This window comes from Arachis hypogaea, chromosome 15 (genome assembly GCF_003086295.3).
Source record: "Arachis hypogaea cultivar Tifrunner chromosome 15, arahy.Tifrunner.gnm2.J5K5, whole genome shotgun sequence".
Lineage (NCBI taxonomy): Eukaryota > Viridiplantae > Streptophyta > Magnoliopsida > Fabales > Fabaceae > Arachis > Arachis hypogaea.
Window position 1 is genome coordinate 11,376,892 of NC_092050.1, and position 71,669 is coordinate 11,448,560.

Sequence of the window (71,669 nt, forward strand, 5' to 3'; positions counted from 1 at the left end):
TTAAGAATTTTAGATGTATGTATACTGATAAGTTCTGCATAATTCAAAATTCTTCATTTTTTCCTCTTCATCTTCTGCTGCTTCTTCTTTTTCTTCATGTTCTTATTTCATATTCTCATAATTCTTCTTGGGAGGAAAAAATCAAACAAAGAAGAAAAAAAATACATAATGTTGCAAAATCAATAGAAAGAGAAGGAGGAAAAAATGCAGCAACAACAACAGTAATAAAAAAAGACGATAAAGATGAAACACGCAAAGAAAAAGGAGGAGAAACACAAAGGAAAAGGAGAAGAAGGAGGAGGAGGAGGAAGAGGAACGCAAAGAAAAAACGACGATTGTTGAGTAGCGCGCGTGCTAGCACGCTCGTATGAGTGAGCGTTCTTTTTGTTAAATTTGGCCTAACTCGTTTAATTTGTAAACCAAAATGATTTATATGTGTAGTATTCCTGTTCTCAAATTACCTTTTGATGTCTCCACTCAATCGAATAATTATGGTGAATATTAAGAAAAAATTACACTAGACCGAAACTAAAAGAAATTGTCTATATTTTTTGTTTAATTATATATTACATATTTTTAAAATTAATAATAATAATAATAATAATAATAATAATAATAATAATAATAATAATAATAATAATAATTACACATAGGTTAACATTTATTAGTGTCTTCTAGTCAACAAAAAAAATATTAGTGTCTTCTTTTTTATAATGGTCTAGACAGCAGAGGTATAGTTGTTAGAACCGAATCGATGATCGAACTGATAAGGTTACTGGGTTACTAGTTCAATCGGTGGATCACTGGTTCAACCGATTAACTCGATACTATGTAAATAAAAAATAAAAATAGTCAAAAATTTAAAATGATAATTTAAAATACATATTTTTACTAATATTTTAAGAATATCAAGCTATTTTAAAATAATATGGACTAGAAATAATAAGTATTTTGTTATTTTTACTCTATCATAAATATTTTTATTTTGTTTTTATATTAAAATAACTATTATTTTTAAATTTTAATAATTTATTAATTAGTTTATATCTATTATATTATTATATACTACAAGTATTTATTAAAAAATAATACTAATAGATATTATATAATTATAAAAAAAATAAATGAGTTTATAGTTATTGTTAAATAAAAATATAATTAATTTAAGAATAAGTGAATTTATAACTAAATTTAAAATAAATTTGATAGAAGTAATTTTTTTTTTTACCAAAGATAGGAGACTCGAACCCGCAACCTCTTAATTGAGTATGAGGAGATTATGTCATTTGAGCTATTACTCGTTAGCAAATTATTTGATAAAAGATATATATATATATATTATAATTTACATGAATTTTAATGAAAATCATCACAGCGTCACTTCTCCAGAGGGGAGGGGTTCGAACCCCATATGTAACATTTTATTAAAATTTAACTTGTAACCGGTTTGGTTGGACCAAATTTTACCGAATTCGACCGATTTTTACTGGTTCGCACCGAATTTAACCGGTTCACAACAGTTTTATACCACATGCAGTCCAAACATCGAATCGGACTGGTAGAAGGTCCGATTCACCGATTTTTCAGTTAAATCGATTGATTCGATCCAATTTTAATAACACTGAACAGAGGTTCTCCCATAAACCCTACACCCAATTGACCCAAAAATAGTAAATCCGCCATAAACCCTACTACCCTGTTAGGAAATCATAAGAAACGAATCCATAGGAACAAAATTCCTAAAATGCCCCTATCCTAATATCAAACAATGTTCTAAAAATCGGACCGGTTTAACTTCGAACCGACAACAATAACAATCCGATCAGACATGTAAAACCGGTAATTAAAAAACTGACAAGAAACCATTGAACTAAACGAAAACCGATCGATCGGACCGAACCGCAACCGGGCTGGTTTACACAAAAAAAGGAAGCTCCTTCGTTTCTTTCTCCCTTTCTTTCTTTCATTTAGAGAAATCACACAAACCCTAGCACTGTAAGCCACTAAGCCTACACCACAGCCACAAGGAGTGGCATACTGCCGCCGTCCGTCGCACTCAAAGTTCGCCATCTGTCATCTAGCTTCCCTCGTGCTCCAAGTCTTCAACCCCTGTTCGCTGTCACCGATCGCGGCTGCTTCCTCGAGCTCGGCGTCCGTCGTCTTTGTCTTCTCAGCCGCGCTTCCGTCGCCGTTTGTTTGCCGTTCACGTTCGCGTCTTCGTTCGCGTTCTTCGCCGTTCACGCTCGCTCGGCGTTCACCGTTCGCGTTCACTCGCTGTTCACCGTTCGAGTTCGCGTTCGTCTGGAAGCCACGTTGCTCTGCTTCAAACTCTGCGACCAACCCGCGCGCTCCACTCAGCCGTCGAACTGCTCTCTTTTGTCCCCGCCGTGAGTTCCCTAAACCCGCCTCCAGACAATACACTCACACAACACCAATACTCTGCTTCAAACTCTGCAACTTCTGATTTCTATTACAATAAGTAATTATTTGATTTGGTAGTGGTTTGGATTTTTTCATAAACTGAATTGAAGTTACAATAGTTATGTTCTCTTCTCTATTACATTGAAATTAAGCTTTGAATTCTCTTATTTCGTTTTAATTTTACCGCACTCAACATGTTTGATGAAATGCTTTAACCGTATTTCTGGTTGGTTTTATAATTTCTAGCTTTTAGAAACTTAGTAAGTTGATTGCATGTGAAATTAGAATAATTGGATCATAGTAATTAGGAAATTTTAGTTGCACAAATAGCATCTTTGCAGAAAACATATTAGCATGATGATTCCACTTGCACTAGTGTTCTTTTGGTAAATTTTAACTGTTACTGTGAACTTGTTAATTTGCAAATTGTTCTTGTGTTCTTCTGTTACTTTTAATTTTTTTTTGTTTTTGTTGTGATTTTCTGTTCTTGAATTCGTTAAGTTGATAATTTGCTAAATTGTTGGGCTGCTGTTGTTTTAATTTGTCAAATTGTTGAGTTCAGATATGGTTGTTTATTTTGACTTGGGTAAAGAGACTTATGGTCATTTTTTCCTGCCTTATACTGATTCAGATGATTATTTTCAGAGGATGTGCACTTATTTATGTATCTTGAGAAACTGTCTTTCTGGGTGTTATGAGCATTTGGTGAAGCCTGTATTGTACCTATTCAAAGCTTAGTTTTACCAAATGGTCTTCAAAACAACTCATCCAAAATGCTACTGCACAAATCCGAGTCTATTGTCTCTTAAAGCCTGTATGCACCTTCATTTGGTGAAGCCTTTCTAGCACTAGTCCACTACCAACTTTGTTATTAATAATGTTATCAAATTTATTTATCCGAGTACTATGTTTATTTTTTAGTTGGATTTATGATAATTCATTTGATATTCTTCCTATTCTTGTCAGATATTTCTTTTAACTTTTTGTGTACTGATGAGGAATTGTACTTGCTTGGTATCATGCTTTCATCTGGCAATTTTGCATTTAATATAAAAAAAAGGAAAATCCTAAGAGAGTAATTCACCACTCTACTGGAAAAACTTCATACTACCTTATACCCTCAACTTAATACTTGCATATTTATAATTTATTTATTATTCTATTCTAAAACGGTTTTTTCGGTTGAATAATCGGTTAGACCAGTTGGACCAGTGAACCAGTGACTAAAGCGGTTTGATCAAACACTGCCAACAACACGCTCTTTCCCTCCTCTGCTTCCAGCAGCTCAGAATCGCACTAGCTCCTCATCCACCTCCGTCGCCGCCTCCGACCACCCACCCCTTTCTTCTCTACCGCCGGAACCATGCTACTTCTTCCCTGAAGCCACTAGCAAGTCACGTTCTATTCCAGACAACCGTCCTGCGAGCTCGCTGACGCCACACCCTTCGCACACGCCGCCGTCCGCCTTCGTCTTCCTCCGCTGGCACCAACATGGAGGGTTTAGGCAACCATGCTATGATGGACTCAACGGAGTTGAAGGTTAGCGAGTTATTGAAAGAGGTCCACCTTTATCATTCCTCTCACTTTTCCAGCATCGTTGATAACACTGTCTCCGCCATAAAGTCATGCATCGACGAAATCCCCGTTGACTTCAAGGTCTGCTCTTTCAAGCTCATATTATTATAATTTGTTCTTTTTGGAGCATTCAACGTTGATTCTTTGAGTGCTGATGAGTTTTCAGGTAACTGCAGATGTAGCACCGAAATTCGTGAGGGACATTGGTGCGGATAAGGTTGACTTCATGTTTAAGAAGCCATCACTCATCGAAATCGGAGGCAGTTATTCTATTCAGAGTCTCGTTAGGCCTGAGCTCAATGTTGATCTTATTATCAGGTTACCCAAGGTATATTATTTTAATATTCATATAAACTTAAACTAAAAGAAGGGTTAACCAAACTTATATACATGTTAATGTTCATGGTATTAATGTCACGCTATTTTCCTATTATTATGTTAGGGGTGTTTCCACGAGAAAGATTACTTAAATTATAGGTACCATGCCAAAAGGTGCCTTTATCTCTGCTTGATCAAGAAGTACTTGGAGGCTTCTCCATCTATTGGTAAGGTTGAATGGTCTACCTTTCTGAATGAAGCCCGAAAGCCTCTGCTGCTTGTTTATCCAGGTAATTTCTTTTTGTTCTTGCACACATTTTACCTTAAAACAAAGTTACCTTAAAACAATAGTGGCAGGCTAACATTAAAAGGGAAAAAATTGTAGCTGCAAAGGTTGCTGAAGTTCCTGGTGTTTTTGTAAGAATCATTCCGTCGGCTACGTCTCTATTTAGCTTATCAAAGCTGAACATGAAGCGTAATAACATTCATAATTTGAATCATGGTTTGTTCCTCGACTTCCCCCGATATCTGGTTATCTATATTTTGTTTTATTGAGATAACGACTTCTTCCCTTTTCTACAACCTATTAATCATTGATTGTTAATATTCTCAAGGGACCACACTTCAGGCTACGCCAAAGTACAATTCTAGCATTCTGGAAGACATGTTTCTAGAGGATACAGCATTTGTCAACAAAACATTTCTTGGTTGGAAGGAAATAAGAGAGGCTTTGATCCTGCTTAAGGTTTGATATTTGAATATTACTTTTGCATCATGCATAACATGATAACACTAATAATGTTAAAGATATGTATAATAGGGAACACGGAATTGAGTTCTTGTTTCCATTGATCTAGGTTTGGGCTCGACAAAGAAGTTCAGTATATGTTCATGATTGCCTGAATGGGTTTTTGATTTCTGTCGTACTGGCATATCTTGCTTCTAAGCAACAAATCAGCAATTCAATGAAGGCAATTGAAATAGTTCGGATTACCTTGAACTTCATTGGTATGTGCATAGACTCTCCTTTGTATCATCATCATGATTGGTCAGTTACAAAAGTGTATCTGTTCAGATTGTTTGCGCTTAAGATAGACATCCATTTCTTTCATGTAAATGCTATGGACAAAATTATTATAACTTTTTGACCTATACTTGGCTAATTTTGATCACAAGTTTGGTGTCTACCATATTTTATGTATTTGCAATTGTTTAACATTGTTCCTCTTTACTGGTATATCCAATTTGATAGTTCTGTTATGGAAGCCTATGCCATATCCTTTCAATCCAGTGTCACATCTAGTTTCTTAATCAATTTTGTAGCCAATTTGCTATTGACAAAGAACCATCACAGATTGGGAGTGGGGATTAGGTTTTGACATTCAATGCACATATGTTGTGCAATAGGTATATATTCATTGTTGCAAATGTTCTTTTTTTTTGTAGCAACGTCGGAGTCGTGGAGCCGAGGGCTATACTTTCCAAAGACAGGCCTGAATAGTATTACAAAAGAGGTCCACATCTCTACTTGTTTTTTAATTTTTCCATTATTTGGTTTCGTTTTACTTTTAACTGTGTTATCATATTATGTGGTATTTATTTGCATTCACCTTTCATTTGTTATCTGTTCTGATATCAACATCTTGAGTGATTTGGTTCTCTTTTTTCCCTATTATCTGTTTTTTAATACTTGAGAGAGGGAGCCAGCCTGACCTAGTGAACAAGGCTTAGTTGTTGACTATCTCATACTTATGATTTTGCATAATATATAATATATTTGCAATTTTCTGACACATGTTATGTGCATTACATTGTCTTAACTCTTAATACAATCATTGTGTCCATGATTTTCATTTTCAGGAAAAGATTCAGCTTAAAGAGTCATTTCCTGTTATCATATGCCATCCATCTGGAGGATTCAATTTGGCTTTCCGAATGTCTAGAAATGGTTTAAATCAGGTGCGTAGGCCATAATACCAATTTTAATTTTTCCTTTTCCTTTTTCTATAGCTGCTGTTCTTATTTTCTTTGCTTTTGTTCCACATATTTTATATTCAGCTTCAAGATGAGGCTGCTTTGACACTTAAGTGCATGGAAAAGTGTAGAGCTGGCGGATTTGAGGAAGTTTTTATGACCAAGATAGACTATGCGGTTAAATACGACTATTGCATAAGGTAACTTATTCCGTTTAATTTTGTTGTGTCCGTTAGTCTGATTGAATGCTTTTCCTGTTGGATGGTAATATAAGTCATAGGAGTGTTACTCTGCGATCTCCATGTTCTAGTGCAAAACTTTTTGCATGTTTTACTTTGTTGTATACTCTTCAATGTAATATGTTGGAAATGTAATATAAATAGAAAGGAAAATGAAGAATTTCAATGATCATACTTGGATTTTTAGCAGCTCTTAAAAGCAAGTATTTTTTTTATTATTTTTATATAAGGTCTCCTAAGTTTATGTGTCATTAAAATTTTAGCGGATTATATCAAAGGAAGTCTGAACAGAAAAGTTCTGAGCTCCCCTCCTTGGATCAATTTCTTGATGACTGACTGACTGACTTGTAAGCTAAAAATCTATTTATTACATGATTGTTCTTATAGATTAAATTTGAAGGGAAAGAAGGAGGTATATGTATCAGGATTTTGTTTGGATGATGAGTGCTGGAGATTGTATGAGGAGAAAGTACATGGTATTTTAGCCAAAGCGTTGAATGACAGAGCAAAGTCGATCCAAGTTACGTGGAGAAACACACAATGCCAATGGAGTGTGAATGATGTATGGTTTTAAACATGATTTTTCACTGTTTCATTTAAATATCATGTTTTGGATACTTTGTTCTTTCTCTTAATTCTAGTTGAATTCACAACTCCAGGGATTGTCTGTACTTGATAAAGAACCGTTGTTCATAGGAATTTCAGTGAGTACTTTGGAGAAAGCATTTAGGATAGTTGATATTGGCCCAAATGCTGAAAGTAAAGATGAGGTATATTTTTTTGTCCAAATATAATCTCTTTTTCATTTTGTTTTCAAATTTGTTTCCTTGCATGCAATACAGCTGTTACTTATGATTTGAAGCAGGGTCTGGAGTTCCGGAAGTTTTGGGGAGAGAAAGCAGAGCTTAGAAGGTTTAAAGATGGTAGAATTGCTGAAAGCACAGGTTTGCCTTCTTGTGTTCTGACTTATCGTTTAGTTGTTTGACTATCATACCTCCTTGTGGCTGAAGTCATATATCCTGATGACTAACATGATAATGGCATTTTTTATTGTATGAAAAATCATAGTATGGGAAAGTGAGCAATGGTCAAGGCATCTTGTTTTGAAAAGAATAGTTGAGCATGTGATTGGTCGGCATCTTTCTCTATCCATGGAAAATATTATAGGTGCTGTTGATCAACTGGATTTCTCTTTGCTTCATGGTGCTGGAGGTATTGGGAACTCTCTCTCTCGTGTTTGTGTGTGTGCGTGCTTTTATTAATAACCGCAATGTTTTTGAAACGATTAACTCTTGGCAGATCCTGTATCATACTCTGGAAATTTGCTTGGGGCATTTGATCTTTTATCAAAGCGCTTGCGTCTTATTGAAGACCTCCCTTTGAAGGTGTCAAGTGTACAACCTTTAGACTCTGGTATTTTACCTTAAACTTGTCATTTTCAGTGCTTCTATTTGCGTTTGCATTGTAGTTCACAATTAACAAAACTATTATTAGTATTTTTTTCCAAAAAAGAAAAAGTAATTATTGAAACCTGAGCCAGATCAATGTTGCATGTTTATTTTTTATTTACAGCTTTCAGGTTTACATCAGTCTTCCCTCCTGAACCTCATCTTCTAGCTAATGAAAAATTTGAATCTCTGAGACTTAATAAGTATGTTCCATCGTGCGTTCAACCTCTGGAAGTCATGATTCAGGTATGGATTTATTCACCGGCAGTGTTAACTGAAATAAGCTTGATATAGGCAATCTATGACAACTTTCTTCCTATTTTTGGGGCTTTTCACAGCTGGAGGGTTCTGGAAACTGGCCCATGGATGAAATTGCTATTGAAAAGACAAAATCTAGTTTTCTTATTCAAATTGGAGAGAGGTGGGGCCTTGAATCTTTGTTTTACCTTAGGATGGATCTTTTCCAGTATTTCATTCATTATTTATTTTTTGGTTATTATTGGCAGTCTTCAGAAGACATGGGGGGTGACATGTACTGCCACTGAGAATGATGTAGATGTTTTGATGGCTGGTTATGCATTTCGTCTTAAAATTTTGCATGAAAGGGGACTTAATCTGTTAAACAAGGAAGGTATGGGCTTCCACTACTTATATGAATTTGATGACTTATTGGAAATCTTACTTCAATCCTACTGATCAAACCATTTAACATGCAGCAGGAAATGATCAAGCAAAGCGAGTTCATTCTACTGACAAGAAACTTTTTATTCATAGTCAGCATGCAAGCATGATCAATGGTTTACAAAGTCGTCACCCAATATATGGGACAGTAGTGAGGTGAATGTTTGAAAATTTCTTTGTTAAGCTATATTGCATTTGTAATGTGGAACTAATACATGGATTTTCATGTTGATAGACTTGCAAAACGATGGGTTTCTTCACATTTATTTTCAGCTTGCTTGTTAGAGGAGGCTGTTGAGCTGTTGGTTGCATATGTCTTTCTGAATCCTTTTCCGCTTGGTGTTCCTTGCTCAAGAATCAATGGGTTTTTAAGGTGAGTTTCTAAATCATTGCTGGTAATCAAATCAGCAATCATAATTTTGACTAGAGATGAATGTTTAATTATTTATTTTGAGATTGTTTAAACATTGCATCACGTACTCTCTAACTTATATTACTGGAAACTTATGTTTTATGTTGAAATATCAGAGAATTGGGTGTGAAGTTGGGCGGATAATTCTCCTTAGATTTAGGATTCAGTATATATCAGATTGCTGTTAAACACTTGTGTGTTTCTAGCACTTTTTCTAGTTTTCATATACATGTCCGATGTGTTGACAGGTTCCTGAGATTACTCTCACAGTATGATTGGACTTATTCACCATTGATTGTTGACATAAATAATGACTTAAGCCCAAGTGATGAGAAAGAAATAAATGTAAGTCGTGTGATTGAGCACATCAGTAAAGACTGATTGATTATGTTGGTCGTCAGTCAAACATAATATCTTCTTGACAACTGTGGATTTTCAGGATAACTTTTTGCTAAGAAGGAAAGGTCAAGAAGAGAATGGGAAAAGTACGGAAGCAGGAATGTTCTTAGCTACAGTTTATGATAAGGCATCTGAGTCTTGGACTGGAGTATCACCAAGTGTTCTGGTTAGTTCTTCCTGTCATCCTGTGACTGGATATTTTACAGCTTTTTTCCCAGTTATTAAGGCCTGATTTTTGAAAGAAAAAAATGCATTACCTTTATATGTTTGATAATTTCATTGTCTTTGGACTCGTCGTTTTGGTAATGCATTTAAATATTGGAGTAATTCTCTATGATATATGGTAATACATGGCTTCAGATTGTGTTTAAGTAAGAATAAACGTAAGTAATTTTTTCTGCTTATTTAATTTCTGCATTATTTGTTTCTAACAGGAACTTAAAAGGTTAGTTGCATATGCCAAAAGCAGTGCAAATTTGTTGACAAAACTCACTTTTCAGGAGGAGATTGGTCCATATAGATGGGAGGTAAGTGGAGCACCTTTTTCGGTTCCTTAATTGTTTCAAATTTTAATAAAAAGATATCTTTTCCACAAACTTGACGAGTTATTAAATTATTGCTGCAGTGCCTTTTTCGAACTCCTTTAAACAATTATGATGCCATAATTCTTCTCCACAAGGACAAACTCCCATATCCCCAAAGACTTCTCTTTCCATCTGAAGCTGATAATGGTACAATTCCTAATGACTGGTAGTTTATACAATTGTACAGTGCATGAATGGTTTAAGTGTGATGGGAACATAATTAGTTTGCTGTGATTATTACTGATACAATGCAATTATGTGATTTTGCTAGCTATAACGGGTTTATCTGATCAACATTGATGGTTATATAAGTGTTCAAGATATATGATTCATATGATAACGAGGACTATAAGTAGTTGACAGCATGGATATTATATGTTTTTAGCTTCTCTGCTTCAATTTCAGATTTTGTGCTTGACTAATCAAGTGATATTCATATTTGCAATGTCGGCAGGAAAACTCATTGCTAGAGGGCATGCTAGCAAGTCTTTTCAACCTTTTCTGTTGCCTAAAGATTTGAAGGGTAAACCAGCAGCACTTAAAAATAAGTTGCTTATAGACTTTGATCCATCAAGGTTCTTTGTCAGAGATTTAGAGGCAAGTACAGTGAAAATAATTTGACGGTGAACATAACATGGTGTGTTTCTTATGCCTAATTTTGATACTTCCATCTATCACTTGCAGAAAGAGTTCTCCAACACATTCAAGGTATGGCATGATTCTCTGGGAGGTGATGTAATTGGCCTAACGTGGGTAGAATCTTACTCTTCAAAGGTATGAAAATTGCATTCAGAATTTTATATTTGTGGACTTAGTGCAAAGTACATTAAAAACAAATCTCTCTCTCTTTTGTAACCGTTTCCTTTCCTTTTTTCCGTTCTCTTTTAAAGAAGCGGAAGCAAGAGACAGATGTGAATCAAGCACACAACCCACCCAAGGTTTTAAAAGCAGTGGGTCAAGTTGGGAAAGGGTTTGTGAGGAGCATATGCTTTCTAAAGCCTCCAAAGCTCACAAACTAATCCTTATTCCATTTTTGTTTTCCCTCCAGTTGTCAATATGATTACGAGATAATTTTCAAGGTCATTAGTATGATCAATTATAAAATTATCACTAATTATTGTGGAGGAAGTGGTTGAATATAGTATCGGTTATGTGCAGCACAAGAATACAATTTTGGTAGGTAGAAGAGTTGGTGCAGATTGGTGTGTATAATATTTATATTTGTCACTTCAACCACAAGTCCTCCACAGGCTCGGCAGCTCAACAAGTATGAAGAGCTTATGTTTTCCATTAGTGTAATCTGATTGGCATATTAATGTATGCTTTTTGGGAAATTTTATTTATTTATATTCTTTTCACGGTCCTTTGAAAAGAAGGCTGGAAAATGTAATGCTATATCTGAACATTAGCGCAACCGTTATTTAGATTCAATACAGAAGTCCTAATATTACCCAATTAAAGCTTTGCCAAAGCTGTAGTCTAGCTTAAACTTAAATGAATTATCAATTAGTTGATTTCTTGGTATAAAAGAAAATCAAGCATTGGCGTTATTATGGTGGAAGAATCTCTCTATTTTATATATAATAGAAGAGCCGTAGATGATTAGCTTCTTGATAAGTGGAGCGGCTAAATTCCTGACAAGTGCTAAATTTCAACAATTGACAAGTGGCTGCAAACAAAGACAATGAAAATTGAAAAAAAAGCTTTTATCTAACTTGCAATAATTTTTTGATATGGGTAAAATTTTAGTGTAACGTTCATTTATTGAATTTTATGGTGTTTTTTTTAAATTTTAGGCTGGTGTTTTTTTAAAATTTTAGGGGCGGGTTGTCTTGCGCTCAAGATTTTGAAAAATACCATAAAATTTAATAAATAAGTGTTACATTAAAGTTTTATTAATATCTAAAAAAATATATGATTGGCAATATTCTATTATGGCTAATTTTATAGTATTTTTCATTTAGTATCTAATTTTTGTCTAACTTACTTTTTATAATAATTTCTAAATATTTAAAATTTTTAACTTTATACTTTTAAATTTAAAATTAATTATTTAATTTTCTTTAGCAATTAAACAATAATTCTTAGACACCATAGTTGTTGAGTTTGAAGAACTAACAATATATTATTGATGATGATTAAATATTATTATTGAATTTAAAGTCCAATTATTTGTGTGATTTGTTTGTTAAATGTGCTAAAAATTAAACTAACTAAACTGGTCCAATAACAAGCAAACAAAGCTCAACAATGGTTCAGATTCATAAGCTCTAAGAAAATGAACGGCTGAATACAAATCACACTCTCAAGCTCACATACACTCATAAAGTGGTTGAATATAATTTACACTATTTTAATAAGCCCAATTGATGATCCAAGCCCATTCACTTGAATTGGTGGCTAACTAAGTAATAGAACTCAAATTTCATCATAACCAAACCACACCGAACCAAATTCTCTCTTCTCTCTTTTTTATTACCCACTTGAAATCACGGAAGTAGAGCAAGAAAAAGGAAAAGTTTTGATTAGGACTAAATCAAAGTACAAAAAGTGGGTTACCAATTTCAATCAAAAAAGAAGAAAGTTAAAAAAGTTAGGGTCAAAAGCAAAGATCACATCCAAAGGTTCATCAGAGAAATTTTTTCATCTTTGTGCAATATTGAAGCTTGTAGAAGAAAACTTTCTCTTTGCATACACCGAATCGAAAAGCTCAAATATTTGGAGGTTATGGATCTTTTCAAAAAATCAATAGTAAAAAAGGTTACTTGGAGGCAAAGTACAAATAAAAGGGCGCACATTCAAGAAGAAATTTAAAAAATGATGAAAGAGAAGATAGAAGGTATGAATGCATGTATGGTTAAATCACTGTTTATATTCTATATCTCTTCTGGAACACCGCTGCTGCTGCTGATATTGGGGAAGAAGAAGTCAAATGTGCTGAAGAAGAATTTTAAGTTTTGGAAGCTTTACTCCTTTATTAAAGGGGTAAACGGCCAAAGATTGGAGTAAAGAGTGAGAGCACAAAATTTGAGTTCTCATACAGAGCTATTACTTTCTTCTCCTTCATAGTTCTCATTAAATATTCTATCTCAATCTAATTTTTCTTTATTTTAATGAAAAAAGGCATTATGATAAAGAATGTAAGAAAAAAGCTATTGAGAGTAAAAAGACAGAGTTAGACTTGGAGAAAAGTCCATGTTTATTTTAGAAATTCTTTGTATGTATTTCTGTTTTGTTTTAATAATCTTGAAGGGATTTCTTTGCAAGTTGGGTGAGTACTTCGCACTTAAAGGCTAGGGTGAGTTCCTAGTCAAATTTGATTTGGGTAGAAACTAAGTTTGTCCTAAATATAATTAGATTGAATCCTAGTAAAATTGGTGAATATAATCTTGGTTAAAGATAGTAAAATTTTATCGTTGTTGTGATGGATTGTATATAGGCTACATGCACTACGAAGCTGAACCAAAATATATGACTGTGTCACTTCTCTTTCTCATCTCTATTTTTGGTTTTATACTTTAAAAGACAAAATAAAATTATCTCCTATTTACTCTATTCAAATTAACCTCATAGCTATATACCTTGCGCCAGCGACGGATCCAGAAAGTTTTGACAGTGGGGGCAAAATATATATAATATAACAATAATTTAGGTTTAGTTAATATGTGTCTTAAAGATACATGATAAATTTACTATTAGTAGAAAGTTTTAAATTTTTTTATTTGATAACTGTAAAATAAAAATATTAAAAATTTAATTATTTTGTATTTTCAACAAAAATATTCTCAATTTGTAATCTTAATATGTGCCTTTAGAATACAAGATAAATAAACTCTAATAATTTTTATAATAAAAATATTATATTACATAAAAATTAACTATAAAATTATTCATTAACCATTATGTATTTGTGTATAAATATATTTATTATTTAATTCATTTTCAATATGTATTTTGTATTTTAATATGTATTCTATACAGATAGTTATTTTATATATATATATATATATATATATAGCATAATTATTGTTATAATTATATTTTATTATTATAAAATATAATTAGTCTTCAAAATATATAATTTATAAATTAAAATAATAAAATAATAATTTAAATAATAATATATAATTTATAATTCTATTTTTTAGATTTCATATTTTTTAAAAAAATGAGTAATTTTTTTTAACAATACAATCGAAATGCCTCTTATATATATATATATATATATACACCAAACAATTATTAGAAATTCACTTTTCATACAATCAAAAGCCAACTTTCAGTGATATTTATAGTTGAAAATTTTTTTTCAATTAATATAGTTGCTACAGAAAAAATTAAAACTAATTTTAAAAAAAAATAAATAATATCTTTTGAGTTTATTTTTAAGAAAAAACACCAATCTTATTTAAATTGAGAATTAATCATTCTAATAAATATCTAATATGAAATTCTTAAACTGACTATTAAGTACTAAAAATTGAGTAAAAAATTATTGTGGGGTCAAATTCAATAATTTAATGGGGACAAATAAATATTATTATCATATACTATTCAAAAAATTTTCAAATTGTAGTGGGGGCGCCTGCCCCCCACTACACAATATATAGATCCGTCCCTGCCTTGCGCTCAATTCTATTTTGGCTCTTCTTTTGATACAAGACAAAATAAAAGTATCTCTTATTTTTCTGTACGAAGTGACTTAACAAAATTCATAAAATACACCTATTTTAAAGAATAAGCAAACTAAATTAAAAAAAAAACTTAAATTCAACTTCCTTCTCTAAGCTATTGTATCCATTAATAACAAATAACATTCTATTATTCCAATAATTTCACCATCCTTTTCCTGTCATTACATTCATAATTATATGTCGGCCGTGAAGAATTACTTTATTTTTGGGTTAGTAAATATTGACATGGCTTAATTCAAGTAGAGGATTCATAGCAATACGAGGTAGAACCAGATAAGACCAGAAAAGCACTACAAAAGCTTGATCAAGAGATTCAATCTCTAATAAACCAATCTCTTCTCCAAAAGTTAAGAGGGATGTTATTCTCTCTTTTCTTAATCATGTCTTTATTCTACAAGTTGGTGTTCCGGTATGATAATCATTTGGTGTTCCTTAATTTTTTCTTATTTATCTACCTACTAATATAGATGAGTTAATTGGCTAGCCAACACGTTCCAATGTTCCAATACTATGTATTTTTTAACAGAAATTATCCTATGATAATATATCTCAATGTCCTCCTTCGTTTATGTATATTATTTAATTTCTGCACTAAATTTTAGGAGTTTCATATATATAGAAATGTATTTTTGTTAATAGAATAGAGAAATATACACACACTATGTTGAATCGCTATTAGCCTCGAGAAAAATCTTTATATTTTTGCTCACATTATTTACATTTTTTTTAATTGATTTTGCTATATATTTGTGAAAATGCAAACTAAAGTTTTTTAGGGGATTACATAAACCCTTAGAAACAGTAAGAAGTTAGTGTTTTTAAGCTTCCCACCTTCTATTAACTACTCTCTTAACAATTCAAGTTATTTCTCTTTCTCTTTAATGAATTGTTTTTTTTTTTTCCTTGCTTTATGTGTTGCACATTGAGTAAAAGAAGATGCTAAAAAGATGTTCGGTATTTATTACGTGCTTTCCGCTTAGAGTATATGATTTTTCCTTTTTTTTATTTGGAAGATTCTATGGTACTAAAAGGTAAAACTTTTAACATTTCACGATACTGGATTGGACACGTGTTTAAGACACAAATTAACTGATATACCTAGTTATAGGATCTGACAGCATGAACAAAAGCGAGCCCACAATGAGGATTTTTTTTACAAAGTCAGATAATTTTATTCATGAAACGAAAAAAATGTATAGGTGTCCATATATGGGATAAGTAAAAAAAATAAGAGACTCCCAACGCTCTACCATAAAAGTAACATCATATAAGAATCTAATAAGAGAAATAAAATAAAATAAAGTACTTATCAATTAGGAATTAGGGATTTGTTGAAACTCCTTTTGCAGTTTTAAAGTCGATGCCATTATCTCTTCCACACTAGTTGATACATTATCAAAGATGAACCTGTTCCTAGCCTTTCATAAGGATCAACTCAAAATCACCATCATTATCCTTTGAGATGAGCTATTGGGTTGGATACGCAAAACCCCCATTTTCAAGTTTCACTCAACATAGAAATCAGAGTCTTCGGTACCCCACAATGAGGATTTCTTGTTAGAAAGTGAAGGAAATTAATCCAAATTATACTGGTCATTAGACTTATAATTTGTTAATGAGATAAGTGAAAATGAATTTAATAATAGTATCTCTATTTTTTTTTTTTTTTTGTCGAAGTTCAGGCCAAGTAAAAGCAGAACCAAGCCCAAACACAAACAGGATTTAGAGAGAGAGATATTCAAAGTACATAACTCTTCCTTACCAAAAAAAAAAAAAAAAAAACACACACACACAACTCCTAATTTCTACTCCCATCTTCCCTACATATCTCATATGGCTCTGTTGAGAATGATCTCCTCCCAAGACATCATATGAGTCCCATACTACCAACTTAATCAGAGTGCAGAGGCTGCAATTTTGTCACTGGCGTAGAGATGAGGCACGAATTATGGCTCTGGTTTCACGCTCCTTGAAGCGTCAGTTGTCCTCCTTTTTTCGATTTACATGCTCATAATTCTGGCTTTTCAAAGCCGTGTTGTTTTGGGTGAAGTTGTGTTGTGATTTTTGTTAGGACTGGTCAAAATCTATTTATTTGAAAATAAATAGATATAACATTGTCATGTAATTGAGAAATTTAGGTTTAATGTATTAGTTTTCATGCATAGTATTTATTAATAATGAGATAGATATTTATAGTAGTGAGATTTTTGTTATTCAAATGGCCTAATGAGTTAGAATTTTGTTGTGGAAATATGTTTTATCTATTTTGCTCAAATAGCAACTATATAAACTAATTAAGCATTCACAAAAGACTTGGTAATCATAATGTTAGTATGGGTGGTGTTATACCCTGAAAAATATAGGCCATGTAATATTATTATTTAAAATTGGGGTTAATAGTCAAATTCGTCCCTAAAAGATCATTCATTCTTTAAATTAGTCCTCAAATAAATTTTTTAGTCATATTAGTCCTTGAAAGATAAAATGTAAGTCAAATTGGTCCTTCCGTCAGTTGGATAATGACGTGTCAGGTCAGTGACACCTAGCACGCCATGTGTCACTTGACATGTAAAAAAGTTATTTATAATCAAAATAGCCCTTGAAAGTCTAGACGTAAGTCATTTCATCCTTAAAATTTTAAAAATTAATCAAATTAGTCCTTTAATTCTTCTCAAAATCCCTCTTATTTTTTTCTATTCTAAAACATTTTTCTTACATAATTATATTTTGCTGGAATATATATATATATATATATATATATATATATATATATATATATATATATATATATATTTGTTAACCTAAACAAAAGTATATTCTCAAAATCAAAATTTATGTATGTTAATCTAAACAAAGTTATACTACTATTTTTTTTTACTACATCTCTTTTTTTCATTGCAGTATTACTTACATATAAGATCCAATGGTAGTGATACTTAGAGTCAAAATTCAAGAAGATCCACAAATTTTGCTTCAATTCCAAACTTTACAAAATATTAAAAATTTGTTGCTTAATTATTATTATTATTATTATTATTATTATTATTATATATGCTAAATGAATTGCTTCTTAAGCGTTATACATGCAAAGATCATAATAAAATTTTGTGTGTTTCATATGTTTGAGATAGATTATATAATTTTTCTTTTTATTTCACAAATCAATGAGATAAAATGAAATAGGAAACATTATACCTATGCATAGCACAGGCTACTCCGCACTAGTACATTATATAAATAGATATGTTTCGTATTAAAATAAAATTTCTTGTGTTTTAAATGAAATATTTAAAAAAACTATATTAGAATATTAAAATAAATATAGTAGTTATTTTAAATATTTTAGATTTTATTAAATAAGTATAGTAGTTTTTTAATTAGAATATTAAGATTTAAAAAGTGATCCCACAAATCAGTTTTTTAATTATTAAGTTCTATCATATAAATTAAACAATAATAAAATTATAATTTTAAAAAATTTAAAAGATTTAAATTTTAAAATAATTATTATATTATTTATTAAAATTTAAAATATTAAATTTTTAAATATATAATTAACAATAATTTAATAAATTTATTTAAATAAAAAAATTCACTATAAAAAATTACAATTTGAAAATGTAAAATTTTAAAATACAAATGACAAAATAATTTTATAAAAATTTAATTATTTTATGTAAAGAGAATTTTGTTTATTAAGATTTAAAAAATAATATTAAAATTAGTAGTATAAAAAATATTTTAAATTTAATATTATGAAAAAATAAAAAATTTATATAAGGACTAATTTGATTAATTTTTAAAATTTTAAGATGAAAATGACTTACGTCTAGACTTTCAAGGACTATTTTGATTATAAATAATTTTTTTACATGTCAAGTGACATGTGGCACACTAGGTGTCACTGACTTGATACGTCATCCAATCATCTTGTGACATGTGGCATTAACCTGCCACGTGGTACTTAACGTGACACGTCATCATCCAACTGACCGAAGGACCAATTTGACTTACGTTTTATTTTTCAGGAACTAATATGACTAAAAAAATCATTTGAAAACTAAGAGTAAACTACCATTTCTACCCACGAAAGTTGAAAACGCTGACATATTTACCCATAAAAAAAAGAAATTACCATTTGTACCAATAAAAAATGGTTTTTACAAGCAAAATTATCCAAACCATAAAAAATTACCTAAAATCCCTAAATTACCCTTATCTTCGCCACCACACCACCTCCTTCATCCAATCACCTTTCTAACCCTAACTCTCTTCACCCAGCCACCACCCCCCTTTTCCTTTCTAATCTCAAATTCCACCACCACTATACCTCCATCATGATCTTCTTCACATGCTGCAGCAGCAGCAGCAACAACAACAATAATAGAAAAAGCAGAGAAAAAACGGTTCTTCCTCACTGAACAGCGTCGACGACGATGGTGGCAGTGACACCCACCGGTGCCGTCGCCCTCTCCTCCTTCTCTGATCTCTTGCGCGCTCTCTTCCTTCCAGACCAGTGACAACGACAGCGACGGACTCAATCAATAGCGGCGACAGATGTGACGAAGCCGACAGTAGCAGGGCGTGACGGCGGCGACAGCTCCCCCTTTCTTAGTTCTGGCTTGTATCTCCTCTTTGGGCTCCCTCAATAACGTCGACGATGATGCGATAGCGGCAGCGAATCCCCACGTTGCCAGTGCGGTCTCGCTCCCCCTCCTCTTCTCTTCTTCTTCCTCGGGTGGGGTGGGGGGGTGTGTGTAATGTCTCCATATGTGAGTTTTGGAGGGAATGGGAGTGGTGGCTGGGTGACGGGGGTGGTGGTAAAATTTGAGATTAGAAAGGGAAAGAGGGGTGGTGGCTGGGTGAAGAGGGTTAGGGTTTAAAAGGTGATTGGGTGAAAGAGGTAGTGTAGTGGTGAAGATAAGGGATTTTGTAGGTAGGAGAGAGTGTGGGGATAAAAAATCTGAAGATGGTTCTGTTGTTGTTGATGATGGTGAAGCCCTTCTTCTGAGTTGAGAATTTGAATAAGCAGAAGAGAAAGAGAAAAGTAAAACACAGAAGGAAAGCGAGAGAAAGAGAAAGAGGAAGGAGTTGGTAGAGTTGACGGATTATGGCGGCGGCGACGAGCTCGGAAAATGGAAGGAGAGAGAGGATGGGTTAGTGGTGGTGGTAGCAGTGGTGGGAAAAAGATGAGAACATTGAGAGAGAGAGAGAGGAGAGGGGAGGGGGAGGGGAGGAGATGATAGTGGTAGTAGTGGAGAGAATGATAATTTAGGAATTTTATTTAATTTTTTAGGGTTTGGATAATTTTGCTTGTAAAATCTATTTTTTATGGGTACAAATGGTAATTTTCTTTTTTATGAGTAGATATGTCAGCGTTTTCAACTTTCGTGGGTAGAAATGATAATTTACTTGAAAACTAATTTAAAGAATGAGTGATCTTTCAAGAATAAATTTGACTATTAACTCTTTAAAATTGGTTGTAGTTGTTACAGTATATGGTGTGTACAGTATTAGTAAATTTTTTTTGGCATTAGGATTTGATGGTGTGTTCATGTTTATTGGTTGGGAGAGCTAAAGAAACAACAATTCATGCATTAATGAGTGTTTGAGTAATGATTTAAGACGATGATATTAACACAGATCACGATTGATTGATTAGTTAAGTTAATGATTAAAGATTTTATTTATAAATTGATGCGAGTATGGTTAGTGATTAAGGATATAGGATTTATTTTATTTTTCTTTTTTTAAAATTATTGAATTTTCTACTACTTTTTTCAGAAGTTATGCTTCTCCCATTACACGAGTATGTAGTTAGAATTATTTTAAATAAAAAGTCCAAACATCTTATCAGGAGCCCGTTACACCAAAACCAAAGTCCACCACCATTCAAAAAAAAAATAACACAAAAGACTATTATTAAATTAATTAGCATTGCTAGAGCCAGCAATTTTAGTGTTTTGTAACCATCAATTAGTTATCAATAATGTTTTTAATGATGTAAAATTATATCTAATGGTGAGAGATCACTCACTTTTATTTTGATGGTTAAATGCTGACCAAAAAACACAAAAGTTGCTGCTCCTAGACTTTTCCTAAATTAATTTTTCCACTGCATCGTTAACATTAGCATTAGAATGACCAAATTTTAATGATCTACATAACTGGAGTTCATTATTGTCACTGGCTCACTGCAAAACAACTACTCTGAAATCTTGGATCCCGCTTCTGTATATAATGTCACCACATGCAATGAAATCTCAAAGAAAATGATGAAACTAAGACACACACGTCCACTGTTCAGTAGGTATTGAAAATTTTGCCTTTTAAGTACCATAGAATCTCCCTTTTAATTTTCTTTCTTAGCACGTGAGTTTTTATTTTTCATTTTTATTTCTAACAAGACCTTGACATTTTCTGTCATAATATTTTAATCTGACAGTCATTTTTAAAATTTCATTCATTCTTATAAATTTTGAAAGTACCTCAATAAGCAACACTGAAGTATTAAAAGCTAGATTACGTGGAAAGGTATTAAGAATAACTCGTTACTAGCAATGTGTATTTCTTGGACTTCCAGCTCCTATTTCTCATAGATTTTTGTCACCTTCCTCAATGGCACCATTTCTCGCTTCCACATAGAACTTCTGAACCTTTTGAATTGGTAGCTTCAATTTTTCTATTATCTTGAGTAGTTAAGCCTTGTTAGTTGTAAGATAACAACTGTAGCTCCATTTCTTTGGCTTCTATTTCCTTTAATACGGGCGCAAGGTCACCTTTGATCTCCTCCTCTTTCTCTTCTCTCCCATAAAATTGATTTAGAAGTTTCGAAATTGACACGCATGTGCAGGTCCTCTCATTTCTCCTCGCAATGAAAACACGTCTCTCAGCTCATTATTCATTTGAAAGCTTTCTTACTCCGATAGGCTCATTACCCATTGACCTGTGATGGCTGGTTTCTGCAGTTTAGTGGGTTGTTATGGCTCCATTACTTGTTGTTTGAACATTATTGACTTAAAATTCAAAATTTAGTCTTGATCCACCTCCTTGAAATCCTCTCGAACTTTGCCTAACCTAGTTTGAGTCTCGATTGAATGACGATGACCTTCGAAAATTTAAATCTATCCTTCTTCCTCCCCCCACTATCACGCCAAGCCATATTCCAATTCTCGATCGAGAGTGATCGAGTCATCATTTCTTGCAAGCATTCAAAATTAGAAACTAGTATTTCTGCCTCTTTCTTTAGCCCATTCATGAAGATACACATCAATGTATCTGTTCCCAAATTTCATTGGATTCATGCTGCTAACTTGAACTCCTGACGGTATTCAGACACAGTTCCATTTTGTCGGACGTCTAAAAGGGATCCCATTGGGTTTGTTGCCATACCTGGTTATCGCTTTAGGAGGTCTTGTTTAAATCGCATTCATGAATGGAAGGATGTTTGTTCCTCCCACCATTCAAACCAAGTTAAGGCTTCTCCTTCTAGTGCTATTCGGACGATATTAAGCTTCTCCGCAATGGCAACTTGAATGACACGAAAACACCGCTCGATCTTGCAAAGTAATACAAGTCAAACATATTACTCTTCCACATATTTCATTCTTCTAGGCTCACAAGAATAATGAACATTATCCCACAATTCTACTATCAACCAATCATTACACAGCTTTTTTCAAAGGACAAAATTTTAATTTGATCCAATAGTAAGTGAACAAAAAAAAAATCATCACAAAAGAAATGAAATGAATCTGCAACTAAGTTGCCAAGCTATAAAAGTCCATCACAAATTGATAATGAACTCAATCACTTAATTATTTTCTATTTATATATAACATCTTTCAATTCTTGAGCAACAGCTTATATATGCAAAGTTACTTGTAGTGAGAAAAACCAGATTTCACTGTTTAATGTTCTAATAAATCTCAAAACATGAACAATAACACAACAGAGAATGAAAACTCTATTTTGTAGCCAAGAGATCACTCACCACATTTCAACCATTTTGGAGCCAAAAGATCCTTCACCATATTTCAGCATCACAAGGTCAATTATACCATCAAATTTCAATATTCATGGGTCAAAAAAGCCAAATAACATCATTTTGCAACATAAGGGTCAAGCATATCATCATATCCGGTTTTTTTGGGTCATAGGGATCCTTCATCACAATTCAATTTCGCAGGGCCACACATCATTTTATCCGATTTTATTGGGTCACAGGGACTAAGATCCTTCATCACAATCCATAAGGCCACATATGTCATTACATTTCAATATGATTGGACAGAAAAAGCCAACTAAATAACCCTTCCACACTTTTCAGTTTCCTAGGATCATAAGCATCATGAACATTATCGAACAATTTTACCATCAACAAATCATTACACAACTTTTTCATGGGACAAAATCTTATTTGATCCACATAGCAAAAAAAAATTCATCACAGAAGAATTGAAACAATTCTGCAACTAAGTTTGTCATGCTGTAAAAGTCAATCATATATCATTCTGCAACAAATTCTTTTCCCAAACGGCTCAAGCATACAAGGTGCAAGGTAGAATTGAAATAAATTCAAACTCCAGAGTCATGTCCAAATCATAAAGATGGAAGAGAAAACAGTGCATCCCAGAAATTTCAAATGGCAAAACTCAATTGCCCGTACTTCAGTAACGAAAATAGATGGGGAAATAAAGAAAAACCAACCTTTCCAAAACCAATTCATCCCCGAGATAATAAGAAAATAGCACCAATAATTGAAAGCAAACCTTTTTCATTTTGTGGACATGAATATATTCCATAAGAGCAACGAGAAATTTTGTAAAACACAAATTGACAATGAATTCAGTAGCTCGATTATTTTCTGCTTATCTATAATATTTTTCAACAAAATAATTATCTAACATCTTTCAACTCTTGAGCAGCTTATATATGAAACGAAAAACTAGATTTAACTGTTAACTATTCTGATAAATTTCAAAGCATGAAGAAGAACACATTTCAACCAAGATAAACACTATTTTGGAGCCAAGAAAGAAATCCTTCACCACATTTCAACCACATTGGAGCCAAGAAACCCTTCACCATATTTGAAGGTCATAGGGGTCAACTATACCATCAAGCTTCAATATTCATGGGACAAAAAAAGCCAAATAACATCATTTTGCAACATATGGGTCAAGCATATCATATCCGATTTTCGGGTCATAAGGACTGAGATCCTTCACCACAATTCAATTTCATAAGGCCACACATCATTGTATCCGATTTTTTCATTCAATTTCATAGGACCACACATCATTGTATCCGATTTTCTAGAGTCATATCCGATTTTCGGGTCATAGGGACTATGATCCTTCATCACAATTCAATTTCATAGGACTACACGTCATTGTATCCGATTTTCTAGAGTCATAGGGACTAAGATACTTTGCCACAATTCAATTTTGTAAGGCCACATATATATCATCTTATCCGATATTATCGGGTCATAGGGACTAAGATACTTTCCCACAATTCATAGGGTTGGATCATAGGGACTAAAACCCCTCATCAAAATTCATAGTTTCACAAATATTGTTACATATCAATAACATTGGACAGGAAAAGCCAAGTACATTACCCTTCCACACATTTCAGTTTTCTAGGGTCACAAGAATCATAAAAATTATCGCACAATTTTACCATCAACAAATCATTACACAACTTTTCCAAGGGACAACATCTTATTTGATCCACTTAGTAAAAAAATTCATTGCTAAAGAATTGAAACAATTCTGTAACTAAGTTTGTCATGGTGTAAAGTCAATCATATATCATACTGCAACAATTTTCTTTTCCCAAACGGCTCAAACATACATTGTGCAAGGTAGAATTGAAATAATTCAAACTCCAGAGTCACATCCAAATCATAAACATAGGAGAAAACAGAGCATCCCACATCAAATGACAAAACTCAATTGTCCATAATTCAATAACAGAAAAATAGTTGGGAAAATAAAGAAAAAACCAATTATTCCAAAACCAATTCATCCCCAAGATAATAAAAAAAGTAACATCATAATTAAAAAGCAAGCAAACCCTTTTTCTTTTCTTGGACTTGAATATATTCCATAACAGCAATAATTTGCAGGAAAAAAGCCATCTTTATAATGAACTCCGACGTTAAGCATCAAAATGCAAAGATTTGAGAGAAAATAAAAAACTTCTTTATAAAGAGAACCAACAAAAGAAAAGAGGGGGATCCATCTCCATTACCGAAACGTGAAGATAATAAAATTTCTTCTCCCACCATTGTTGATCCATACATTCTTTAGAACCCTAAACAAGCAGATTTTGCAAAAACCAATTCCCTCGTATTCATCCTTGAAATTTTGTTGAAATGAGCCTCCGAAATTCACCCACATGGTGCCTTGATCCCATTACTCCGTTTCCATTATTCAAAGAAATAGCAGAGAAAGAAAGAACCCAGCAATTGAGAAAGAAGGGAAAATAAAGAATAGTGCCACAGAAAACTGAAGTTACGGAGAATAAAAACCACTTATTGAGAAATCACAACCAACTTAGGAAGTGAAGTTGAGAAGAGAGATTCGCATTCTTATAGACGTCGTCAATGGCGGTGTTTTGCACTTTTTTTTTTCTTTTGTTGGTCAACGACTAATTGGCTTATGCATTTAAGTTGGTCAATTGACTAATAATTTAATTTTTTTTTAGGTTTAATTATTTTATCTTATAGTTTTATTAAATTTTTAATTAAATTTTTATATTTTTTATTTTTTAATTAAATTTTATATTACTTTTAATTTTGTAATTATGTTTTTTTTATGTTAAAAATATTAAAATTAACATAATATTTTTATCAAAATACATGCAATCAAATATTTTATTAATTTTTTAATTATAAATATCTTTAAATATGAAGAAATATACCGTTAACTCTAATATCTTTTACATTAGAAAAAATTTAATTACAAAATTAAAACATTATAAAAATTTAAATAAAAAAAAGTATAAAGATTTAATTAAAAATTTAGTAAAATTATAAAAATTAACAGAATAATTAAATTTTTTTATTATATTTTTTTATAATGATATGAAGTGGTGTTCTCTGTGCTATTAATAAAGCTTAGTTAAAAATTAATAAACAAAAATTATTAACATTTAATTTATTTAATTATTACAAAAATAACAACCAATAACATATTAAAATAAATATATATTATAAAAATTTTAAAATATAATTATATATAAAGTATTATAAATAATAAAAAATATAAATAATAAAAGTAATAAGAGTATTTTTTAAGTTGTTTTAAAAATATAATAAATATTTTTATTTTGTATTTAATTATCTAATAGAATTATTTTTAAGTAGATAGATTCTTTTTTATTTATTGGTGTAAATATTATTTATAGATGAACCATAAATTTATGAAATAAAATAATAGTGATAAGAGTCTTATGTATAATATATAAGTAGGTCAAATATTATGAAATTTAAATATTTTGTAACTTAAAATTTGTTATAATAATATTATTATTATTATACTATTAATATAGATATTTATGCCATTTAATTGATATTTTATATTTTTATTAAATAATAATATATAATAAATTAATTAATTATGAAAATTATGGTTTTAATTTTTATTTTTTAAAAAATATTTTATTAAAAATTGATTGATTAATTTTTAAGTTTTGCTACATAATCAAAATTGATGATATAATATTATGAGAAAAAAATATGATTTAAATTCAATATATTAAAAAGTTATATCAATTTTATATAATAAAAGTAGATAAATATATAGATTGTTGTGATTTGTTATGGTCAACATTAACACTTTATGATGAAAAGATAAATTTGCTGTTAGATAAATGTCTTATATAAAATTAAAATTAAAATTTTTAAAATTTTAAATTTTATTTTAAAAGATAAAGTGTGATCTTTTAGTATTTATTTTATAAATAAGATAAAAAAATATAAAAAAATTATTTAAAAATAAAACATCATACTTTATCTTTTAAGTGAAAATTCGAAATTTAGAAGATGTAAAAATTATATACCACTGTGAAGGATAACAACGACCTCTTTTCTGTGAGCATTTTATAGTGACATTAACACTCTTTTTCTCCATATTTGTCATTTGAATTTGATATTTTTTTCTTTCCTTTAAAATTTCATAAATAATAGATGTTTGTCTTTTTCTATTGCAAGTCAAAAAGTGGTTACTATTGTGAAATAAATAAACAAGGAAGATATAAATATAAGATAGAGAAATATAAATATAAAATTTTAGTATTAATGTTCATCAATATAATTATCTTGATATAATAGAAGTAATTTATATATATATTACTAATATAAGTAGTATCGTATGCAAAAGAGAGAAAAGAGTATAAAAGAGAGAGAGAATATTGTTATTGATTATTGTTGTTCGTGTGTATATGGCCTACATCATGCCCTATTTATACATGCATGAAGTACTTGTTTTTCAACCTTCATTTAATGTGATTCTCTAGGTAACATGATCATTTTATCATGGAAAAGGTTGAACCGTTCAATGGACATCTACTTTTGTTCTTATCACAACACTCCCCTTGGATGTCCATTTAGAATTATTGCCTCATTAAAATCTTACTAAAGAAAACCCAATGAGAAAACTTTAGTGAAGGAAAACGAGTACAATATCCTTTGTGATGGGGACTGTCTCATTAAAAACATTGTCAAGAAAAATCCAATGAGAAAAAACCTGACCAAGGAAAAAAGAGTATAGTCTCTCCCTTTTGTTGACATCATTTAATATCTTGAAATCGGCGCATCCCAATCTCATGTACCAATCTTTCAAAGAAGAATTTTGGGAGTGACTTTGTAAATAAATCTATCAGATTATCATTTGAGCGGATCTGTTGGACATCAATTGTCTCTTGGTTTTGAAGACCATGAGTAAAGAAGAATTTGGGAGAAATATGCTTTGTTCTATCACCTTTGATGTATCCACCCTTAAGTTGAGCAATGCATGCTGTATTGTCTTCAAACAGGATAGTTGGAGCTATTTTCTGATCAATTAGTCCACATGATGACAAAATATATTGGATCAAACTCCTGAGCCAAAAACACTCGCGACTTGCTTCATGTATCGCTAGTATTTCAGCATGATTAGAGGATGTTGCCGCAATCGTCTATTTTGTGGACCTCCATGATATAGCTGTACCACCATATGTGAACAGGTATCCTGTTTGAGATCTCCCTTTGTGAGGATTAGACAAGTATCCTACATCTGCATAGCCAACTAGTTGTAACTTGGATCCTTAGGGATAAAATAATCCCATATCAACCGTTCCATGAAGATATTGAAAATTTTGTTTGATTCCATTCCAATGTCTTTTGGTTGGAGAGGAACTATATCTTACTAGTAAATTCACAGCAAATGATATATCGGGTCTTGTATTATTAGCAACATACATTAGCGCTCCAATGGCACTAAGATATGGTACTTCAGGACCAAGAATATCTTCATTTTCTTCCTTAGGACGGAATTGATTCTTTTCTACATCCAAAGATCTTACGATCATTGGTGTACTTAACGGATCTGACTTATCCATATAGAATCTCTTCAAGATCTTTTCCGTGTATGTTGTTTGATGAATAAAGATTCCACTTTTTGTATGCTCGATCTGCAGGCCGAGACAAAATTTAGTCTTTTCAAGTTCTTTCATCTCAAACTCTTCTTTTAGAGTTTTTATAATTGTTGGAATCTCTTCAGGAGTTCCAATGATATTTAAATCATCAACATACACAGCAATTATAATGAATCCAGATCTAGATTTCTTTATGAAAACACATGGACATATATCATCATTCTTGAATCCGTTTTTGGCCAGATACTCAGTAAGACGATTATACCACATTCGTCCAGATTTCTTTAGACCATTGATGAGCGGATAATTTATACGCTTTTTGGCATTATTTTTAGTATATTTTTAGTATGATCTAGTTACTTTTAGGGATGTTTTCATTAGTTTTTATGTTAAATTCACATTTTTGGACTTTACTATGAGTTTGTGTGTTTTTCTGTGATTTCAGGTATTTTCTGGCTGAAATTGAGGGACTTGAGAAAAAATCAGATTCAGAGGTTGAAGAAGGACTGCTGATGCTGTTGGATTCTGACCTCCTTGCACTCAAAATGGATTTTCTGGAGCTAAAGAACTCAAAATGGCGCGCTTCCAATTACGTTGGAAAGTATACATCCAGGGATTTCCAGAAATGTATAATAGTCCATACTTTGGCCGAGTTTAGACGACGTAAAAGGGCGTTGAACGCCAGTTCTACGCTGCTGTCTGGAGTTAAACGCCAGAAACAAGTCACAAACTAGAGTTGAATGCCAGAAATACGTTACAACCTGGCGTTCAACTCCAGAAAGAGCCTCTGCACGTGTAACATTCAAGCTCAGTCCAAGCACACACTAAGTGGGCCCCAGAAGTGGATTTATGCATCAATTACTTACTTCTGTAAACCCTAGTAGCTAGTTTATTATAAATAGGACCTTTTACTATTGTGTTAGATATCTTTGATCAGTTGTATGCGATCTTTTGATCATTTTTAGATCTCTAGACTCCCATGGGAGGCTGGCCACTCGGCCATGCTTACCCTCTATTATCACTTATGTATTTTCATACGGTAGAGTTTCTACACTCCATAGATTAAAGTGTGGAACTCTGCTGTTCCTCAAAGATTAATGCAAAGTACTACTATTTTCTATTCAATTCATCTTATTTCGCTTCTAAGATATTCATTCGTACTTCAACCTGAATGTGATGAACGTGACAATCATCATCATTCCCTATGAACGCGTGCCTGACAACCACTTCCGTTCTACCTTCGACTGGATGAGTATCTCTTAGATTTCTTAATCAGAATCTTCGTGGTGTAAGCTAGAATGATGGCGGCATTCAAGAGAATCCGAAAAGTCTAAACCTTATCTGTGGTATTCCGAGTAGGATTCAATGATTGAATGACTGTGACGAGTTTCAAACTCGCGAGTGCTGGGCGTAGTGACAGACGCAAAAGGAGGGTGAATCCTATTCCAGCATGATCGGGAACCTCAGATGATTAGCCATACCGTGACAGAGCATCTTGGACCATTTTCACAAGAGGAGGGGATGTAGCCACTGACAACGGTGATGCCCTTGCATAAAGCCAGCCATAGAAAGTAGTAAGACTGATTGGATGAAGACAGCAGGAAAGCAGATGTTCAGAGGAACGATTGCATCTCCATACTCTTATCTGAAATTCTCACCAATGATTTACATAAGTATTTCTATCCTTCTTTTATTACTTATTTTCGAAAACCCCATAACTATTTTATATCTGCCTGACTGAGATTTACAAGGTGACCATAGCTTGCTTCATACCAACAATCTCCGTAGGATTCGACCCTTACTCACGTAAGGTATTACTTGGACGACCCAGTGCACTTGCTGGTTAGTTATGCGAAGTTGTGAAGATATGTTTAGACCATGGTTCTGTGCATCCGTTTTTGGTGCCATCGCCAGGGAATCAATTTCGAACAATAATTCACAACCTGAGTAACAATTTCGCATACCAAGTTTTTGGCGCCGTTACCGGGGATTGTTCGAGTTTTCGGCAAGCTTTTGGTCCGGTAACATCAGTGCCAAGTTTGATCCGGCAACAACACCAAGTTTTTGGCGCCGTTGCCGGGGATTGTTCGAGTTTGGACAACTGACGGTTCATCTTGTTGCTCAGATCAGGTAATTTTCTTTTTGTTTTGTTCTCAAAAATTTTTCAAAAAATCTTTCAAAATTTTTTCTTTTGTTTTCGAAAAAAAAAAATCTTTCAAAAATTTCTCCTTTGTTTTCGAAAAAAAATTTAAAATAAAAATCTTTTCAAAAATATATTTTTCTTCAGAATTTTTAAGAATGAATTCTAGTGTTTCATGAAGCATGTTGAAGCCTATCTGGCTGTAAAGCCATACCCAAACTGCTTTGGGATTGGTCTTCAACTAATCACCTCAATGGAGCCATGTCCAATTCTTCTGGATAGGGTATGTCAGGCGTGTCATGTCTGAGTTACATACTAAAGCTTGGCTGGCTATTAAGCCATGCCTGACCCTTTGATTGGAGCTTTAGACTAAAGAGCATAAGATTCCTAAAATTCATATTAAAAATTTTGGAATCCTTATTTTTCTTTTTCAAAATGATTTTCGAAAAAAAAAATTTAAAAGAAAATACAAAAAAATCATAAAATCATAAAAATCAAAAATATTTTTTGTGTTTCTTGTTTGAGTCATGTGTCATGTTATAAGTTTGGTGTCAATTGCATGTGCATCTTGCATTTTTTCGAAAATTCATGCATTCATAGTGTTCTTCATGATCTTCAAGTTGTTCTTGGTAAGTCTTCTTGTTTGATCTTTACATTTGCATGTTTTGTGTCTTTTCTTATTTTTCATATGCATTCTTGAATTCTTAGTGCCTAAGCATTAAAGAATTCTAAGTTTGGTGTCTTGCATGTTTTCTTTGCATTAAAATTTTTTCAAAAATGTGTTCTTGATGTTCATCATGATCTTCATAGTGTTCTTGGTGTTCATCTTGACATTCATAGCATTCTTGCATACATTCATTGTTTTGATCCATAACTTTCATGCATTGCATCATTTTTCTTGTTTTTCTCTCTCATCATAAAAATTCAAAAATAAAAAAAAATATATCTTCCTCTTTTTCTCTCATAAAATTCGAAAATTTGAGTTGACTTTTTCAAAAAATTTTAAAAATCTAGTTTTTTTATTAGTCAAATCAAATTTTCAATTTAAAAAATCCTATCTTTTTCAAAAATCTTTTTCAAAAATCAAATCTTTTTCATTTTTCTTATTTATTTTCGAAAATTATAAAAATATTTTTCAAAAATCTTTTTTATCTCATAATTTTCGAAAATATCATCATCAATTAATGTTTTGATTCAAAAATTTCAAGTTTGTTACTTGCTTGTTAAGAAAGATTCAAACTTTAAGTTCTAGAATCATATCTTGTGATTTCTTGTGAATCAAGTCATTAATTGTGATTTAAAAAAATCAAATCTTTTTTAAAAACTAATTTCAATCATATGTTTTCAAAAATATCTTCTTATCTTACCTTTTTCAAAAATTTGATTTCAAAATATCTTCTCTAACTTCCTATTTTCTTATCTTTTCAAAAATTGATTTTCAAATTTGTTTCAACTAACTAACTAACTTTTTGTTTGTTTCTTATCTTTTTCAAAACTACCTAACTAACTCTCTCTCTCTCTAATTTTTGAAAATATCTTCCTCTTTTTCAAAAAAAAAATTTCTTTTTAATTAACTAATTATTTTTTCGAAAACTACTAACCTTTTTCAAAAACCATTTTCGAAAATCACTAACTCTTTTTCAAAAAAATTAATTTTCAAAAATTCTCCTTCTCTCTCATCTTATTCTATTTATTTATTCATCTACTAACATCTCTTCCTCATATCACTCACCAAATTCGAACCCCCTCTTCTATCTGTGTTCGAATTTTTTTCTCTTCCTTTCTTCTTCTACTAATAATAAGGAACCTCTTTACTGTGACATAGAGGATTCCTCTTCTTTTCTTTTTCTCTTCTCTTTCTTATGAGCAGGGACAAAGAAAAAGGCATTCTTGTTGAAGCTGATCCAGAACCTGAAAGGACTCTGAAGAGGAAACTAAGAGAAGCTAAATTACAACAATCCAGAGACAACCTTATTGAAAATTTTGAACAAGTAAAGGAGATGGCAGCCGAACCCAACAACAATAATGCAAGGAGGATGCTTGGTGACTTTACTGCACCTAATTCCAATTTACATGGAAGAAGCATCTCCATTCCTGCCATTGGAGCAAACAACTTTGAGCTGAAACCTCAGCTAGTTTCTCTGATGCAGCAGAACTGCAAGTTTCATGGACTTCCATCTGAAGATCCTTTTCAGTTCTTAACTGAATTCTTGCAGATCTGTGATACTGTTAAGACTAATGGAGTAGATCCTGAAGTCTACAGGCTCATGCTTTTTCCTTTTGTTGTAAGAGATAGAGCTAGAATATGGTTGAACTCTCAACCCAAAGACAATCTGAACTCTTGGGATAAGCTGGTCACGGCTTTCTTAGCCAAGTTCTTTCCTCCTCAAAAGCTGAGCAAGCTTAGAGCTGATGTTCAAACCTTCAGACAAAAAGAAGGTGAATCCCTCTATGAAGCTTGGGAAAGATACAAACAGCTGACCAAAAAGTGTCTTTCTGACATGCTTTCAGAATGGACCATCCTGGATATATTCTATGATGGTTTATCTGAGCTATCAAAGATGTCATTAGATACTTCTGCAGGTGGATCCATTCACCTAAAGAAAATGCCTACAGAAGCTCAAGAACTCATTGACATGGTTGCTAATAACCAGTTCATGTACACTTCTGAGAGGAATCCTGTGAGTAATGGGACGCCTCAGAAGAAGGGAGTTCTTGAAGTTCATACTCTGAATGCCATATTGGCTCAGAATAAAATATTGTCTCAGCAAGTCAATATGATTTCGCAGAGTCTGAATGGAATGCAAGCTGCATCCAACAGTACTCAAGAGGCTTCTTATGAAGAAGAAGCTTATGATCCTGAGAACCCTGCAATAGCAGAGGTAAATTACATGGGTGAACCATATGGAAACACCTATAATCCATCATGGAAAAATCATCCAAATTTCTCATGGAAGGATCAAAGGCCTCAACAAGGCTTTAATAATGGTGGAAGAAACAGGTTTAACAATAATAAACCTTTTCCATCATCCACTCAGCAACAGACAGAGAACTCTGAACAAAATACTTCTAATTTAGCAAACTTAGTCTCTGATCTATCCAAGGCCACTGTAAGTTTCATGAATGAAACAAGGTCTTCCATTAGAAATTTAGAAGCACAAGTGGGCCAGCTGAGTAAAAGGATCACTGAAATCCCTCCTAGTACTCTCCCAAGCAATACAGAAGGGAATCCAAAAGGAGAGTGCAAGGCCATTGACATAAGCACCATGGCCGAACCTGTAAGGGAAGGAGAGGACGTGAATCCCAAGGAGGAAGACCTCCTGGGACGTCCAGTGATCAATAAGGAGCTTCCCTCTGAGGGACCAAAGGACTCTGAGGCTCATCTAGAGACCATAGAGATTCCATTGGACCTCCTTATGCCATTCATGAGCTCTGATGAGTATTCCTCTTCTGAAGAGAATGAGGATGTTACTGAAGAGCAAGTTGCCAAGTTCCTTGGTGCAATCATGAAGCTAAATGCCAAACTATTTGGTATTGAGACTTGGGAAAATGAACCTCCCTTGTTCACCAATGAACTAAGTGATCTGGATCAACTGACATTACCTCAGAAGAGACAGGATCCTGGAAAGTTCATAATACCTTGTACTATAGGCACCATGATCTTTAAGGCTCTGTGTGACCTTGGTTTAGGGATAAACCTCATGCCCCTCTCTGTAATAGAGAAACTGGGAATCTATGGGGTACAAGCTGCCAAAATCTCATTAGAGATGGCAGACAATTCAAGAAAACAGGCTTATGGACAAGTAGAGGACGTGTTAGTAAAGGTTGAAGGCCTTTACATCCCTGCTGATTTCATAGTCCTAGATACTGGAAAGGAAGAGGATGAATCCATCATCCTAGGAAGACCTTTCCTAGCCACAGCAAGAGCTGTGATTGATGTGGACAGAGGAGAATTGATCCTTCAACTAAATGAGGACAACCTTGTGTTTACAACTCAAGGATCTCACTCTGCATCCATGGAGAGGAAGCAGAAAAAGCTTCTCTCAAAGCAGAGTCAACCAAAGCCCCCACAGTCAAACTCTAAGTTTGGTGTTGGGAGGCCACAAGCAAACTCTAAGTTTGGTGTCAAACCCCCATATCCAAACTCTAAGTTTGGTGTTGGGAGGTCTCAACAAAGCTCTGCACATCTGTGAGGCTCCATGAGAGCCCACTGTCAAGCTATTGACATTAAAGAAGCGCTTATTGGGAGGCAACCCAATTTTTATTTATCTAACTATATTTTTCTTAGTTATATGTCTTTATAGGTTCATGATTATGTGGAGTCACAAAATAAATATAAAAATTGAAAACGGAATCAAAAACAACAGAAGAAAAATCACACCCTGGAGGAAGACCTTACTGGCGTTTAAACGCCAGTAAGAAGCATGTTTTGGGCGTTCAACGCCAGAACAGAGCATGGTTCTGGCGCTGAACGCCAGAAATGGGCAGCATCTGGGCGTTTGAACGCCAGAAATGCACCCTGGAGGAAAGCTGGCGCTGAACGCCTAGCACAAGCATGGTTCTGGTGTTCAACGCCAGAAATAGGCTACAAATGGGCGTTCAACGCCCAGAACAAGCACCAATCTGGCGCTGAACGCCCAGAGTTGTGTGCAAAGGCATTTTACATGCCTAATTTGGTGCAAGGTTGTAAATCCTTAAGCACCTCATGATCTGTGGACCCCACAGGATCACCACAGGATCTGTGGACCCCACAGGATCCCCACCTACCTCCACTCACTTCTTCTCACCCATCTTTCACACAATCCCAAAAACACTCTTCCCCAAAACCCTTCACCAATCACCTCAATCTCTCTTCCCCATCACCTCTTCACCACTCACATCCATCCACTCTTCCCCATAAACCTACCTCATAAACTCCACCTACCTTCAAAATTCAAAATCAATTTCCCACCCAAACCCACCCTATATGGCCGAAACTTAACCACCCTCCCTCCCCTATATAAAGCCTTCCATTCTTCCTCATTTTCACACAACACAACCCTCTCTTCTCTTCTTGGCCGAAACACAACCCCTTCTCCCTCTCCTCCATTTCTTCTTCTTCATCTATTCTTTCTTCTATTGCTCGAGGGCGAGCAAAATTTTAAGTTTGGTGTGATAAAAGCATAAGCTTTTTGTTTTTCCATTACCATTGATGGCACCTAAGACCGGAGAATCCTCTAGAAAAGGGAAAGGGAAGACAAAAGCTTCCACCTCCGAGTCATGGGAGATGGAAAGGTTCATCTCCAAATCCCATCAAGACCACTTCTATGATGTTGTGGCCAAGAAGAAGGTGATCCCCGAGGTCCCTTTCAAACTCAAAAGAAATGAGTATCCGGAGATCCGACATGAAATCCAAAGAAGAGGTTGGGAAGTTCTAACAAACCCCATCCAACAAGTCGGCATCCTAATGGTTCAAGAGTTCTATGCTAATGCATGGATCACTAGGAACCATGATCAAAGTAAGAACCCGAACCCAAAGAATTATCTCACCATGGTTCGGGGGAAATACTTAGATTTTAGTCCGGAAAATGTGAGGTTGGCGTTCAACTTGCCAAACATGGAAGAGAACGCACGCCCCTACACAAGGAGAGTCAACTTTGATCAAAGGTTGGACCAAGTCCTCATGGACATATGTGTAGAAGGAGCTCAATGGAAGATTGACTCAAAAGGCAAACCAGTTCAACTAAGAAGACTGGACCTTAAGCCTGTAGCTAGAGGATGGTTAGAGTTCATTCAATGCTCAATCATTCCCACTAGCAACCGGTCTGAAGTTACTATAGACCGGGCCATCATGATCCATAGCATCATGATTGGAGAAGAGGTGGAAGTTTATGAGATTATACCTCAAGAACTCTACAAGGTGGCTGACAAGTCCTCCACGATGGCAAGGTTAGCCTTTCCTCACCTCATTTGCCACCTATACAATTCGGCTGGGATTGACATAGAGAGAGATATCCTCATTAAAGAGGACAAGCCCATCACTAAGAAAAAGATGGAGCAAGCAAGAGAGCCCATTCATGGAGCTCAAGAGGCGCATGAAGCTCATCACCATGAGATCCCGGAGATGCCTCAAATGCATTTTCCTCCACAAAACTATTGGGAGCAAATCAACACCTCCCTAGGAGAACTAAGCTCCAACATGAGACAATTAAGGGTGGAACATCAAGAGCACTCCATCATCCTTCATGAAATAAGAGAAGATCAAAAAGCAATGAGGGAGGAGCAACAAAGACAAGGAAGAGACATAGAAGAGCTCAAGGACATCATTGGTTCCTCAAGAAGGAAACGCCACCATCACTAAGGTGGATTCATTCCTTGTTCCTATTTCTTCTGTTTTTTGTTTTCTATGTTATGTGCTTATCTATGTTTGTGTATTATTGCGTGATCATTAGTAGTTAGTAACTATGTCTTAAAGTTATGAATGTCCTATGAATCCATCACCTCTCTTAAATAAAAAACTGTTTTAATTCAAAAGAACAAGAAGTACATGAGTTTCGAATTTATCCTTGAACTTAGTTTAATTATATTGATGTGGTGACAATGCTTCTTGTTTTCTGAATGTATGCTTGAACAGTGCATATGTCTTTTGAAGTTGTTGTTTAAGAATGTTAAATATGTTGGCTCTTGAAAGAATGATGACTAGGAAACATGTTATTTGATAATCTGAAAAATCATAAAAATGATTCTTGAAGCAAGAAAAAGCAGCAAAGAACAAAGCTTGCAAAAAAAAAAAATAGGCGAAAAAAATAAAATAAAAATAAAAAACAAGCAGAAAAAGCCAAAAGCTCTTAAAACCAAGAGGCAAGAGCAAAAAGCCAATAACCCTTAAAACCAAAAGGCAAGGGCAAATAAAAAGGATCTCAAGGCTTTGAGCATCAGTGGATAGGAGGGCCTAAAGGAATAAAATCCTGGCCTAAGCGGCTAAACCAAGCTGTCCCTAACCATGTGCTTGTGGCGTGAAGGTGTCAAGTGAAAACTTGAGACTGAGCGGTTAAAGTCAAGGTCCAAAGCAAAAAAAAGAGTGTGCTTAAGAACCCTGGACACCTCTAATTGGGGACTTTAGCAAAGCTGAGTCACAATCTGAAAAGGTTCACCCAATTATGTGTCTGTGGCATTTATGTATCCGGTGGTAATACTGGAAAACAAAGTGCTTAGGGCCACGGCCAAGACTCATAAAGAAGCTGTGTTCAAGAATCATCATACTGAACTAGGAGAGTCAATAACACTATCTGAACTCTGAGTTCCTATAGATGCCAATCATTCTGAACCTCAATGGATAAAGTAAGATGCCAAAACTATTCAAGAGACAAAAAGCTACAAGTCCCGCTCATCTGATTGAAGCTATGTTTCATTGATAGTTTGGAATTTATAGTATATTCTCTTCTTTTTATCCTATTTGATTTTCAGTTGCTTGGGGACAAGCAACAATTTAAGTTTGGTGTTGTGATGAGCGGATAATTTATACGCTTTTTGGCATTATTTTTAGTATGTTTTTAGTAGGATCTAGTTACTTTTAGGGATGTTTTCATTAGTTTTTATGTTAAATTCACATTTCTGAACTTTACTATGAGTTTGTGTGTTTTTCTGTGATTTCAGGTATTTTCTGGCTGAAATTGAGGGACTTGAGCAAAAATCAGATTCAGAGGTTGAAGAAGGACTGCTGATGTTGTTGGATTCTGACCTCCCTGCACTCAAAATGGATTTTCTGGAGCTACAGAAATCAAAATGGCGCGCTTCAAATTACGTTGGAAAGTAGACATCCAGCGCTTTCTAGCAATGTATAATAGTCCATACTTTGGCCGAGTTTAGACGACATAAAAGGGCGTTGAACGCCAGTTCTACGCTGCTGTCTGGAGTTAAACGCCAGAAACAAGTCACAAACCAGAGTTGAACGCCAGAAATACGTTACAACCTGGCTTTCAACTCCAGAAAGAGCCTCTGCACGTGTAACATTCAAGCTCAGCCCAAGCACACACCAAGTGGGCCCCGGAAGTAGATTTATGCATCAATTACTTACTTTTGTAAACCCTAGTAGCTAGTTTATTATAAATAGGATCTTTTACTATTGTATTAGATATCTTTGATCAATTGTATGCGATCTTTTGATCATTTTTAGATCTCTAGACTCCCATGGGAGGCTGGCCACTCAGCCATGCTTACCCTCTATTATCACTTATGTATTTTCATACGGTAGAGTTTCTACACTCCATAGATTAAGGTGTGGAGCTCTGCTGTTCCTCAAAGATTAATGCAAAGTACTACTATTTTCTATTCAATTCATCTTATTTCACTTCTAAGATATTCATTCGTACTTCAACCTGAATGTGATGAACGTGACAATCATCATCATTCCCTATGAACGCGTGCTTGACAACCACTTTCGTTCTACCTTCGACTGAATGAGTATCTCTTAGATTTCTTAATCAGAATCTTCGTGGTGTAACCTAGAATGATGGCGGCATTCAAGAGAATCCGGAAAGTCTAAACCTTGTCTGTGGTATTCCGAGTAGGATTCAATGATTGAATGACTGTGACGAGCTTCAAACTCGCGAGTGCTGGGCGTAGTGACAGACGCAAAAGGAGGGTGAATCCTATTCCAGAATGATCGGGAACCTCAGATGATTAGCCGTGCCGTGACAGGGCATCTTGGACCATTTTCACAAGAGGAGGGGATGTAGCCACTGACAACGGTGATGCCCTTGCATAAAGCCAGCCATAGAAAGGAGTAAGACTGATTGGATGAAGACAGCAAAAAAGCAGAGGTTCAGAGGAACGATTGCATCTCCATACGCTTATCTGAAATTCTCACCAATGATTTACATAAGTATTTCTATCCTTCTTTTATTACTTATTTTCAAAAACCCCATAACTATTTTATATCTGCCTGACTGAGATTTACAAGGTGACCATAGCTTGCTTCATACCAACAATCTCCGTGGGATTCGACCCTTACTCACGTAAGGTATTACTTGGACGACCCAGTGCACTTGCTGGTTAGTTATGCGAAGTTGTGAAGATATGTTTAGACCATGGTTCTGTGCATCCGTTTTTGGTGCCATCGCCAGGGAATCAATTTCGAACAATAATTCACAACCTGAGTAACAATTTCGCATACCAACCATATAAAGATCTTTGCAATTTAACTGAGTATAACCCCTATGAATATTCATTAAATGGTTTAGATATCTTTAATCCTTCAGGGACTTTCATATAGATATCACGATCTAATGATCCGTATAAATAGGCTGTTACCACATCCATTAAATGCATATGAAGTTTATGGTATGCAAATAAACTGACCAAATAACGTAATGTTATCGCATCCACTACAAGGGAATAGGTTTCTTCATAATCTAGCCGGGCCTTTGTGAAAAATCTTGTGCCACAAGCCGAGCTTTGTAGCGTACAACTTCATTTTTCTCATTTCGTTTTCTCACAAATACCCATCAGTATCCAACAGGTTTTACATCTTCTGGTGTATGGACTACAGGTCCAAAGACTTCACATTTTGCAAGTAAGTCTAACTCAGCCTTCATGGCTTCTTTCCATTTTGACCAATCATTTCTTTATCGACATTCTTCGACTGATCTTGGCTCAAGATCCTTACTTTCATGCATAATATTTAATGCCAAATTATATGCAAATATTTCATTGACAATTGTCTTATTTCGATCCCATTTCTCTCTTGTAAAGACATAATTTATCGAGATATCATCATTTTCATAATTTTTAGGTACCTGAACGTCTTCTGGCATTAAAACTACATCAGAGTTTTGGACAATTGTAGGTGTCTCTACTATGTCTTTTTCAATAGGAATAGTATTTACCTCTCTTCTTTTTCGAAGATTTTTGTCTTTGTAACCGACAGGCCTGCCACGCTTCTGGCGTGAATTTGCTTCGGTGGCAATTTATCCGACTGGAACATCAACTTGAATCAGAGCATTTTCAGCCGGTATATAGGATTTAGTAATCCTTTTCGTATCAGAAAATGCGTCAGACGATTCATTTGCTATTTTTTGCAAATGTATAATCTTTTGAACTTCTAGTTCACATTGCCCTGATCGAGGATCTAAATGCATCAAGGATAAGGATGGCAATTTTCCCTGGCGGGGCGGGTATCTGCGGGGATTTACCTGCCGGGGAGCAGATATGGAGAGTATTTTTTCCCCATGGGGGGCGGGGACGGGTACCTGTCTATTAAATGGAGCGGGGACAGGGGAAGAGGTACCCGCCCCGCGGGTACCTGTATAAGACCCACAAATATAAAATTACATAAATGCCCATATATATATATATGTTAAAGTTAATAACCCTAATGTTACCCTAGCAGCCTCACACTCACGCCCTCACTTCAGATTCACTCTCAGGCTCTCTCCTTCACCCAGCACCAGCAGCCTCACTTTGACCTAGCCACCTCCTTCTTCCTCTGCCTCCAGCTGCTGCTTCTCTTCTCTAACAACAGCGTCGCCACCGTCTTCCTTCTACATCGTCACCTCGCCAGCCACTCCAAGGTTCTCCACTACTTACAAGTCTCACCGTTGGTCACTGCCTCCCTCCCTCATTCACATCGCAAATCACCGCCGCCTCATCATCGCCGCCTCCTGCTCCTTGCTCGTTCATCATCATTGCAGCCTACTAATCGGTCTTCCTCATCTCTGCCTCCTCAAGCAGAATCGTCACCGCCACCAGCACAATCGTCACCGCCACCAGCACAATCGTCGTCGCCTCCAACAGCCTCTTCGCCGCTCATCGTCGCTGTCTCCCGAAGCCTCGTCGTCGCCGCATCAATAAGCCCCTTTCTCTTTGATTAGTTTCTTTCAAGTTTTTTGTTTCAACATTTGGGGTTTAGGGTTTGTTCAACGTTTCAAATTGTTTATCTTCTGTGTTTATATCTTTATTTCTGCAATTGTTGTTGAATTTTAATTTGAGAATTCATGATTTGTTCAATTGCTAATTTTCTATAATTGAAATTGTTTGAAATTGTTAATCTTCTGAATTTTATTTCTGTTTGGACAATTGTTGTTAAATTTTTATTTGGAAATTTAGGATTTGTTCAATTGTTAACGTTCTGTGCTTGAAATTGTTAAGGTTCTGTGTTTGAGATTGTTAATTTGTAAAATCCGCGGATATCCGTGGATATCCAGGTCCCCGGCGGATACGGGGTCCCCGTCACCCGTGGCGGAGACGGGGCAGGGACGGGGGGCAGATTGTGGTGACGGGGGCGGGGGGCATGTCCCCGCCCCCATGGGGACCCGTTGCCATCCCTAATCAAGGATGATGCATTCCAATTAAGTTCCTTTTCAGGAAGCTTATTCTCTCCCCTTAATGTTAGAAATTTTGATTCATCAAAATGACAATCTGCAAACCGGGCTTTAAATACATCTCCACTTCTCCAGTTTGTATCTCAAGATACCTCACTATAGAGAGAGAATCATATCCAATATATATCCTAAATTTTCTTTGGGGTCCCATTTTGGTGCGAGAAGGTGGTGCAATGAAAACATATATCGCACACCCAAATATTCTTAAATGGGAAACATTTGACTGCTGGCCAGAAGCTAATTGCATAGGAGAGAACTGATGGTAACTCGTTGGCCTCAAATGAATAAGTGTTGCAGCATGTAAAATAGCATGCCCCCAATCCGAAGTTGGGAGATTTGTTCTCATAAATAAAGGTCTAGCAATTAATTGGAGGCATTTAATAAGTGATTCTGCTAACCCATTTTGTGTGTGAACATAAGCTACTAGATGTTCAACATTTATTCCATTAGCCATACAATAAGCATCAAAAGCTTGGGAAGTAAATTCACCAGTATTATCAAGACGAATTGCTTTGATTGGATTTTCTGGAAACTGTGCTTTTAATCGAATAATTTGAGCAAGTAATCTCGCAAACGTCAGGTTGCGAGAAGACAATAAGCACACATGTGACCATCTCGAAGATGCGTCTATTAGGACCATAAAATATCTAAAAGATCCACATGGTGGATGAATAGGTCCATATATATCGCCTTGAATCCTTTCTAGGAATTCCGGGGACTCAAATCTAATCTTTACTGGTGATGGCCTTAAAATTAACTTTCTCTGAGAACATGCAGCACAACGAAATTCACTAGATTTAAGAATCTTCTGGTTCTTTAGTGAATGTCCATGGGAGTTTTCAATAATTCTCCACATCATGGTTGTTCCCGAATGACCCAATCGGTCGTGCCAAATTATGAATTCATTTGCGCTGGTAAACTTCTGGTTTACAATGGCATGTGATTTAATTGCACTAATTATAGTATAATACAACCCAGATGAAAGTGGGTAAGTTTTCTAATATAACCTTTTTATTTGAATCATGGGTTGTGATATACAAATACTCATGATTTCCCTCATTCATTGTTTCAATATGATATCTATTTCGGCGAATATCTTTGAAACTCAACAAGTTCCTCAGAGACTTGGTAGATAATAGTGCATTATTTATTATGAATTTTGTTTCTCCAGGAAACAAAATTATAGCTCTTCCGGAGCTACCATTACATAAAAAAAATTCAAAAATAAATTCAAAAAATAGGTATTCAACTAGTGCTATATTTTTTGTAATCAACTCAAAAACCATTATCTCAAAAAGATTATCATATACTTAAAAATGTTTCATCAACTTTGAAAAACAAACAAAAAATTTAACTCGTTACCTATTTTGGCATATCAACTTCAGGCAGCGAGGCGCGGCCCGGCGAGGGAACGCAACGAAACCCACGAACGAATAACGTGGAGCAGAGCAGAGCAGACGGACGAATAGTACAGAGCAGACCAGAAGCGACGGAAGACCACCACCCGACGTACGCTTACATCTCCATGGACAATGACGCAGATGGACGATGACACCAACGAACGGAGGAGAAACGCCAAGAAGATGGAGTGCGTATTTGGCTTGGTGGGTAACGGGTTCACGATCGTGGTGGCGGACATGTCGGCGGTTCACAGCGTCCTTGTGCACAAGTCCAACGAAGACAAAGAAAGTTAGGGCTGGCAATGGATCTCTCATTTTGGGAACCAAGGGTTGTTTTGGTATTTTAAAAAATAAAGGTGTGTTTAATTAGTTATTCTAAACTAATTATGAGAATATTCGATTTTTAACAGAATATTCTGTCATCTCAAATGGTTTTGTCATGAAAGAGACTAAATTGAAAAAAATTTAACATCTAGGGACCCAATTGAAAAGAAAAAAGTATAGGGACCTAATTAAAAATTCGGTGAAACTATAGGGATCTGCACAGTAATTAAACCTTATCCTTAAAGACAAAATGGGAGTATATGCCGAGTAGTCTATCACGTTCCTATTCAAAACAAGCAACAACCAATCCGAGTATGATGCCTTTTAGCCGGTCTACAGCTGGCCAAAGAAATGAACATTCAGCACCTTAAAGTCTACTGCGATTCATTATTGATCGTCCAACAAGTAAATAGTAACTTTCAGGTAAGAGATCTCCTCTTAGAACAATATTTAAACATTGCAAAAAGCTTGATTCAAACTTTACAATATTTTGAGATCACTCATATAACTCGAAAAGATAACAATAAGCCAGATATTCTATCCAAATTAGCTACCTTTAGGACTTTAGACGCAACACCAACTTTATCACAACTAACGCTTGAGGAACCGAGCATATGTAGTATCCATGTTTTTGCTTTATCACATACAACAGATTGGAGAACACCCTACGTTGACTACTTGAGATCGGGAAAGATCCCAGCATCAGAAGAAAATCCAAAGCTGTTCAAGAAAAGGGCAAGTCATTTCACCTTAATTGGAGATGACCTATACAGGAGAGGATTCTCCAGAACATTGTTAAAATGCCTCAGAACCGATGAGTCTGACCTTGCAATGTCGAAAGTACATGTAGAAATTTGCGGAACATACATCGGAGGACGAAGTCTAGCCTCAAAGCTTCTACGAGCAGGCTACTTTTGGCCCTCACTCAAAAGCGACTGTATGAGAAAACTACAACACTGTGACAATTGCCAGAAATTTGCACCAACAATTCATACTCCTGCCGAGCTGTTGCATACGTCTGATATAGGATGGCCTTTTCACAGGTGGGGGCTCGACACTCTTGGACCCTTTTCAGTATCCAGAGGTCAGGTAAATTTTTTACTAGTTGCCATTGATTACTTTACAAAATGGATAGAGGCGCAACTGCTAGCCAAAATAACCTCGAACAAGGTACGATCTTCCATATGGAAATTTATCATATGTAGATATGAGTTACCACATGATATTGTCACTGACAATGGTAGGCAGTTCATTGATAAGAAGATAGCATCTTTCCTAAATAATCTAAATATTAAACATCATTTCTCCTCTATTGAGCACACACAAACTAATGGGCTTGCCGGGGCTGCTAACAAAATCATTTTGCAGGCCTTATAAAAAAAATTAGCAGACGCCAAAGGGCAATGGGCCAAGCTCATCCCTGAGATTTTGTGGAGCTATAACACCACACCACATTCAACAACAAAAGAAATACCTTTCCGACTAGTTTATGGAGCATAATTGTAATACCCTCACTATCAAAATGTCACACTTCTAGCTGCGTCATTCTGATAGTGAGAATATCATGACGACTCCCATATATTTAATAATAAGATATGAGTTTTTAACTTGAAACCGTATCGCTGTTTTCTTTGAAAAACCGGAAATACTTTTTATTTCAATCAAACTTGCATATATAATCCATTTCAAATCACAATTTCATAAGATAGATACATATACATACAAAACTTCTTATACAAGAAACTTACAAATATACATACATACATATCATTACAATTCCTATCCCTCTTACAAATATAGTAACAAAGGCGAGGAAAAACTATAACTGTATATACAATAATATAGAATATAATCGGATGTTAAAAAAACACTCCTTAATCAACTCAAAACACTTCATGAACCACTTCCATTAATCTACCCATAGCAACTCTAATCGTAACATATAATAACCAAAACTCAATCTTATAGCAATTAACGCCACAAAACCTTAGCGTAAGATAACAAAACAGCGACAAAAAGGGTTTCCGAAATGAAAATGCTTACCGTACTAAGAAGTAACAACTGAACCAAGTAGCAACAGCTCCGGAGGTGCCTCCGGTGGCCACAACAACTTCCCTGGTGGCCATACGCGACAGAAAACAACCACTGCAGTAGTTGGGAGGGCGGCGGCCATGGTGGCAGCTTCTAACAGCGATAGGAGCTCCTTCGACGGTGACGATCGAGGGCTCAACGACGACGGCGATCGGCATCTTTTTCTCCTATCTGGCGCGACATTCTTCTCCGTCTTTCCCCCTGTTTCGTGCGATGGCGGCGGCAGCTCGATGGAACGGTGGCGACAGATCAGTGGCGTGGTCTCCCTTCCCTTTGCTCGACAGATCGGCGGCGGCAGTAGCAGGATGCGGTGGCGGCGAGCTGGGCGCGACAATGGCGCAGTGGCGACATGACGACGACGCTCTTCCTCCCTCCTCTTCTCTGCTCTCTCGGATCTCTCTCTCTTCTCCCCTCCCCGATCGGTTTTTTCCTTTTCTCTCTTCCTTTTTTTTTTCTTTTTCTGTTTTTTCATGGGTGAGGGTTTTGGGGGGTGAGTGGCGACTGAGAAGAGAAATTAGGGTTAGAGTTGTGTATGTTGAGTTTTAGGGTTAGGGTTTGGATAGTTTAGGCAATTTTAATAAAATTTAGGGTAATAGAATAACTAAAAATCAATTTAAATCAAACAAATAACTATATATAAAAATATCATTTATTCATCAACTTACAATTTATTTTCAAATAGTATTTTAATTTAGTAATTAGAAATTATCAAATTAATTTTTTTAATTATAAAATAAAATTTAAAATTTTAATTATTCAAATTAAAATATATAAAATTTTTATTATTTTTAAATTATTAAAATTTTAAATTAAGAATAAAAAAATGTTCAATTAATATAAGAAAAAATATATGAAACCAAGAATAATCGGCCAATTTTTTAAACAACTTTATTTAATAATTAATTTTAAATTTTTTAAATTTAAATTTGAATAATTAAAAACTGATTAAATAAATCCTAATTAAAAAGGGTAGAAACTCTTCCTTTTCTCTCTCTCATTTTCATAGCCACGGACAGAAACTCTTTCCCCTCTTTTCCTCTCCCACTCCCACAGCCGCACCCTCCACACTCCTCTCCAATTGGCACAGCCACCACGACACCCAGAACCGCGCCATTAGGCGACACCTCACATCCGCCTCTCCTCCGTCGCGAAGGAAATCAGAAATAGCTCCGGAAGGAGCGCCACCGGCAACCACCGTTCAACAGCGCGGGCATCGTCCTCTCGCGCCGCAGCCACCTCCGCACACCACTCCTATCACGGCTTCCTCCACTGTCGCAGCAACCACCGACGACGCAGCAACCTCCGCCTTGACGTGTACCCCAGTCGATCAACCGCGTCTCCTCCCCAGCGACCTGGGTTTTTTTTCCTTCCCATCTTAGAACTTTAGTTTAACTTGTGTTTTTTATTATGAATGTTTTTTTTTATGTTTTTAATCGATATTGTTTTGAGAATTAAACTCTTATAGTGTTGGATATTTCTTTTTGAGATAATTTGTAGTTTCTTTTTAGTGTTACTCTTTCTTTGTACAGTTTATTTCTTTTTCACTTAGGGTTCTCCATGCCTTCTTTATTAGGTTTTAGTAATCAGGATTTAGTTTAGAATAATTCATTCTTCTAAATTTGATTAATTATTATGCATTTGTGAATGAAGGTGGATGTTGGGGATTAACTGAATACATTTAATCTTTGATTTAATAACTATTGATAGTGTTTACTTGGTTTCTATATTTTTTATAGGTTCTGAGATATTCTTGATTGAATAATGTGTCTTTGCTTATGGCTAAATGCACCACCAAAGAGTAATTTACCAATCATTGAACCTAATATGCTCAATAGAGCTGATGGCCTTATCTTTGGCTTTCCCACGTGGTTCGGAATGAAGGCTGCCTATTTCATGGATTTTCTTGACAAAACTAGACCTCTTTGATTGCAACAAGGCCTTGTAGGCAAGCCTATTGGACTCTTCTACAGCACCAGTTTGCAAGGCGATGGACAAGAAACAACACCGTAAGAAAACAAGCTTTGATATTTATCTTAACCCTGTTCCTTATTAGATATCACTATGTAGTATGTACTTATTAGTTGCTGATCAAACTTGTCATGATTTATGTATAGCCTTACTGCTATAACAATGCTGGCACATCAAGGAATGATATATGTTCTCATCGGATACACGTTCAGCCATTGCATGTTCAAGATGGAAAAAGTGAAAGGTGGTGGAAGCCCTTATGGAGCAGGGACTTATGCTAGTGATGGAACAAGACAGGTTTCTGAGATTGAATTGCTGCAAGCATTCCACCAGGAGAATATTCTTGCCACCATCACCAAGAAGCTCAAAGATGCTGCATAAAGCATATAATATTTTTGTCTCAGTGAAAGAAACACTATACCATCACAATGATCGAAGGATTTTGGCAATTTTTTCTTTTCAAGGTAATATTGATTTGGATGGAGTTCTATTCTAGTACTTCTTGTCATCTTTTGTATTCTGTGTTTATCAAGCACACAAATAGATTAAAGTTTTATTTTAGTCCTTTAAACTTTATGAATTAGTCACTTGTCATGGATGAGGTTGAGGATGAGGACTTTATATTTACTTTGGAGACAGTTATAGCCAAATTTGGGAAAGAAATGGCACTATATGCATTGGGCTGCTTCTATAAATATTTACTATATTCAAATATTAGATTATTTTAGGTTGAATAATAATTGTGTCTTTTATTTTTAAAAGTAGATGTTTTTTTGTATATGATTGTTGATGTTTCTTTGTTTTTATAATTGTCATTAGATGGCTGTTTCTTTGTTTTTTAGATAGAATTTCTTTGCTTATGGCTGCATATGTGTCTTTGCTTGTGGTTGGAGATGGATGATTGCAGAAAGTCTACTTTAAAATGATTGATAAATTTGAACTGATTGAAAAGGAATTTGAAACAGTTGATGAATTGGATGAAGTGAAAGAGACGTGATCCAAGTGTAGCAACTAGAAAGTTATTCTTTGTTTAGCTAGTTGTATAGTAATGATATACCCATTTTCTAAACAATGTAACTTCACTCCCTCTAACAAAATATAAAGTTTACTAAACGATGTAACTTCACTTTCTAGGGGCATCCTGAAGAGGCGAAAGCAATATGCAAAAATCTACGTCAGATGTTTCTTTTGTTAAACAAATAGATGTTTTTTTTATACTAAATGGATTATTCTTTTTGTATTACTTTTGGTCATGATGAATTCTTGTATCGACAGTGTTGCAAATTGTATGGATAAGTTGAATGAATATCATGATTCCTTTCATTGCATTTTAGCATGATGACAAATTTATAGTTACTTATGTAGAATAAGCTTTTTTTATTTTTCATTACCATGGCTTCTGATAAAGTAACATCTATTTAGTATGAAAAAGGAACATCCTGATGCTTAACAGAAGTAACATCCACTTAGATCTTTGCAAAAATAATTAGGTACCTAACAGAAGTTACTTGTATTTATTCTTTACTACAAAGATGATTCAATTGATAGTGAATACAAGTATCATAAAAGAAAAAAAATTTTTTTTGTCTTTATCCTAATGCTTGTTTAACAAAATTTAAAGAAGGAAAAAAAAAGATTAAAAAAAAGAACAACAACAGTATCTGGTTATTTGCTTTTTCAAGAGCAATCAAAGTGTTTTGACAGTTTTTCTTTTACCCACTATTTGCTTTATGCGATTATTATACTTGAACTTTGGACTCCAGAGTCCACATACACAACATACTATTTGGTACTATTTAGTGATGAACTTATTAGACAAGTATTACTTCCATGATTAAATTTATTATCTAGTGGTCAGGGTGTATGCAAAAAATGAATAGCCATCTATGCCTATTATATATTAACTATAAAAATGCTCATAAGTCACAACAATTGAATCAATAAGTACAATATATGTTCAATTACATCAAAGTTAGTTTCCACCTAAAATGATGATTCATTTCAAAGAATCATCCATTTAGTATAAAAAGAATCATCCATTTGTTTAACATAAGAAACATCTGATGTAGATTTTTGTATAGAGGAATGCTAGGGGCCAGCAATTTTAGTGTTTTGTAACCATCAATTGGTCATCAATAGTGTTTTTAATGGTGTGAGATTACATCTAATGGTGGGAGATCACTCACTTTTGTTTTGATGGTTAAGTGCTGGCCAAAAAACACAAAAGTTGCTGGCCCCCTAGACTTTTCCTTTTGTATATTGCACTCGCCTCTTCAGGATGCCCCTGCAAAGTGAAAGCAAAACAAAGCATTTATGGTCAACGTGTATGCAATAGATTAATAGCCATCTAGTCTATTATATATTAACTATAAAAATATTCATAAGTCACAACAATTGAATCAATAAGTACAATATGGATTCAATTACTTCAAAGTTAATTCCCTTCTTAAATGATGATTCCTTTTAAAAGAATCATTCATATAGGTATAAAAAAGAAGCATATATTTGTTTAACAAAAAAAATACGTGACGTAAATTTTTGCATAAACATTCAAGTTGCCTACAAAAAGAAAGATATTAAGCCATATGAAACCATCTTAGATTTTCTCCCCTGCCTCAAAAATGAAAAGCCAAATCTTTGTCCTACTTTTAACATTCATATTTTTTTTACCATATTTTTGCACTCGAAGAATTTATAGTGGTGTAAACGCTAGCTTCAATGTTGTTGACTATAGTGCTTTAGAAAATGGTCAAACTGATGATTCACAAGTATATGTTTTTAATTTATATGTTAATATATAAATAATATTATTTGAACCTTTTGCTTTTTTTTTTAATTTCATTCTTGTTTTATCTTTTTTCTTCATATAATTCTAATTAAATGGCAATGTTTGAAGGCATTTTTGAAAGTATGGTAACAAGTGTGTGGAGCAACTCAAGAAATTCCAACACTCATTGTAAACTTAGTCCATTACTTGGCATGTTAACAACAAATCATTTCTATCACAGTATCATAGTTATAAGTTTAGTTTCATATATCCTAAGCAGAAAAGGATTAATGTTGTTGTTGTGCTACCCAACCACAGATTAAGAAAACAATCACTAGAGTGAGTTTTTCTAGTTCAGAAAACTGATATCTGATAAGAATTTAAAAAACTAGATTCAAGTCAAGGCAAGTTGAGGCTAAACTGACAAAAATAAAGGAATTTTAGGACAAATTCTAAGGCAATTAATCAATAGTTAGAACATATATTATAATTCAATCAAAATTATTCAATGTGACAAAGCATATTGATATTACTAAGCCTATAAATTCACAAGACAAGCCCTATTACAAATATCTAGTAGCTCAAGCCAATGAACTAGTGTTTATACCAAAAAAGAACAACAAGATTCATACGAGTAATAACATATTTTCATCTTGTCTTACCTTAATAACAAGTATTGTGTAGTCACCACACTCAACAAAGTGACACTTTTTTAAAAAGGAACAGCCAACACCGACATGCAAGGGAATTCGAGGTTGGAGAAGGGGACGTCCTACTGCGTTCGGCGGAGCAGAGCAGGGAGGCTTCAACGGCACTGCCAACACCGACATGCAGCAACAGCAGCAGCGGCCTGCCCTGAGTAAGAAGGAGAAACACCTTGTTCCTCGTACCTGGGTGGAATGACATCCCTGTGGCTGAGATTGGGGAAGCTCCAATTAACGCGCGAAGAAGCACGTTGAGGAGATGGGAGCGTCGCGGCGTTCTGGAGCGGTCTACCTGCCGACTGTTGCCATCACGTGGTGGACGGAGGCGCGACGTCTGATGAAGGCAGAGGAGAAGTTTACCCGATGATCCTTGTACTCTGGCCCGGCCGTGGATGGTTTTCAAATTCTGCTGCAGTGAAACGGTGAAAAGAGAGGATAGGGTTTGGTTAGGGTGATTTTTGTTTACCTGGGTGAATTTTGGGATGTTGCTGAAATGAGGTGGATTTTGAAGACCCAACCCAAGAAGAATTGGCAAATTTTTGGCGGGAGTGAATCATCTCCAATGAAAAAAAATTGGATGGTGTCTAGTGTTTAATCTCATTCTTTATTGCTCTCTCTCCTATTTAATTTTAGTCTCACTTATAGAATTAAAGGTGAGAGATCACACTTTATTCTCTCCAAGTATTAAAAACATGGAGAGAACATTTCTATTTCTGGCTGAACCCGTCTTGGTCCTAGCATTATTGTTAATATAAAAATTTTTAAAAATATATTTTTAAATAAATAAAATGAATCATAAATATTCTAGTATTTAATTTCGAGAAATCTAGGGTCCTGAGATTATTCATGTGGCACGCTAAATCTTGTCGCATCCCTTTGGAACATAAATGGTGGAGCCAAGAGGAAGAAGAGGCAATTGAGTAATAGGGGAATATCCGAATTTGCGCAGGCACAGATAACATTAACAAATAGCAACAACACAACAACCATAAGAAATTCAGCTGAAAATAATAATAATACGAAATATAAATAGTGATGGTCGAGTGACGAAGAATTGAAGTGATTCATTTGCCAGTTAGCGATAGCATCCATCATCCATGGCATTCTCCGTCAACACCATCACTTTTCCCAACATTAGTCGAGTCAACAGGTTAGATTACTCTAGCATACAATTTCGTTTCGTCCGTAATTTCTTAATGATCTAATAAAGTTTGGATTTTGGAATGTGTAGAAGCAGATACCCAGCAGGAATGGCATTCGCAACTATGAGCAACAAAACAATCACCTCTTCCGGAGTTCAACTCACTGAAGGCCAAGGAAACTTGCCTAAACTTGTTCTTACTTCACCCTCTGGTAGGTACGTCATACATGTAACTCTTTCAAAATTCTGATCAACTTTTCTCTTCAGTTTCGCTTGAATCTGAATTCAAGTCTGTTGGTTGCAGTGAGGCTGAGATATACTTGTATGGAGGGTGTGTTACCTCTTGGAAACTTCCCGCTGGCAAGGACCTTCTTTTTGTTCGCCCAGATGCTGTTTTCAATAAGAAGAAACCAATCAGGTGTTCTATTCATACACCCCTCATGCAAAACCATATATAGTTTCGATTTTTCGCTGTATACTGATTAGTTTTCTGTTGGGGCAGTGGAGGTATCCCACATTGTTTTCCTCAGTTTGGTCCTGGCTCAATTCAGCAGGTATCACCCTCTAATCAACTCTGTTTTCTTGTACTCCATGTTATTCTGTATGAAAAGTAAGAAATGAGTGTGTTCTGAATGAACTATAGCACAGACTAGATGGGCTCTAGGAGTATACATGTATTCTGTTTTTTCTAAGATGATTTTCTTTAGATAGATGCAAAAAGTCTGATTGAATTACAGTGGTTCTGCACACTTCTTTGTGGTAAAATCATGAGTGCTTTGTTGACTATACTGCTCTTCTATTCCATTGTATACTAAATTTGGTTGCTTGAGTTCTTGGCAGCATGGATTTGCACGGAATATGGATTGGACCGTTGCTGATTCTGAAAATGTGGAGGGAGATCCTGCTGTTACTCTGGAACTGAAGGATGATTCCTATAGTCGCGCTATGTGGGATTTCGGTTTCCATGCCTTATTCAAGGTCAAGGGCTTATTTTCTTTGACCAGAGTTCTCTCCCCTTTGCAATGCTGCCGTACTGCTAGTACTCATTCTTGACATGTTTCATTACCTGCTTGATGATAAAATTTCGTGCTTCCTGTTTTGCAGGTCACACTTAATTCTAAGAGTCTTTCGACTGAGTTAAAAGTTAAAAATACAGACAACAAGGCATTTTCATTTACTACTGCCCTGCACACGTATTTTAGTGTAAGATTTTATATCTGTTCTTATATGTCATCATTATCATTTTGTATAGGATTTTCCCGAGTTATGAGTTCAAATTAAGTGTCCAATCCAATGAAAATTATGTTCCTTTCAATAATTAGTTTAATTAATTAGAATTCTTCTAATACAAGTTATTTTGACTCAATTTATTGCTTACAATTAGAAATAATCATTTTAGCATTGTCACACAGGCTTCTGTGAGTGGTGCATCAGTAAAGGGATTGAAAGGATGCAAAACACTGAACAAAGATCCAGATCCTAAAAATCCAGTGGAGGGTACAGAAGAAAGGTCTGTATGTTATTTTCTGTCTGTGAATTCTTATAAAGAAATAAAACATAGTACTATTTGCTACGAGATTAGAATGAAACTACTGAAGTTGCTTTCCTTAGTCCAAAGGTTGGATAAAAATCTGCACTAGCTATTGAGTATCTTCAACTATCTTTACATGTGGGATATACAATGACATTCGTTTTTTACCTAAGGTCTACTTTTATTTCCCTTATTTTGCCTGAATTTAAACTAGAGTTCTGTAACATTGCATCCACTTAGTGGCCAATTTTTACCTTTTTCCTAATAGACAAGTATATTGTGTCAATATAACTTATTTAATACCAGAATTGCCTTGAATAAGGACCAGTCAAATCTTAGCTTTGAGTTTGTAAGTTTGCAAAATAGACAATAATCTTTATAATGCAGGGATGTGGTCACTTTCCCGGCATTTGTAGATTGCATTTATCTTGGAGCTCCTGATGAGTTACAACTTGACAATGGCTTGGGTGATTTAATATCTGTCAAGAATACAAAGTATGTAATTTGCAACTTCTATCATAATTTTATTATTTGGTTTTCCCAAGTCTCTTGCTTATGATCCTTTGGCTCTTGCCCATGTAGTTGGTCAGATGCTGTGTTGTGGAATCCACATCTTCAAATGGAAGCGTGTTACAAAGATTTTGTTTGTGTTGAAAATGCTAAGGTAATGAATTACGCTTTTAAATAGGGTTCAATGGTTATTGAGTTTAAATGGACAATTGTTTTTGAACATATGCGTGAGCATCCTTCAGAAATTGAGCATTCTGGTTACTGACTCTAGTTTTCAAGCCTCCCAGTTGACTCTTACGAATTTTAATTTTATGCTATCACTGTTTCAGATTGAAAGGGTCCAGCTAGAGCCAGAGCAAACTTGGACAGCTGTGCAGCATCTTAGCATTGCTTGAACCGCAACTGAGCTTCTTTATTGTTAAATATTTTTTGTCTTGATTTGTAAACAATACCTTATGTATTAATAATTTCCCGAGCTACTAAGAGTGTAACTGGTGGTGAGGAGTTTATGTAGTTTTGAGAGAGGTCATGTCTCAAAAAAGAAAAATCTCATTGCATCTGTAACATCTTTGTGATGAAAATAAAAGATAAGATAATTTTTCTTTCCACAAGATGGAAAACTACATTCTTCTCATTTTCATTACTTCCATTTTATTCTCCTCTAAACTTCCTCCCAAACGTATCATATCTATTCCTCAATAATATTGGGCATGTCATATATCTCTTGTATATGTGGGTATGAGGATCCAATCCCAGCAAAGAACTCGTGTTCAACCCCATTTAGTGTTATGCTGCTGTATCCTGGAAGATTCAGCAGTCCCCTATGTTTGATCTGGTTTCTTACTTTAACTGCTTGGTTCCATTCTCCGGCTGCAGCAAGAATGCTTGCCAGATGAACATAGCGGCCGCTATGATCAGGGTCCATCTCAATAAGAATTTTGCCAACCTCTTTTCCAAGCTCAATTTGTTTGTGCAGGTAGCAGGCATTGAGCAGTGCGCCCCATATTACAGCATTTGGCTTGAAGGGCATTGACTCTATGAACTCCTTTGCTTCTTTCAACAACCCTGCGCGACCGAGAAGGTCCACCATGCATCCATAGTGTTCCATAGAGTGTGCAATGTTGTAAGCAGTACTCATGCTATCAAACATGAACTTTCCTTCTTCAACAAGTCCTGCATGACTACATGCAGTCAAAATCGCAGTGAAAGTTATGGAAGTTGGCTTGATTCCCGCTTTCTGCATTTGGGTAAACCAGTCTAGGGATTCTCTACCCTTCCCATGGACTGCAAAGCCACCAATTATTGCTGTCCATGCATAGACACATTTATTCTCCAAGTTAGTAAACACTTGTAGGGCTCTTTCCATTTCACCACATTTTGCATACATGTCTATAAGAACAGAACCCAAAACTGGATCTATCTTTATTTCATTTATATTGATGTAGTTGTGAATCCACCTTCCTTGCTCCAATGAACCAAGGCCTGCACATGCTGAAAGCAAGCAACTCAGGGTTATTCGATCAGGTTTGATGCCGGCAACCAGCATTTGCTGAAAGAGAGACAGTGCTTCTTTGTGCATGCCTTTCCTAACAAAACCAACAATCATGGTTGTCCAACTGATGACATTTTTCAGTGTCATGTCTTGAAACATCTTATGAGCCACGTCTAAGTTTCCACATTTTATGTACCCATCAATCATTGTATTCCAAGAAACAATATCTCTAGTTGCAAGCTGGTTAAATAGGATGCGAGCCAATGCAATATAGCCTGAAGTTTCTTCAAATGCTGAGAGTGCAGAACATGCTTTGAGAAGGAAAGGGAAAGTGTAGGCATTGTGAGGCACCGAATGGTGAAGCAGTTTATGGTACAAAAGCAGAGCTTCTTCCGGGTCATCACTGTTCGAGTATGCTCTGATCATGGTGTTCCACATGACAATATTAGGTGAATTTATTCTGTCAAAGAGCATACGAGCACAGAACAAGTTGCCAAACTCTTTTGATGCATATGAAGCAAAGAGCCTGCTGGCTGTCATCTCATGCATCATGGTGCCATTTTTCAGTATTTGGCCATGAATCTGCTTCAGTTCTTTTAAGCTTGAACACCTCTCAAGCAGAACCTGGCTCTGCTCCACACTGGGTTGCATTAGCAGCATAGCCACCATTAACAATTAAGGAAGGGAATTGTCCTTCTAATATAAGTTGAAAGAAATTGTAGAAAAGGGAAGAATACATTCTAAATTTGTGGCTTTAAATTGCCAGCACCGCTTTGGGATAAGATCACAAGATATTTGTAGACCGAATAGAATATCCTGTTTAAGACGATAAGAGTTAAAAAAATTAGACTTCCTTCTGCTTCCATGTACCTAGTGTCGTTTATTGACCATTTGTTGAGACAGTTCTTTTCATATTATTGAAAAAGGAAGATTTTCTTCACCTAAGTTTGTATATGGTAACTTATCTTAACATATTCATCCCGTTTTTAATCTCCTACAAAACACACTGCAAATAACAAAAGGAAAGAAGGTGGGTTCTACAAGGTGCTGTAGTAATAAGAATAATTGGCGTTTTGCAGGTTTAACTTGTAATTTCACCACAAAATTTAAGTTAGGGAAAAAGGTCACTGAAAGCGCAACAGAACATGTAAAAAGTGTAAATAGCAGATGCATTTAAAAGGTTCCAATTTCCAAAATTTGTCAATGAATTCTACTAGAGTACTAGTAATATGAAAATTTAATTCTCCAACAATCTGAATGAATTAACAGAACCTATTCCCACAATTCTAGAAAAAACCAAGCATTAGGAGGAAGTGGAAAGAGCTTTTTACAGTCTCAAAAACTCGAAACCTCTCTCCTCAAAAAATTACTCCAGTCAAGAAGTCAACATTGCTATGAAGCACACCAACAGCACAATCAACCCAACAGCACAAACCCAGCACCACCATTTATGGTTCTTCTTCTTCATCTGATTGGCATAGTAAAGACTATTAGTTCCACCATGGATGTAGTTACCAGCACTGGCCATATTATCTTCAATATTGTCCAATTTCTCCCCTTGTGTCTCAACCAGAATAGCCATATCAAGAAACACTTGGTGAAGCTTGTTCAAACTCCTCTGAATATCCATCACAGCCTCATGTCTAACCTGAGTTCCCATGTCAGCATCTGTTTTCCCAGCCAAAAACTCAACTTTGAGACTCCCTGAGATCATCTTGTCCATGACCTCTTCACTCGGAACCTCGCCGGTCGCACTGTAGTACCTTCTCTTCAAATCTTCCTTGTAATCAGACAGTATCTTGTCCCTCAAGGACTGAAACTCATTCATCATGTCCCTAAGCTTGACCCTCAAACCATTTGTGACAGAACTCCTTGTCCTATCAATTGGTGTACCCTCTTTATAGGACTCTGATAAATTTCTATTGGCTATGTTGGATTGGTCCAGGACCTCAAGCCTTGCCTTGATGATCTTGGCCTTGCGAAGCACCGCAACCATGTCAGATTCCATGCGGTCTCTTAGTCCACGGAGGACTTTTGCACTGTGTGTGGACTTTGCTTCTTCATTCAGTTGCTGAAGATCAAATAAGAGATTGGTGATCTCTTCCATTTCAACCTTGATTGCATCCACTTCTTGGAAGAACTGAGTGAGATTAGGGTCTTCTAGTTGTGTGGGGTTGAGTTGCCCTGCTTCAATATCACGTTCATTTTCAAGGTCCTTCATGACCTGTTTCTTCAGTTCAACATAACTTAAGAACGATTTCGTCATCAGATCATTCATCTTTGAAAAAAAATTCAAAACTCAGCACCTGAAAAAGAAAATCAAAACCTACAGAATTAATGTAATGATTTAAATGAAGAATGGAAACAAAACAATAACAACCAAATGAGAATATCTAAGGAAGAAAGCAAGAAACTTGAACGGCTCTAGGTTACATGAAAAGAAAATGAAGCATACCCTCTTGGACAGATTCAAGAAATGAGACAGTTTCTCAATGGATGAAAGTTCTTGTCATGAAGCAAATGCCCAAAGTGATCTAAGAAGAACAAAGATAACAAAATCAGAAATGAGAACCAACAGCCATTTTCAATGCACAGAGAGCCAAGAATTAAGGAAATCGATCATCAAAAATCAAATCTTTAGCGCCATGCATGGAGAAATGCGGTCTCAGAAATAATTTTTACACAGCATGTATGAAAAAAACTTAAGAGATGGTGTCTAACAAAGCCATGCACTTTGAAGAAGAAGAAGAAGAAGAAGAAGAAGAAGAAGAAGAAGATTGAACCTTTGATGAAGGGACGTGGCTATAAGACTTGAGTGACAATCTTGAATGCAATTTTCAAACTTTGAGTCTGTTTTCGTTAAACAAAAACAAACGCATGCATATATGTGAGTAAATTTTGAAATTAATTTGTAATTCTGAAACAAAAGTATCCGTTGCCCTATAATATAGTCTCCTCTTCACTCTTCACTCTTCACGTAACTGTTACAATTTCAACCGCCAAGCGGTCAATGCCCTTGATTTAAAAAAAAAAAAACTATTTTCCCATCATGATCTAATTTTAAACTAGCGTTTTTGAAATTTTTCTAGATTTATATCCAATCATATGTTATTTAGAAAAAAAAAATTATTTGCAAGAGAGTGAATATACTAAGATTACACTTAGTGGAAAAATATTTTTTAAATTGATTCTGAAAGAGTCCCACTAGGGAGACAATGGACTATTTGTACAATGTGACTATCTAGAATAACCATCCGAATACTAGGAATAATAAACATTTTCCCAAAAAGTTTAAACTGATTTTTGGGTTCACCAAGAATTGAATTCTTGACCTTTCGGATCTAAAACTCTAATACCATATCATGATATCACTCATCCCAAAAGCTTCAGCTGATGAAAAAAGGTAACACTAATGGTTATATCTCTAATACTCCCTAAACCTCCATTGTACACATTATACAAATATTCCATTAGCTCCTCATACTTTCCCATTCCGAAAATTCAGTAAACGAGACAAGAACAAAATTACACGAGTTAATCGTTACGCACCAACATCATTAATTAATTTTACCTTATCAGATACTTTAAAGAAAATAGAAAAATTAATTCTAGTAGAGAAAAAACATTCATAATTAAAATGGGTAAAATCAACGTTCGCTTGAAATAAACCACCGTATATGATCTTCGCCTTTAAATAATATATAGTCACATTTCATTAAATAAATTCAATGATACAAATATTATCTGCAGGGAGAAAAGTTCTTCCTTCTCAAGGATTTGCGAGTTTCTCCCTATTTTCCCCACTCCTAAAATGTTTCCTCCATTTTCTGAACTCTGATGAAACAACAACTTGCATGTTGCAATCATGGGCAGTGTAAACAATGTTTGAAAAATAATATATGTATAAGCTGAACAAATTCTTTGTTTCTAAGTCTGTGATATTGTGCTTTGCTGGTTGACTTTTTCAGCCTCAAGCTTCCTTAACATTGATGAACTCAGCTTAACTTCACCCGAACCTCCAGAGACCAAATCTACAACTTCAATCTGCATATGATACATAGAAACAATTTCTAATGTCATAGAAAGGTTTTGACAAATTAGTTTCTTACTTTTTCTATGGTGACAAAAAATAAATAAATAAATAAACAGCTATACCTTTAACTGTGAAAGGCCTCTTTCAGCTCTTTTCCTGTTTACTGCTAATCCTCCAGGTACTGTCTCTTTGCTGTATGAGAACCAACATGAGTCAGGTATCAAAGAATTCACAAAATTATGCTACAATTATTAGAAACCTAAAAGAATTCACAAAATTATGATAGTAATGAACTTGCTCAAGTCTCTATCAGAGCAACACTCTATGATCATGATCAAGATCAGAAAACAACAAATAAAACTGGCATAACACAACCTTGCAGATTACAAACCTTACAACCACAGCCTCCAAATCTGCATCCACGATAGAAGGCCCATAAGGATCTGTGATTGGTACAGCTTGCACTTCCAGTTCTGGCTTGATAGACTGCATGGTTTTGCATACCAATTTCAAATAAAAATTTATATAAGATATTTTTTTCTTTCAAATAAATCTTAAATGATATGCAACTGATGGATGGATGTAGATTAGGACATCATTCATTTTCTTTCCATCCACCCTCAGAAACTAACAATACAAAGACACACCACTTAAAATAGACATGCATATGTCAACAAAATAATATAATAAATAAATTCATCCATCATTAAGAGGGTAAACTTTTCTTGGCTAATAATTATGCTCATTTAAGAGAGAGAGAGAGAGAGAGAGAGAGAGAGAGAGAAGGGGGGGGGGGTAAAGAAAAGTACATGAAATAGAGGAGATTATTTTTGATAAATTATGTGTAAGAACATAAGGAAAACATTGCCTTTGTACCTTTATGAAAGTTTTAACATTGTGTATCCTTTCCTCAATAGGCTGTATCAGTTCAGCAAACTGCAAAGTAGAGAAGGATCATATAAGGAAACTTCAAACCTAAAAGCAAAAGCAAAGCCTGAAGAGATGAGGGAAAGAGGCTCTTTTGTGAGTAAAATCCATACACCAAAAATTATAACTCGGTAATAAGTTGATCTTTCATCTTATAGTTGAAATTACCAGTTAACAAGCTCCATTATACAATGTTTAAATCAATGAGCTCCTATACAATTTAATAGAGAAACTTTTGTAAAAAAAGTATAATTCCCAAATTTCAAAACTGAATTTCTCTACCAAAAAAATTTCAAGAGACAAAAAATTGAAGTACTTAACAGTTTAGTCAGTTGTAGCATGATACTCAGTTTCACTACTTTATATTTTGCACATTGACTACTGAAAATGAATATATTGTCTGGAATTTGAATTCAGACATACTCTTCTGATTAATCTGAGCAATCCGAAAATAATTTGACTCAGACACCAATAGTAAGCTACAAGAGTTCAGTGAGAGAAGATGACACTGAAAGAGGGGGAAAAAATAAAAATGAAAAAATCAAAGCCTAATTGTTTCTTTCTTGTTTTAGCACTCAAGTCTCAACTAATGAATGATCATGTCTTGGAGGCTCTTCAACCATGACTTTCTGCAACACAAACCATACCTGATTGAAATTGAAGACACAGCAGTGTGGAGCAGATAGAAAAAATTCACATTTTCAATAGAACTAATAGGATAAAAAGAATCCAACTTGCAACAAATCAGCCGGTTCAAAAAAGTTAAATGTTACATAAACACATCCAAATCAAGAACTGGTTGAACTGTAATACTAAAAATTAGTAATCCACAGCATGATGGGAACTGGGTGGGATACACAGCTTAAAACATAAAATTGAAGCTGCAATTATACTACTGGCAGGTACATGAAAAATCTAATTTTGGACATTGACACAAATAAACAAATAAGTTCAGCACAGAGAAGGAAGCTAATCAATTTTGAACGAGACTACGAGAGTAACATTATGATATACGTAAAATGAAAAAAAAAAAAAAAAAGGCTAACCTGCTTCTTTGCGAGCATTGGTCCATCGCAAACTCCGATCACAATCCGGTGCCTTGCCAACTGTGCTGAAGCCTGCTAAAAAAGTTTCAACATTTCACATGACATAGATATATAAACTGGAAATTTCTAAATGAGAGAGAGAGAGAGAGAGAGAGAGACGGTGAGGAAGAGGCGGTGGCCATCGTGCAATCGGTCAAAGGTGCCGCCGTTGACGACAGCTTGGTAGGTGTTGGGGGGAGAGAGGGTGGGAAGCAGCATGGGATCATCTTGAGCGGCCATTGGAAGAGCTTAAATTCAAAACAAGAAAATGCTGAGGCACCATTTGCGCTGATTTCAAAACATAACTATTTCTAGTTCTAGTGTCACTTACCATGAGCCTCGCTTTTCTTCTGCTGCAGGTTCAACATAACAGCAGAGGCGTGCGATTCGAAAACAACGGTCCAGATCTTCCGGTTAGGTTGGTAATTCCTCCGGCCGTCAAAGGAGCTAGCACGGTGGTTGGTGAGAATACCATACGGTACAACTATTTGCGTGCCAATATTTAAAGGTGAGAATACCTGTGGCGTTGTTATGTATCTAAATGTTGCCACACGCTTGATGGTTAGGACCTAAAGAAAATCAGATTCAACTACCGAAACGTGCGGGAGATTTTAGCCGCACAACAAGAATGTTCAGCTCACCTGTGGTCCCTCACTACAATTACATAATTATCCCCCAATTCTGCTTAGGAATATGTCTCAATTCAACATTTTATCGTAAGATCATATTACTAATATTTTGCATCGGTACCTATATTTTTATCTTCCTACTTCATTAGGTGTCCGATTAACACTCTGATCATGGATTGTTTTGTAATTTGGTAATATATGTCAAGAAATCTAAGACATTTTACGATTTATTTATTCCTGCCAGTAAACTGACATTTAACAGCTGAGTTTAATGCCTTACGTGGAGATGATGTTGATGTAAATGTTACTATGTTAGTACCTTTAACCAATATTCCAATTAATCAATTTGTTTCAAGTCTACCACCCAAGTTCTGCTATCAGTTTGCCATGTCTATTTTCTTCATCAATCATCAAAAGAATCGATCTATTTCTGAAATTTTGAATGTTGCATACATGTTCATATAGCCAAAGTAAATAAATTCCACTTGGGACTAACCAATAAGCAAATAATTTTACACTTGAAAGGTAGTGACTCTCAAGATATGGAAGTGGTCTTGTTGGCTGTTGCAAAACACTCGTTCAAGAAATCAGTAACCTCTGATAAATACAAGTCCGGAAAAGTCCTGTAATGATCCACATGAGGGGATGAACCGAAGTTGAAGGACCTTACCCTCCTTCCCATCCTCCTTTGCTCCTCAATGAACCCTTCTATTGATTGGTACGGAACCACTTTGTCAGCGGTACTATACAGGTATAGCTGAGGGCAAGGTTGCTCCTTCAACAGCACATTCACAACCCTTGTTAACCTCCTGTTTCGGACACGATAAATTAGCTTACTATATATAGTACTACTAGAACAACAAGAATCACCAAGAAACATTGGCATTGAGAGAAGAGACTCACTGATTCACATCAGGCAATTTCAATAGAAATGAGAACAATTTCTCTAGAAGTGCCAAGACCACGATTTCCATTCTTGAAGGTTCATTTTGTTGAATGGTTGATGTGTTAACTTCAGTCTCAGTGGCTTGGGTCGAAGAGCTGCGCTTCTTCAATATGGCAGCAGAAAAACCAGCAGCCCATACCTACAAGATCAATATACAATAGCTCACCATATTCAATTTGATAATTCAACAACAAAGCCAAGAACAATGAACTAACACATCAAGTTACCTGTGGATTAAAGGGTTCTCCTCCTCCAGAATCAACAATGCATCCTTTAATCTTATCCATCAGATCCTGTCTATCGAGCATTCTCGCCAGAACGGAACCATAACTGTAATAAAAAGAAAAAGAAACGAATTTACAAACAATGAGTAATGTAACCACTCAACAAGAGTGAAATCATGAGGGAATGGAATGGGATTGGACATACATACGTAAACCAACCAGTGTTGCTGAAAGTGTGAAACACCAAACAGCGTTGTCTCCCATCCTCTTCGTCACGTGACACCCACGTGATGAGCTCATCCGTCAGCGCAGAGATTCGCCTCTCAAGTATCCTCCCAAGGTCGAAGGAGAGCAGCTCCCTCACATCAACCACGAACGTCATCGCGTGTACTCCACGCGCGTTGTACCACTCCACGTACCTCTTGAGGTGCTTCGTCTTCGCTCCCAGCCACCCCAACAACACCACCGTCGTAACCCTCCCTTCCGCCCCGCAAAATCCCATCTTTCCCCCAATCCTGTTCTCCGAAGCAGGGTTCCAAACGAATCCGCCACCATGAGAACGGGAGAGGAAGGGGCTGACATTATTTGTAGGGTGAGAAAAGTTGAGGTTTTGGGAGGCGGTGAGAGAGGAGAAGAAGGTGAAGGGATTGGGATTGGGATTGGGATTTGGATTTGGAAAGGTGGGAAATTGAGAGGAGCAGATTATGGGTGTTGCGTTACGGTGGTAGCAATAACGAAAAGGGAGAGCGGGTTTTGATTTCGGCAGATGGAGAAGAGAATGTGAATGTGAATGTGAAGTGGTTTTCTGAAGAAGGTGGCGACCAAGAATTGAGGGGTTCAGGATCCTCATATGAGCCTCCATTGCCGAATTAGAGGATGTTGATATTGCTGTGCTGTTTCGTTTTCACTGTTTTGATCGAAATTCAATCGAATGTTGAAGCAGCTTTATTTTCATCGTAAATGCGGACCATATTTCTCCATCCAAGGATGGATCATTACTCTGGTAGTATATGCTCCATGCTTATGCCCCAAACTAAGTGACATGTATGTGTAATTGTGTATTTCTGTAATTCTATATCTCTAAGAATTTTGTGCGGAGGAGTGTTTTTTTTTTTTTTTTTTTTTTTTTTACCAAAGATACGATACTCGAACCCACAACCTCTTAGCTGAGTATGGGGAGACTGTATGGGGAAACTATGTCATTTGAGCTATTACTCATTGGTTGCGGAAGAGTGTTTGGACACTAAATTTTTTTTATTTGTAATCATTAATTAATTATTATTGATATTTTTTTATTTATTAAGTATGCGACAGATTTTAATAAAAGTACTAACTTCTAAATTTAGTATTTTGTGTGTGCTCCAGAAACCAATATTTTATTTTTTGGAAAAATTACCATTTGTACCCATGAATTTTGCGAACGCTGACAAAAGTACCCATCAAACAAGAAAACTAACGTTGTACCCATGAAAGATGGGTTCCGTGTGACAATAGTACCAAAACCGTGATTTTTCATTTTACGTTGACTTTTTAATAAAATTCTCAAATTACCCCTTCTATCTTCTTCCCCAAATTCCAAATTTCACAACCATCATCCTTCGTCTTCCTCCTCTACTGCTGCCAGCCACCAGGCATGAAGATGTTTTCTCCCTCCGACACCTTTTACTAGTACAAGAATGAAGACGTTTTCTCGTACCGAGGTGGCTTGGAGCTGTGGAACCATCATCATCATCATCACCAACCGGAACACGACCTCATATCTCAAGCAAGGCCTCTCTTCCACCAAGATCTTTACAGCTCCGCGGCTGCTCTAGGAGTGGGTCCAACCACCGTGTCCGACGATCAGTCACCTTCGAGATCGGCCTTCCTGGTGACGGTGTCGGCCGTGGGAAGCGGAACAGCAAGTGGAGCAGGAAGTGGAGCAGGTGAGATTAGCTGCTAGGACTGTAGGAACCAGGCGAAGAAGGATTGCCCTCACATGCGGTGCAGGACATGCTGCAAGAGCCGTGGCTTCGATTGCCAAACCCATGTCAAGAGCACTTCGGTTCCCGCGTCCAAGCGCCGCGAGAGGCAGCAGCAACTCGCCTCTATCCAACAACAACAGTTTCTTGCTGCTAATGTTCTCAAGCGCCAAAGAGATCATGTATGGTGGCTGGCAACAGCAGAGAAGGAAGACGAAGGATGAGGGTTGTGAAATTTGGAATTTGAGGAAGAAGATATAAGGGGTAATTTGGAAATTTTATTAAAAAGTCAACGAAAATCACGGTTTGGGTACTATTGTCACACGAAATTCATCTTTCATAGGTACAACGTTAATTTTCTTGTTTGATGGGTACTTTTGTCAGCGTTCGCAAGATTCATGGATACAAATGGTAGTTTTTCCTTTATTTTTTTAGAGACCCAATTCGATCTGTATCGACCCTAAAATAGCACAAAGTGGTTTTTATCGAAAAAATACATTTATTTCGATTCCTGTCCATTTCCTGTGTGAGTTATAGTAGTTTTTCCATCTTTTTTTACTAAATTTAAGGGAAAATATCTACATGACACTTAGGCCCAGTTTGGGTAATCAACTTAATTAAGTTTCTTTTGATAAAATAACTTAAACAATAAATGACTATGTTAAAAGTAACTTATAAATAAGTTATTTTGTATTTGAATTTTTAACTCTAAAAGTGCTTATTTTATATAAATATAATGAAAAGTAGAAGTATTATGAGAGAAGTCATTTTTTTTAACTTCTCTGTAAGCTCCAAAATAACTTCTTAAAAAGTTGCAATTTGGTTTTGAAAATTGCACCAAACATTAATACTACTACTTTTCATAAGTCAAAAGTTAAAAAAAGCTACTTCTAGAGTTTTCAAACGGACTCTTAATATTACTAATGTAGACACTAAGTCACTATTAAATATGTTGGTGAATAAAAAATGGTCAAAAGTCAATTTATCTTTTTATGAATAATGATCAGAAATCGATTTATCTTTGTAGGAGAAATATTCAGTGATAGATTTGTTTTCTTATACGAATTTAAACCTTTAATTAACAAATTTTTGAAGATTATTATTGTATTTTCGACAGTAACTTTTTTCGTGCATATTTGTTTTTTGTGCGTTCTTTACTGTTATATTTATGTTATGGGATGACATTAAATATTTGAACACTTATAAAGATAAATAAAAATAGATTATTATGATTAATGTTTAAAATTTCTTCTATAAAATAAAACAATCATTTGTGCAAAGCAACAAAGTAGTAAATTAATATATTTAACATATATTTTTCTAATTTCAAAGAAAACATAGATATTCATATATTATATTGATAAGGATAATAAAGAAGGAATCTATCTTTAATAAGTTAACACCTAATGATAGCATAATATTGGTAACAACATGATTTTAAGACAAAAAAAAAAAAATCAAAACATTTGTCCCTAAACTAAAAATATTGTAAGAGTGAGAGGTTTTAAACAACAAAACATATGTTCTTAAGTCCTATAACTAGTATCCATACTAAAATCTAAATTATTCAATATCAATTCTTTTTAAGTGGTCTAAGAGGCTTTAAACTTGGAGTGGGTACAAATTAAAAAAGCTTTGATGATAGTTTCCGAGTTTGCAATAATTATTGTCTCTACTGATATTACACTATTTTTAATCGTTGAATTTTTATAACAGTTATTAGTCTATTTGATGAGTTTGGTGAATCATGAAGTCTCAATTAGTTGATTTGAAAGATGAATGAGAGAACTGAGATAAATCATTCACAAATAACATAAGTTTTGATTCAGTGAAGTATCTGAAATGACATCGTTTTTTTGTGGATAAAAGAAGACAAACTAACTTCTTATCATTGTCTATAGAGAAATAAATCGATTTTTGAGTATTGTCCATTCGCTAGCATGACACTTAACAGAAATTTAGCGTCTACATCAGCAACATTAAATGTCACATAGATTTTTTTTGTTAAGTTTGGTAACAAAAAATGACAGAAGAATTGTCACGACTCATGACAGATAGAGACAAAGACTAAGACAAATCTATTTTTTTTGTACAAAAATCGCCTCGTTTTATCTTATAATAGATAGAGACTGGATTTAATATTTACTCTGATTAAAGGCACAGGACACATTTGGAAAACACATAGTTGAGGCAACTGCAAAAGCAGGACACCCCACGATTGCTTTGGTTAGGGGAGAGCAGTGTTTCTCACCCTCAAAAGTTATGGAGTCACTCTTGTTTATGTTTGTATCTTCCAATCACCTACTAGTACCATCTCATTTTTTCTTTTACTCATTTGTATAGCTACTTCATATTAAAGTCCAAACAGCATAGTACTGTTAAAGTCCAAACAGCATAGTACTGTTAATATGTGATTACCGTGTAGGGTGATCTAAGTGATCATGCAAGCTTTGTTAAGGCAATCAAGCAAGTTGATGTTGTCATCTGCACTGTGGGTATACATCAAATAAATGATTAACTGAACATCATAAACGCAATCAAAGAAGCTGGGATCACCAAGGTACCTAAATCATGTGATCTTGACTTTTTAAACGGAAAGAACATACATAATTTGTTTCTTCTTGTATTGTTAGAGGTTCCTCCCAATAGAATTGGGTCGATATGGACCGTCATGATGCGGTCCAATCGGCTGCAAGCTTTTACAAGAAGAAAGTGAAGATTGGGAGGGCCACCGAAACCGCAGGGATTCCTTATACATATGTCAGCTCTAATTGCTTTGCTGGATACTTCTTAACAACATTGTCACAACATGCAAAATGTCACGGCTCCTCCTAAGGATAGTATAGTCATTCTTGGAGATGGAAATGTTAGACGTAACAATATAGATTATCATCCACTTTGTTTCATTTATGTAAGAATAAAATTTTGTATTCCAAATATATTGATCCATACCAAATATATCTATCTGCATTGACGTATGAAAAAAGAAACAATCATGCAGCTAGCTGAATTTGAGTAACGTATGCTTAAAATAATATTTTCAGCAATATACGTGGATGAGAAAGACATAGTGATGAGCGGATAATTTATACGTTTTTTAGCATTGTTTTTAGTATGTTTTTAGTATATTTTAATTAGTTTTTATTATATTTTTATTAGTTTTTATTTAAAAATCACATTTCTGGACTTTACTATGAGTTTGTGTGTTTTTCTGTGATTTCAGGTATTTTCTGGCTGAAATTGAGGGACCTGAGCAAAAATCTGATTCAGAGGTTAAAAAAGGACTGCAGATGTTGTTAGACTCTGACCTCCCTGCACTCAAAGTGGATTTTCTAGAGTTACAGAAGTCCAATTGGCACGCTCTCAATTGCGTTGGAAAGTAGACATCCTGGGCTTTCCAGAAATATATAATAGTTCATACTTTGCCCGAGATTTGATGGCCCAAACATGCGTTCCAAGTCAGCTCAAGAATTCTAGCGTTTAACTCCAAAACTAGCACAAAAGCTGGAGTTAAACGCCCAAACTGGCACAAAAGCTGGCGTTTAACTCCAAGAAAAGTCTCTACACATGGAAGTGTCAATGCTCAGCCCAAGCACACACCAAGTGGGTCCGGAAGAAGATTTCTGCATTAATTACTTATTTTTGTAACCCTAGGCTACTAGTTCTCTATAAATAGGACCTTTTGCCATTGTATTTTCATACAGTCTATCTTTTACTCATACTCTGATAGACCTTTTCACGTTTGGGGCTGGCCTCACGGCCATGCCTAGACTTTGTTCTTATGTATTCTTAACGGTGGAGTTTCTACACACCATAGATTAAGGTGTGGAGCTCTACTGTTCTTCATGAATTAATACAAAGTACTATTGTTTTTCTATTCAACTCAAGTCTATTTCTTCTCCAAGATATTCATTCGTTCTTCAACTTGATGAATGTGATGATCCGTGACACTCATCATAATTCTCACCTATGAACATGTGCCTGACAACCACCTCTGTTCTACTAGCAATGGCTTGAATGCGTATCTCTTGGGTTTCTAATCTAAGATTGGAACCTTCGTGGTATAGGCTAGAATTAATGGCAGCCATTCCTGAGATCCGGAAAGTCTAAACCTTGTCTGTGGTATTTTGAGTAGGATCTGGGAAGGGATGACTGTGACGAGCTTCAAACTCGCGATTGTGGGGCGTGTGACAGACGCAAAAAGATCAATGGATCCTATTCCGACATGATCGAGAACCGACAGCTGATTAGCCGATGTTGTGACAGAGCATCAGGACCATTTTCACTGAGAGAACGGGATGTAGCCATTGACAATGGTGATGCCCAACATAAAGCTTGCCATGGAAAGGAGTATGAATGATTGGAAGAAGGCAATAGGAAAGTAGAGGTTCAAGGGGAACAAAGCATCTTCATACGCTTATCTGAAATCCACCAATGAATTACATAAGTATCTCTATCTTTATTTTATATTTATTTTCATCACCTTAAACTCCATAACCATTTGAATCCGCCTGACTGAGATTTACAAGATGACCATAGCTTGCTTCAAGCCGACAATCTCCGTGGGATCGACCCTTACTCACGTAAGGTTTATTACTTGGACGACCCAGTGCACTTGCTGGTTAGTTGTACGGAATTGTGACAAAGTGTGATTCACGTTTAAGAGCTCCAAGTCCTTTGGCGCCATTGTTGATGATCACAATTTCGTGCACCAAGTTTTTGGCGCCGTTGCCGGGGATTGTTCGAGTTTGGACAACTGACGGTTCATCTTGTTGCTTAGATTATGTATCTTTTCTTCAGAATTTTTAAGAATGAATTCTAGAGTTTCAAGGTGATGTTCCCACCATCACAAAAGCTGATTGATTCTCATCAATTTAGCTATTGAATGTAATGTCCTGCTGAAGCTTGGCCAAACATGTCTAATCCTTTTTAGACTGAAGCTTTAGACTAACATTGCATGATTCCTGGAATTCTTATTAAAAGTTTTGATTCTCTTTATTTTATTTTCTATATAATTTTCGAAAAAAAATACAAAAAAATTTTAAAATCATAAAACCAAAAATATTTTATGTTTCTTGTTTGAGTCTATTATCTAATTTTAAGTTTGGTGTCAATTGCATGTCTTTATCCTTCTAATTTTCGAAAATTTATACATATTGTTCTTCATTGATCTTCAAGTTGTTCTTGATGATTTCATTGCTCTGATCTTCAAATTCTCTTGTTTTGTATGTTTTGTTGTTTCTTACATGCATTTTTACATTGTTATAGTCCTTAGTATACAAACTTTTAAGTTTGGTGTCTTACATGCATTGTTTATTTGATCTTAGTTGCATTTTTATTGATTTCCATCATCAAAAATTTAAAAATATTTTTTAAAACTATGTCTTTTCAAGTTTAATAATACAGAGAATTGAAGATTCAGAATATTCAGCAGAGGAATCAAACAGAAAAAGCTGGGCATTCAAAACGCCCAGTGAAGAAGGAAAACTGGCGTTTAAACGCCCAGCCAGGTACCCTGGCTGGGCGTTTAACACCCAAAAAGGTAGAGATTTGGGCGTTAAACGCCAGAATGGGCACCATTCTGGGTGTTTAACGCCAGGATGGCACTAGAGGGAAGATTTTGTTTTTAATTCACATTTTTTTCAAGTTTTCATAATTTTTCAAAATCAAATTTTTTTCAAATCATATCTTTTCAATAATATCTCTTTCAAAATCAATTTCTTTCCATTTTATATTTATTTTTACTATTTTCAAAAATCCTTGATATAATTAAAGATTTACTTCAAAATTTTCAAGTTGTTACTTGCCTATTAAGAAAGGATCAAACTTTAAATTTTAGAATCATATCTTTTAATTTCTTGTTAGTCAAGTAATCAACTTTAATTTTAAAAACTTTCTTTTTCTTAATTGATTTTCAATCATATCTTTTCAATCACATCTTTTTCAAAATTAATTTTCAATCATATCTTTTTAAATTCTGATTTCAAAATCTTTTTCAAAAATCACTTGATTTCTTTCTCAATCTTAGTTTTCGAAAACCAATT

At 35.0% G+C, this 71,669-nt stretch overlaps 5 protein-coding genes and 1 long non-coding RNA gene across 21 annotated transcripts; 2 read left to right on the forward strand and 4 right to left on the reverse strand.

Annotated features, from left to right (window-relative positions):
- Positions 1-1,903: 1,903 nt before the first annotated feature.
- LOC112749327 (uncharacterized) lies at positions 1,904-11,506 on the forward strand. 15 transcript variants are annotated; one of them, XM_025797582.3, is made up of 27 exons: positions 1,904-2,387; positions 3,625-4,077; positions 4,163-4,324; positions 4,439-4,604; positions 4,700-4,816; positions 4,929-5,059; positions 5,172-5,322; positions 5,761-5,828; positions 6,175-6,273; positions 6,373-6,488; positions 6,915-7,089; positions 7,187-7,297; positions 7,393-7,471; positions 7,596-7,739; positions 7,827-7,940; positions 8,100-8,221; positions 8,314-8,396; positions 8,482-8,606; positions 8,692-8,812; positions 8,892-9,029; positions 9,317-9,413; positions 9,508-9,633; positions 9,902-9,994; positions 10,093-10,198; positions 10,506-10,648; positions 10,736-10,825; positions 10,942-11,506. In XM_025797582.3, exons 2-27 carry the CDS (start codon positions 3,913-3,915, stop codon positions 11,068-11,070), a joined length of 3,171 nt encoding a protein of 1,056 aa, XP_025653367.1. In that variant the 5' UTR covers positions 1,904-2,387; positions 3,625-3,912; the 3' UTR covers positions 11,071-11,506. The 15 variants fall into 15 exon arrangements, with proteins under 15 accessions (XP_025653367.1, XP_025653368.1, XP_072074686.1 ...); XM_025797583.3 differs by having other exon boundaries at positions 1,949-2,387; positions 3,620-4,077; positions 8,695-8,812; XM_072218585.1 differs by having other exon boundaries at positions 1,950-2,387; positions 3,620-4,077; positions 4,173-4,324; positions 10,506-10,652; positions 10,740-10,825.
- A 9,687-nt stretch (positions 11,507-21,193) lies between these two features.
- LOC140179589 (uncharacterized) lies at positions 21,194-25,312 on the reverse strand. Its single transcript, XR_011873148.1, has 2 exons — positions 22,739-25,312; positions 21,194-22,303 (listed from the first exon to the last, which is right to left on the reverse strand). It is a non-coding gene; the product is annotated as an uncharacterized lncRNA (long non-coding RNA).
- Positions 25,313-51,959: 26,647 nt separating this feature from the next.
- LOC112749353 (putative glucose-6-phosphate 1-epimerase) lies at positions 51,960-54,951 on the forward strand. 2 transcript variants are annotated; one of them, XM_025797611.3, is made up of 10 exons: positions 51,960-52,296; positions 52,384-52,503; positions 52,592-52,705; positions 52,790-52,841; positions 53,128-53,265; positions 53,392-53,490; positions 53,700-53,797; positions 54,206-54,313; positions 54,401-54,482; positions 54,658-54,951. In XM_025797611.3, the coding sequence occupies exons 1-10, from the start codon at positions 52,244-52,246 to the stop codon at positions 54,721-54,723; spliced, it is 930 nt and encodes a 309-aa protein (XP_025653396.1). In that variant the 5' UTR covers positions 51,960-52,243; the 3' UTR covers positions 54,724-54,951. The 2 variants fall into 2 exon arrangements, with proteins under 2 accessions (XP_025653396.1, XP_025653394.1); XM_025797609.3 differs by having other exon boundaries at positions 51,975-52,296; positions 52,378-52,503.
- Positions 54,952-55,016: 65 nt separating this feature from the next.
- On the reverse strand, positions 55,017-56,489 carry LOC112749352 (pentatricopeptide repeat-containing protein At5g66520). The gene has a single exon (XM_025797608.2). It carries the CDS (start codon positions 56,487-56,489, stop codon positions 55,017-55,019), a length of 1,473 nt encoding a protein of 490 aa, XP_025653393.1.
- A 482-nt stretch (positions 56,490-56,971) lies between these two features.
- Positions 56,972-62,430, reverse strand: LOC112747890 (syntaxin-112). The gene is made up of 8 exons (XM_072217730.1): positions 62,197-62,430; positions 61,986-62,113; positions 61,827-61,898; positions 60,730-60,789; positions 60,245-60,339; positions 59,976-60,045; positions 59,751-59,864; positions 56,972-58,119 (listed from the first exon to the last, which is right to left on the reverse strand). Exons 1-8 carry the CDS (start codon positions 62,231-62,233, stop codon positions 57,196-57,198), a joined length of 1,500 nt encoding a protein of 499 aa, XP_072073831.1. The 5' UTR covers positions 62,234-62,430; the 3' UTR covers positions 56,972-57,195.
- Positions 62,431-62,888: 458 nt separating this feature from the next.
- On the reverse strand, positions 62,889-64,726 carry LOC112749358 (uncharacterized). The gene is made up of 4 exons (XM_025797616.3): positions 63,874-64,726; positions 63,668-63,770; positions 63,398-63,579; positions 62,889-63,303 (listed from the first exon to the last, which is right to left on the reverse strand). Exons 1-4 carry the CDS (start codon positions 64,524-64,526, stop codon positions 63,030-63,032), a joined length of 1,212 nt encoding a protein of 403 aa, XP_025653401.1. The 5' UTR covers positions 64,527-64,726; the 3' UTR covers positions 62,889-63,029.
- Positions 64,727-71,669: the final 6,943 nt, after the last annotated feature.

Coding starts and splice junctions, on each gene's coding strand:
- LOC112749352 (XM_025797608.2), bottom strand. CDS start 56,489: ATGGTGGCTATGCTGCTAATGCAACCCAGTGTGGAGCAGAGCCAGGTT.
- LOC112749327 (XM_025797582.3), top strand. CDS start 3,913: ATGGAGGGTTTAGGCAACCATGCTATGATGGACTCAACGGAGTTGAAG. Junction 7,472..7,595: donor TAGAATTGCTGAAAGCACAG/GTTTGCCTTCTT, acceptor GAAAAATCATAG/TATGGGAAAGTGAGCAATGG. Junction 9,634..9,901: donor GAGTATCACCAAGTGTTCTG/GTTAGTTCTTCC, acceptor TGTTTCTAACAG/GAACTTAAAAGGTTAGTTGC.
- LOC112749353 (XM_025797609.3), top strand. CDS start 52,244: ATGGCATTCTCCGTCAACACCATCACTTTTCCCAACATTAGTCGAGTC. Junction 52,842..53,127: donor GTCCTGGCTCAATTCAGCAG/GTATCACCCTCT, acceptor AGTTCTTGGCAG/CATGGATTTGCACGGAATAT. Junction 53,266..53,391: donor GTTTCCATGCCTTATTCAAG/GTCAAGGGCTTA, acceptor CCTGTTTTGCAG/GTCACACTTAATTCTAAGAG.
- LOC112749358 (XM_025797616.3), bottom strand. CDS start 64,526: ATGGAGGCTCATATGAGGATCCTGAACCCCTCAATTCTTGGTCGCCAC. Junction 63,771..63,873: donor AGCAACACTGGTTGGTTTAC/GTATGTATGTCC, acceptor TTTTTATTACAG/TTATGGTTCCGTTCTGGCGA. Junction 63,304..63,397: donor AAATTGCCTGATGTGAATCA/GTGAGTCTCTTC, acceptor TGTCCGAAACAG/GAGGTTAACAAGGGTTGTGA.
- LOC112747890 (XM_072217730.1), bottom strand. CDS start 62,233: ATGTTGAACCTGCAGCAGAAGAAAAGCGAGGCTCATG. Junction 60,340..60,729: donor ATGTTAAAACTTTCATAAAG/GTACAAAGGCAA, acceptor AAAACCATGCAG/TCTATCAAGCCAGAACTGGA. Junction 59,865..59,975: donor GAGGCCTTTCACAGTTAAAG/GTATAGCTGTTT, acceptor TATCATATGCAG/ATTGAAGTTGTAGATTTGGT.